Source organism: Drosophila guanche, unplaced genomic scaffold (assembly GCF_900245975.1).
Source record: "Drosophila guanche unplaced genomic scaffold, DGUA_6, whole genome shotgun sequence".
Taxonomy (NCBI): Eukaryota; Metazoa; Arthropoda; class Insecta; order Diptera; family Drosophilidae; genus Drosophila; species Drosophila guanche.
Window position 1 is genome coordinate 1,666,279 of NW_022995756.1, and position 64,788 is coordinate 1,731,066.

At 42.7% G+C, this 64,788-nt stretch overlaps 5 protein-coding genes across 20 annotated transcripts in view; 3 read left to right on the forward strand and 2 right to left on the reverse strand.

Moving 5' to 3' along the window:
• LOC117590072 (dynein heavy chain 5, axonemal) overlaps positions 1–7,681 on the reverse strand; it is a 23,908-nt gene extending 16,227 nt beyond the window's left edge. For 2 of the 6 annotated variants that reach the window (XM_034282404.1, XM_034282407.1), the window contains exons 1-15: positions 6,795–6,933; positions 6,672–6,731; positions 6,447–6,606; positions 6,185–6,335; positions 5,388–6,132; positions 4,744–4,954; positions 3,822–4,690; positions 3,645–3,764; positions 3,418–3,574; positions 3,273–3,327; positions 2,933–3,066; positions 2,678–2,874; positions 1,797–2,610; positions 1,068–1,267; positions 1–1,015 (exon numbers count right to left, since the gene is read on the reverse strand). The exon at positions 1–1,015 is cut by the window's left edge and continues 860 nt beyond it. In XM_034282404.1, the coding sequence (XP_034138295.1) occupies positions 1–1,015; positions 1,068–1,267; positions 1,797–2,610; positions 2,678–2,874; positions 2,933–3,066; positions 3,273–3,327; positions 3,418–3,574; positions 3,645–3,764; positions 3,822–4,690; positions 4,744–4,954; positions 5,388–6,132; positions 6,185–6,335; positions 6,447–6,606; positions 6,672–6,731; positions 6,795–6,893 (4,987 nt within the window). In that variant the 5' untranslated portion in view covers positions 6,894–6,933. Of the gene's footprint in view, positions 1,016–1,067; positions 1,268–1,796; positions 2,611–2,677; positions 2,875–2,932; positions 3,067–3,272; positions 3,328–3,417; positions 3,575–3,644; positions 3,765–3,821; positions 4,691–4,743; positions 4,955–5,387; positions 6,133–6,184; positions 6,336–6,446; positions 6,607–6,671; positions 6,732–6,794; positions 6,934–7,543 lie in introns of those variants that run through there. The other 4 variants (XM_034282410.1, XM_034282406.1, XM_034282408.1 and 1 more) reach the window with 4 other exon arrangements.
• A 3,061-nt stretch (positions 7,682–10,742) lies between these two features.
• Positions 10,743–14,484, forward strand: LOC117590080 (heterogeneous nuclear ribonucleoprotein H3). 4 transcript variants are annotated; one of them, XM_034282418.1, is made up of 7 exons: positions 10,743–10,860; positions 11,112–11,510; positions 11,646–11,777; positions 12,487–12,631; positions 13,097–13,242; positions 13,301–14,043; positions 14,109–14,484. In XM_034282418.1, exons 2-7 carry the CDS (start codon positions 11,132–11,134, stop codon positions 14,397–14,399), a joined length of 1,836 nt encoding a protein of 611 aa, XP_034138309.1. In that variant the 5' UTR covers positions 10,743–10,860; positions 11,112–11,131; the 3' UTR covers positions 14,400–14,484. The 4 variants fall into 4 exon arrangements, 3 of the variants coding, with proteins under 3 accessions (XP_034138309.1, XP_034138310.1, XP_034138311.1); XM_034282419.1 differs by having other exon boundaries at positions 10,749–10,860; positions 11,098–11,510; XR_004574262.1 differs by lacking the exons at positions 12,487–12,631; positions 14,109–14,484 and having other exon boundaries at positions 13,301–13,433.
• Positions 14,485–16,651: 2,167 nt separating this feature from the next.
• On the forward strand, positions 16,652–31,214 carry LOC117590162 (chloride channel protein 2). Of its 7 annotated transcripts, XM_034282552.1 has the most exons (17): positions 16,652–16,982; positions 18,295–19,264; positions 25,845–25,952; positions 26,187–26,352; positions 26,431–26,559; positions 27,083–27,216; positions 27,334–27,490; positions 27,575–27,785; positions 27,842–27,943; positions 28,009–28,243; positions 28,306–29,421; positions 29,513–29,557; positions 29,645–29,698; positions 29,870–30,172; positions 30,305–30,343; positions 30,424–30,657; positions 30,738–31,214. In XM_034282552.1, the coding sequence occupies exons 2-17, from the start codon at positions 19,061–19,063 to the stop codon at positions 31,044–31,046; spliced, it is 3,546 nt and encodes a 1,181-aa protein (XP_034138443.1). In that variant the 5' UTR covers positions 16,652–16,982; positions 18,295–19,060; the 3' UTR covers positions 31,047–31,214. The 7 variants fall into 7 exon arrangements, with proteins under 7 accessions (XP_034138443.1, XP_034138447.1, XP_034138441.1 ...); XM_034282550.1 differs by lacking the exons at positions 16,652–16,982; positions 18,295–19,264 and adding an exon at positions 23,105–23,499; XM_034282551.1 differs by lacking the exons at positions 16,652–16,982; positions 18,295–19,264 and adding an exon at positions 25,083–25,565.
• A 753-nt stretch (positions 31,215–31,967) lies between these two features.
• On the forward strand, positions 31,968–39,583 carry LOC117590161 (myotubularin-related protein 13). The gene is made up of 11 exons (XM_034282549.1): positions 31,968–32,194; positions 32,580–32,705; positions 32,777–32,880; positions 32,967–33,284; positions 33,347–34,312; positions 34,377–35,386; positions 35,451–37,015; positions 37,095–38,688; positions 38,753–38,877; positions 38,944–39,026; positions 39,079–39,583. The coding sequence occupies exons 2-11, from the start codon at positions 32,651–32,653 to the stop codon at positions 39,169–39,171; spliced, it is 5,913 nt and encodes a 1,970-aa protein (XP_034138440.1). The 5' UTR covers positions 31,968–32,194; positions 32,580–32,650; the 3' UTR covers positions 39,172–39,583.
• A 103-nt stretch (positions 39,584–39,686) lies between these two features.
• On the reverse strand, positions 39,687–41,893 carry LOC117590164 (glycine receptor subunit alpha-4). Of its 2 annotated transcripts, none has more exons than XM_034282558.1 (6): positions 41,462–41,893; positions 41,184–41,367; positions 40,797–41,106; positions 40,515–40,649; positions 40,076–40,437; positions 39,687–40,013 (listed from the first exon to the last, which is right to left on the reverse strand). In XM_034282558.1, the coding sequence occupies exons 1-6, from the start codon at positions 41,572–41,574 to the stop codon at positions 39,864–39,866; spliced, it is 1,254 nt and encodes a 417-aa protein (XP_034138449.1). In that variant the 5' UTR covers positions 41,575–41,893; the 3' UTR covers positions 39,687–39,863. The 2 variants fall into 2 exon arrangements, with proteins under 2 accessions (XP_034138449.1, XP_034138448.1); XM_034282557.1 differs by having other exon boundaries at positions 40,076–40,455; positions 41,462–41,887.
• Positions 41,894–64,788: the final 22,895 nt, after the last annotated feature.

Genomic DNA, 64,788 nt, shown 5'->3' on the forward strand with positions numbered 1-64,788 from the left:
TGGAGAGGTCATAGACCCACTGTTGAATTTGCTTCCGGAACGGAGCGTTGTATCGGTTGGATAGGAGGGAGCCCAGCACCATCAGACTGTCCTCCAACTGGCCAATTGTTTCGGCCGTGGTGTCGCCACGAAGCAGGAGTTCGCCTCGATTGTTGAAGCTCATGAATTGGAGCTCGTGCACGGACCACTCGTTGGTCACCTGCTTCAGCTTGGCCTCGATGTCCTTCTCCTTCATGGCACTGATGCAAATGTCCTCAATGTCCTCCTTGTGCTTGAGCAGCGGCGCCTCCAATATGTTCTTGAGCGAGAAACCCTCCGAGTCGAACTCGAAGATGTAGCGAGTAACGTCCATGATCCGTTGCCAGTGGCGTGGCTTCATGGCTTTATTCGCCATCAACTCCAGTAGGGGGCACATATCGTTAAAGTCGTCGATTGTCTTCTTCAGAGCATGGAAGGCCGGCCACTCCTTCAGTCCCTTGGGCAGCTTGCGGCAGCGGTTTTGGAACTCCATCAACTCGTTGTTGATCTCCTCAATGTCTACCTCATTCCAGGGTATGTCGTAGTAGCTGCTCACTCTGTCAATCACATCGTTATAGAGCTTGTAGAGCTTTTGCAGCAGGTTCAGTTCCTTGCGTATCTGCCCCAGCTCTGGATAGTCTGTTTGCGGCAGACCGAAGAGTTCCTCGCCACTCTGGTACGTCTGCAGGCGTCGCCACATGCCCTCGAATCGGTTCTGGAACAGTATGAGCCGGTCGGAGGCCTCTCTCGGAGTTAGCCCCGCCTGCATAGGTCCTGCCGTTCGATACTCCGTCACGTACGAGATCTTGTCCTGCTTAAAGTTGTCCAGATTGGTGCGCAGGTCATCCTGGAAGGCTGGCTGCATGTCCAGCAGCCTCACTTGTGCCTGCAGTGCCCCAGCCAACAGATTCTGGAATGTGATCCGCAAATTGTCCACCAGATCGAACTGTTCTCGCTCCACTTGCACCTCATAGCGCGTCAGGACATTGAATGCTTCCTACAAATTTACAGTGAATAAAGCGAAGTACTAGTAGTACTTCCTCACTCACCTCTATCGGATCTATTCGCAGCTCCATGTCCACCTCCTGTTCACGAATCTTACCCAAAGTCTCCATTATCATGCGCACATCATCCAAGTCACGTATAGGCCTGTCCAGCTTACGATCCATTTCATTGATTACAGCATAAACATAGTCCATTTCCTTCTTGTATTTCTTCTTCATGGCCTGTCCAATTTTGTGGTTGCACGCTGAAAATAGAAACAGTCTAAAGTGTTCGTGTGTTCGTGTTCGTTTTCGTTCATTCTCCCCTCCGTTCCGTGTCTCTTTAAGGCCATCCATCCCATCTTATGCCTATCCCATTTCGTGGGCCACACAATGATATCGATGTCATTAATCAAAGCCAGGCCAAGGGCTAATTTATTTTCACACAGTCACATCCTCCTGCTGTGGGAGCCTCAAGGCTCTGGGCTCTGGGCTCTGGTTCTGGACTCCTTCCTCCCAATCAGTTTGTAAGGGGAATTTATTTTTGTATTTCTGGGTATGCCTTGTGTTCCAGTTAATTTGGTTAGGCAAATTATATTATCTAATTGGAGGCCAATTTATTTGAATAGCTATATATTTGTCCGCAAAACAATAGAATTCAAGAGGGTGCCAAAATTAATGGTTGATTAACCTTTTGAATATCCTGTTGTTTTACCCGCCCGAAACCACTTTAGATGAGATATAGAAAGTACACAGATACCACAAGTATAAGGGGCGTCGGACTTTACTACTTACATTTGATTTCAATGGCCAAACCATACTTAAGTCTTTCATTATACACTGCCACGCATTGGCCGAAGACCTCCATGTCTGGCTCAATCAGTAGATTAGCATCCAGATCGGCGAGGCAGCGCAGGGTTGTCTCAAACTCCTGCAGGCCGAACTCCATGAGCTGACGAGTGGTGCGATCGTTCTTCCACAGGAAGTGATATGGCTTCCAGCGCTTAATATACGTTTGAATCTCGGGCTTTACGTTCTTCGTGCAGCTGGAGAGCTGATTGACAGCCTTGGCCACCTCCTTGTTGTCCATGATGGCCGAATAGAAGCTCTTGAGCATATGCGGCATCTGTGGTCGTTCCTCGGAGGCCAGACAATAGATCTTGCGACGTCGACTCTTGCCGCCGGCGCCGCCAGAGGCCTCGTTGTGGTTGCGTCCGACGCGCGGCTGCGTCACCGTCATCGAAACTTGCTGCGGTTGGTAAGACAAGATTTTGGAGAACATTGCGAAGCTATTCAGTGGGGCTGTACGCACCGGCGGATCTTTGCCGCTGCTCCACTGAGCCACACCCTTCGCAATGCCCGTGATATTCTTGCCAGCCGTCACCAAAATGTCCTGCAGCTCGTCCAGATTCGGTTTGATCACCACATGGGGTATCTGCAGCTGCGCGTGCAGCGCAAAGATCGGCTTTTTGAATACCGTCTCATTATCATCGGCTATGAATCGACGTCTCAGTGTATCCAGAGCTGCTCGAATGACCTTAATCAGTACGTCAATGACCTTGCGGCTGTAATAGCGTCGCATCTCGACCACAGCATTGCATACCATATCCTGAAAGCAAAACACGAAAAACGAAAGAGGATAATTATATGGCCTATAAAGCCCTTAAAAGTCTCACCTGCATGCCTTTTGGCAGGCATTCTGTGGTCGAAAGAAGTGACAAGGGATTCTCAAAGCAAGACCACAAAATACTCCAGTCCTGCTGCTGCCCTCCTCCACCGCCACCTCCACCACTGTTAGTCGGGGCAGCAGCACCTCCTCCAGTTTCTTCAGCTTTTCGTCCAGTCGATCCAGTGCCCTCTCCTTTTGGAGAGACTGCTGCTCAATAGTTTCGAGTTCAAAATGTTCATAATATTCCAGTGCCAAGTCTTACCATCGAAGAGGGTCGTCACATCATCGCCCGCAATCTCCTTGAATGTGGCCGTGGCTTTGTCCACTAAACTTAGAACCTCTTCCACGGCCTCCGAGACCATTTGGCTCTTACGATTCAGTTCAATGGCCGCTTTCCTAGGAGATACAATAATACAATAATAATAAATAATTAAATACGATAATAAACTGTGATGAAGAACCCATTAAAATAAATCACCAGCATAAACAGATTCAACTTTAGACAGCTGAAAACGACTACACGTGCTCACGCGTTTACGTAATTTAGAAGGCAAATTATAAATGAATAACCTCTGAACCCCATGTCACAATCAGGGACTCACCGGCAGGCCTCCTCACTGCGCTCCAGAAACTCATCAACTGTCCAGATTTCATCGTCTGCTCATGAAACAAATGTGAAAAGTTTTCAGCCAGCATACAATTAAAGACGAGAGACCTGAAAGATACTCGTATGTAGGAACCACCAACCTGCTGGTAGTATTTGCAGAGAGACGTCCTGCATCCACATGAGCACATGGAGTATGCGATTGGAGTAAATGTCATGAACGCGGGCCACAAGAACCTCAAAGTTCTCAATGGCCTGTTTGCAGCGTTCATAGAATTCGGTCCAGTTTTGATTAGTCCACTGGAAAATAAGAAAATACAAAGAAATTAAATATATATTTTGGAAGGAAATCTGCAAGTGACAGACTCACATTTATGGTATGAAGTCCTGGTTTCAGCATCGCCGTCAAACGCACCAGCTGAGGAAGAAACAAAGGACGCACCTCCAGCTTCACAGCTCGAACCGTTGACAGAAACATTTTAATGAGACACTACAGGACAAAAAAAATGAATGGGGTTGTCTATGGTGGAGTGGTAGAATAACAAACATTTAAAGAATCCTGGATGGTGATGAAATACTGCTGGCGACTCATCAGTGTGGCGGCCACAATCGGCAGCTCAATCTTTAACTTGGCCAGCATTTTAGCTTCTCTGATCAGCAGTGGTACTGTGGGGTGTAGATTGACAAACAATTTATCCCCCTGCAGGCTGAGTAGGGGCTGCAGTAGGCACGCATCGGCCACGCTGACATCTTGGTCCAGCCATATGGAGACAATTTCGTCCTCGTATTCCTGGAGCACACCAAAGACGTTGTGAAAGCGCATATCCAAGTCCTTGGCCATGGGAAGACTACTTAGCACAGCATGATCCATCACCGCATCTATGAGCTCTGTAAGATGTAGACTCAGGGCTCGACACCAATGAATGCGACCGGCAATGGGCGGGAAGTTTCTCGCCAGTGGGGGATCATCTCGTTGCTTGCGAAACGTTTTCAGTATGCGATCCACTTCCTTCTCAACGTACCGCAGTATACGTGTGTACTTCTCATCCATTTTGGTCAGGGGAATCTTCTCGCTAACTTTTTCGAAACGCACCAAAAACCGTATGCACTGCGGAGTCTCCCACACCGTGTCAAAGTCCTTTTCAATCAGTGTGGCTATTGTGTCCTTTAGGGAGTTCGTTTTGTGTATAAATCTCTCAAAATCGTCATTAAAATTGGAGTTGCGATGGTCTAGGTAATCATATTTCTTCGAAATAACCTCCTTTTTGGCCTCTTCGAAGTGATTTGAGGCATCCTCCAAGGCCTCCCCTAGCAGAAGCCCCTCCAAGCGGCGCTCGAACAAATGGTTGTAGTCATCAATCAGGTTAAACATGTTTATAATTTTCGAAAGGCGCTCGCAGAATGTATCAAATTTTCCTGAAAATATCATACATTAGGAGGTTACTTCAATTACAGTTTTCGTGTTTTACCAAAAACAAAGTTCTCTGAGAAGCCAAATGGCGTCTGATTGGGCAGAAAGGGCTGCTCACGCACTGTATAGTAGGTCTCGTGGTATATGTGATTCAATTTAATGCAGTTGCTGAGCTTTGTGCGAATAAGATTGCGATCCTGGGACCAAATTGTTTCCTTGCAACGACAAGTTATGTAAGACTTGCAGGTCTCAATCATTTGATTTGTTATCTAAAGGGAAAATATATTGTTTTTCAATCGTTGTACCATAAAATAAAGCTAAAGTTAAAGTTAAAATGTATTTCTCTATAATGCACTGAAAATGACCTTCTTGAAATGCACCCCAGCACCATCGACGTCAAAGAGGTCTTCGACTCGTTAATGCCACAACACTTACCTCTCGTCTTTGCGGGTCACTTCAAGGTGACTCAGACGAGAAAGCTTGAAGAGCTTATACCAAAGGTCGTACCACAAGTCCGTGCAACGAACAAAAAAAGTGCAGTGCAGAAAATGACAGGAAATCTTTATTCAGACTAATTGGAAGGGCAGGAACTGTCGAATATTATTTCCTCCAGATATGGATTCAGATATATGTAACTCTCATCATAAATATGTTTATCAATGTGTTTGGATTTTATATTGTTTTACCAGCAATTGCACTCACCTTAACCATCAATGCTGATGTTCTTTCTGATGTATTGTAGAACTGTGATACACTGTAAATAAGTCGCACAGTTTGCAAAAGACTTAGAATGGATTCCTTCATGCTGACAGGGTCGTCCAGATACAGCGAGTGACAGCACGTTTCCATGGCTTGTATGAATTTGGAATTATCCCTCGCTTCATTATAGCAAAAGGTTATTTTGCGATCGGTCTCCTTCCATTGCCTAATTATGCGAGAGCCCGCCAAGAAGAGACAATGCAGCGTAAACTGAACTTCTTTATCCTGCAAATGGGCAAGAAGCTGTGAGAATTGTGCGCCACGTTTCTTCCAGTACTCAAGCTCGTCCTGAGGGCCACTGTGATCGTTCTCCTTGCGGAGCTGTTCGCTCTCGCCAAGGATTTTCAATATCCCCTTGGTCCAGTTATTGACACGTTCCTCGAGCTGTGTGCAAAACTCTTGGTTCTTGGACATGTCCTTAACCTCATCCACCAGATCGATTTTCTCAAACATATCACAGCCATCGGCGAATACATTGTGATGATCGCACACCTGCTCGCAGACGCGCAACGCACTGCAGAATGATCGTAGTCCCGGAAGGAGCTGCCCTTTGATAAGACCGCAGCTAACGTCCTCCTCGTCAGCTTCCAAACATGGAAAGGCCAGCGCTTGCATGAATACAAACTCAACGATTCGCTCAATGGAAGCGACCAGGCCAATGTTTTTGGCATCGATTACGCCGCAGTACCTAAGATGAAATTAAAAGGAGTTCTGTCCAAACGGGTAGGTTAAAGACTTACAAATCCTTTTGGAATCCCTCTTCGGGAAGCTGCTTGGACGTATTCACACGAAATATATAAATACAAACGCCTGTAAAGGCGCAGGTCCAGCCATCGGTTAGGAACAATTTCTTGTGCTTTGGCGGAGACATGCCACTGGGAGAAGCGCCACCTAATGAAGAAGCAAAGAGGTAAGTGCGGCTCATTCGACAAAATGTAGTTTTTATAGATGTAAATATATTTAGATTATAATTGTATAATATTGTTTTCTTATAGTGAAGACCTTGCGGCGTCTTAGAACTGCTCGATGCAATGCCACTTCGTGATGGTCCCGGCTTATTGGCATCCGGAATGGGTGTAGGCTCAGGTTCATCCACTTCCTGATAAAACCAAATCAGCTTGTTTTTCATATTCGGCAAAAACAGCTGATTGATTTCATCGAGCTACAAAAATAAATGTGTCAGAAATATGAAGACTTTAGCAATCAATACGGATAAAAAGGAACTACCATTTCCCCTTCGAATATGTAATCCATGAGCTGATGCCTGGGCAACTGAGTAGCGTCGATCTTAAATAATTAGTCAAATATAAATACAAAGATACAAGATACTTTCTCATGGAATATTCATACCAATAATTGGAAGGTAAACTCCAGTCGGGGATCCATCTCCCCACGGCGGGCCTTGCGTTCGCATTCTTCACGCCGGCGCTGTGCTTCGTCCGGATCCATGTTTCAACGTTATTACGTATCACATTCACGTGTTATATATGGTAAATGTATTATTGGGTTTGGTTTTGTAACACGTGTACGACCGTTGGGGTTCCAGAAAATAAGTTTTTGGATCAAAAGTTTGGAAGTGCGGTAGGGATTTTATTTATATTGTTTTAAAAATCGAAAATTGATTCAAAATTTGTATCAAAATTCAAAAACGGGAGAGATCAAAAATATGTTAGTTCCAAAATCAATTTTCGAATATTCTGTAATTGTTCTACAACTAGAATCTAAAACTCTAACTACATTTGCATAAAAACAGATAACTCATCAAATCAAAATCGGCTCTACATACAAAAGTGTGTGTTCAAAAATATATTTTCCTACGAATTTTTGTATTTTTTCATTTGATTCTTACTCATCTAAAACGAAATTAAGATAAGTGTATTAGTTCTTAATTACTGCCCTCAACCAACATATACATAGGCATTTACATTCGCTGTACGAAATACATAATAGGTGTTTGCGATTACGTAATCAGTCAATGGGGTAACAAGGATCTAAAGACATTAAATATTACGGTAGTTAACAAGCAATGTTTGCACTTGCATTAATTACACCTAATATGATTAATTACTGATTCTAATTTGGTTTCGAAATTTTGGCACCTGCAAAATATCTCCCTGGTCCTCTTCTTCCTCCTCTTCATCACTACTGGCCCCTTCGCGACGCATCGCCAACACATGTTCAACCAGCTTTTTTTTCTGCACGAACATTTTGTCCAACAATTCTACACAAAAAGCAAATTCATCAAAAAGAGGGGCGCCCAATTGTGCCACCTTAATCAGATATCATTATAGATTTACTAGATTTGCAAATTGCTATCCGTTTTTTTTCACTGCAATACTTTACGTCACTCTGGAATGAATTCAATTGAACCAACAACTGCAAATACGCGCCATGTTGCTTAGCAGCCGATCAGTGTTATCAGCGCACACATTTCAGTGCTGTAAGGCTCACCAAATGAACTGCTACTAGTTCGACACTAGTTCGTCATATCGGTGCACATATAGCCAACTAGCCAAAGTAGAAAATCAAACTTTTTTATTTCAACCGTATCCAATAAAAGGTTGTCTTGAAAATAGCCCACCCTTGTGGAGAATTAATTTAGCGTTGAGAATCCGAACTAGGTATTCATATTAAAAATAACTTCAAATGAATCTTCTGATGAAAACTATCACGTAGGATGCAAATCGCGGTGTAATTTACCTGGCGCCTCTGGAGTTTTTGTGACGTATTTACCTGTTGCCGACACCTTAATTGTTAGTATACATTTCGCACCATGAAAGCTCCCTTTTTTTGTTAAGTTGGTTTTAAACGCGTTTTTCTTTGCGAAGGGAGTTTGAACAACTAATGAGAACAACTAAATATAAAATAAAATATATTAATATTGGACATATTTATTATATTATATATATATATATATTATTATATATTTATATTTATTTATATATTTTAAATTAAGAATTAACTGCTAATTATGGAATAGGAATAAATATAAATTAGGTATGTTAAAGGAGAGGAAGGAAAGATACAATTTACAAATTTTCTAGAATAAGGTGATGGTTGCTAAATGAAATAATTGGAATTTATAATCATTGCATAAAACCTGGATATGCATATGGGTGATCATATGGTATCGTATGTTGGGGGTTCAGCACCCATGCAATGAACAGGACGTTTTTGTGCGAAGAAACGCAAAACGGAACCCGAAATACATTGGACATTGGTATTGGTACGAATCACTGTAATTACAGCGCCGCGGCAGAGCCTTTTCCTAAGCACATTGATAATAGATAAGGCACTGCCGAACCCTAGTCTGGGAGAACTGTACAATCTATCTGTCCCAAAAGCGATGGTGTAAAGAGATCTACTAGTTTTAGCCAAGATCGGTATGGTGGTAAGAGTCTGTCAGAGTCCCAGTTCAAGTATCTCAGTACAAATATTAAACCTTATTTTTGACCGGATTCAACAAGAATGGTTTGCTCCTTGTATGGAGGACTCCACACACAAGAATAATACTCCAATATACAACGTTTAATAAACTCTAGGACTCCCTTAGCTTTGTTAACCGTTGAAGCAAAATGGATATCAATAGCTTGTGATCAAAAAGGACTCCTAAGTCATTTGATGTGGAGATCGATTCAGAAGAGGTGTACTAGAGAATAGGAGACCAAATGTGGAGCACGGCTGACCATTCACAGCCGGTAAGGTTGAATGTTAGAATGGTTCAAGAAAAGGAGCTTATTCGAAAAAATTAATTCAACAAGGTGAGGTTGTTGGCGAGTATGCAAGTACCAGTCGGAAAAGGAAAAACTCATTTTCACGTCATCAGCATACATAAATGCAACTGAGTGTACTTACCATAACTTGAGGCAGGTCGTTCACACACAGATTGAATTCATGCAGAATAGTGTGCTCAGGCCATACAGACGGTTCCATAGTTTGAGATTAGAGCTTAGATGTAGTTTGACATCTTTCGGTGTGGCTTCTGGTATAAGATGAGAGATAAAGTTTGCTTTGAGGCAATTGATTAGGTTGGCCTCTAGGAGTAGAAAAAGAGTCCGCCTGTTGTAGGTTAAAGTATATACAAATAAAAGAGAATAAATAAAATCAAACAAATCGTTGATTTGTTAGACGATAATGATGATTCTCATCATTAGCAGGTGTTCCTTAGAAAAAGAAAGGAGTACCCCATCTAGTCCCCATTATGTTGTAAGAAGTATTATATTATATTATTTGTTGAAGTATTATAATTTTCCCAATGTTCCCTTTCCCTTTCAGGAAAACAATATAATTTCTTTTTCTCTTTTGTTTTGCGCGCTATTTTTCAAATTATTCGACGTTGTCAGCTAACGTGGCTCTGTTAAAAGATTATATATGTCAAATACACAATATAAAAAAATAAATTAAAAATCCACCCCAAGATGCAACCGTGTGGAGCCCCAGTTACTTGGAGAATTTAAGTCGCTGGTGTATTTGACCTTACACACCTTGAATTTTTTGTGAAGTTTTTACCTGTTGTCGACACCTTAGTTTTTTGACACAAATTTCTCAGCGTGAAAGCTCCCTTGTGTCCCAAAAGATCGCTAGAATAAAAAACTTTAAAACAAAATAAATGATTCACTAAATATAAAATATTAATATTTAACTATAAAAAAATATAGAAATAAAAAATAAGAAATCAAATCAATGAAAACTCCACCCATAAGTGATTAGTTAAACGATAATGATGATAAAGAATTATAATGAATATGAATAATGAATTATGAATGATAATGTCGAAACTGGATTCTAGCCCCAATTAAGTTGTAAAGATAGAAGAACTGGCCCAAAGCACTCCGAGCTTATAATATATGTTAATGTTCCCTTACAGCCCAAAGCTTTCTGCAATTTTCAGAAAAACAATAGACATTTTTTTCTCTCTTGTTCCGCGCGCTTTCACTAATTGTCAATTATATCAGCTAAAATATGTACATGTATCTCTGTTAATAATTTACATTATTTACATACTGAAAACAAAGCACCCGTGCTTCCAGAGGGGGTGATTTGAATGAAAAATTCAAATAGAAATTTGTCAAATATAAGGTCATAAGGTATACAATCCAATGAAAAGGAGTATTTAAAATAAGCAAAATTGATTCTTCAATCGGATTAAAATATTGTTTCAGTGGTGAAAGTCTTTTCAATCTAGTAATATTAAACAGAACATCAGATTCGAGGAATAAGATTTAACACTACGGTATATTTACGGTATATTTTAAAGATTCAATGGTATTTTTGGTATATTTATGAGGGTCAAGTCTATTTTATCGATAAACCCGCGGCCACACTGCTACTGACGCGTGCTTCGCCGAAAAATATTAAAAAGTGTAATAAAATAAGTACAGAAGGATAAACTTTTCTTAAAGTGTAAGGGCAAAAGGTAGGCAGATTTAGCAACTTAAAGTTGCATTTTCAAAGCGGTCAAATACCGTGTGTGTACATATTGTACAAGATGCCATGCTCAAGAGGGTGACTGCAAATCAAAATGGCGTACTCTGTGCAAAAAAAAGGCTGGCGTCACAAGCAATAAAGTCGCCGGCTGAAGAAAACTCGTAACAAAGCATTTCCATCATATACATTGTTAAGTTGTTTTTTCTTTTGTATTAATAAGTTGTAGTGGGTTATTTTTAGATTGCAAACATTTGACTAAAATGGCAAACGCTGATGTGCAGTATAATTACGGACAGCAAGACAACGGCGACGACTACAATGACGATAGCAACCAGCAGGATGATGATGATCAGTACGAGGATAATGGCAATGATGGATTGAACGTGAAGATTGAGAACGTGGGCGAAAGCCCAAAGTTTATACGCCTCCGCGGTCTGCCCTGGTCGGCAACGCACAAAGAGATCTTGGACTTCTTGGAGAATGTAAATGTCACCAATGGCTCGCAGGGCATTCATTTGGTCACGAGTCGCGTGGATGGAAAGAATACGGGCGAGGCCTATGTAGAAGTTTCAACACAAGAGGACGTGGAGGAGGCACGCAAGTTGAACAAGGCCAGCATGGGACATCGCTACATTGAGGGTTTGTGTAAACCTTTTTTTGGATGATTGTGGCTGTACTTGTAGATGTTGCAGTACCAAAGCCAGACGCATCTCCAATGTGCAGTATCGAGAATGTATCCTAAAATCTGTCATATCTTGTATTCTTTTTAACCAGTCTTCACCGCTACGCCCAAAGAAGCCAAGGAAGCGATGAGGAAGATTGGTGGCCATGGCAATGCTTTCGTTGTAAAGCTGCGAGGACTGCCCTATGCCGTTACAGAACAGCAGATCGAGGAGTTCTTTACGGGTAAGTCTCGATTTTCCGTCTTGTGCATTTTCTTAGGCTCATCAAGCAAAGACAGTCAAACGACTGCTTTACAACTTTTGTTTTTCTCTTGCTGAAGCCGACGAGCGGTTCGACATTCCTTTTTTGAACGTATTATTCGTACCAACTACACTTCTCATACCAACTACACATACATTTAATTTCCGAAAAATTTTAAATCTGTAAACCAATTTAATTGGGATTAAATCTGTTCAGAGTTCACCAAAAGGAAAGGATGTATTGGGTTTACACCAGCACGGCATTTCCCACATAATTAAAGTAAACAATCATTCTTGTTTAAAGTCGACGACCGAGTTGTATGTGATCCATGTCCGTGTGTCCGCTAAATCCTCTTGAAAATTATAATTGCAAAGTTTCATAGTATTTAGTTATGTATATGTACTATAAATGAATATATGTACGTATGTATGTATTTTTGAAACTAGGTTCTCGGATCTTTGTGGTCGGGAAATCTCGATTTCAGCATTCCCACATTAATCGGTTATAATGAAACGGTTGTCGATTTAAAACCTGCCAATCTTCAAGAACATGATCTAGGAACCAAATTAACAACATATATCAATCTCTCTGTATCTCTCTTATTTTGTATCTTAGTTTAACCTTGCATCATTATGTATATAAAAAAATCTATATATTTGTATAAATCTTTGTTGGTTATCGTCATGGGCAGGGTTGGAAATCAAAACGGATCGGGAGGGCATACTTTTTGTTATGGACAGAAGGGGTCGAGCAACTGGGGAAGCTTTTGTTCAGTTCGAAAGCCAGGATGACACTGAGCAAGCCTTGGGCCGAAATCGGGAAAAAATTGGGCACAGGTGGGTTCTTATACATCATATCTTCAACAACTACAACAAACAGATGCTATGAAAGCATTCCAATGGTAAAATATCTTAAATACATACTTAGTCAAATATTCAAAAGAACAAATCAAAAAAACATAACTTTCTCATGGAATATTCATACCATACATAAATGTACATATGTATCTATCATAAATAATCTCTATTTCAGCAACAACCATTTTCCATGTGCGTTGAGCAGGCTATGGGTCTGGTTGGGATTTTCATTCTGGTTGAAACGCCGCGATATGTCTGTTTCCATATATCGCAGTAATACAAACACACGAATCGCGTGTTTTAAGTTTCAGTTCAACATTAAACTTTAACTTTACGATTTTGTTCATTGGATAGTAAACCCTAAAAAAATAACCGACCCTGCCATAACAACATATTGATTGGGGCTCATTATAACGGTTCTTCGTTCTTTTCTCGATTATGTAGATACATTGAGATCTTCCGCAGCTCAATTGCTGAGATGAAGCGTGCTACAGGCAGCGGTGGAAGCGCTGGCGGTCGCCCAGGCCCCTATGATATTCGTGATCGCGGTGCCAATCGTGGAGGAAACGATTTCGGAGGAGGACGAAATGGTTAGGTCAAATTCTTGAGTCATAAATAGCTTATTTAATCATGTTTCTCCCACCAAAGACTGGGGTAACAATGGAAACTTTGGTGCTGGTGCCAACAACATGCTGGGCTTCAACAATTTGCCCAGTTTGATGAACTCTGGAAACTTTGGCAACAATCCCGGCGGTGGAAATGGGAACGGAGGTGGAGGAAACTTCGGACCAAATTCAGGTCCCAGTAATTTTGGAAATTTTGGTGGAAACGGGGGAAATTCCAATTTCGGTGGAAACCTAGGTGGTAACGGCGGAGGTGGCAACAACGGCGGCGGTAATTTTGGTAATTTCGGAGGCAACAACGGAGGTGGTAATTTTGGCGGTAACAACAGCGGAGGAGGCTTTAACAGTGGAAGTAACTTCGGATCTCCAGTGGGTGGAAGTAACTTTGGTAACAACAACAATGGAGGATCCAATTTTGGCGGCAACAACGGGGGCGGTTTCAATAATGGTGGCGGTAACTTTGGCTCTGCAGCAGGCGGTGGCAACTTTGGCCCAATCGGTGGCGGGCGTAACAACAATAACGGCGGCAACTTTGGAAATTCCGGGTTTGGAAACTTTGGAGCCAACAACAACGGCGGAAACGGAGGCGCTAACTTTGGCGGAGTTAACAATGCCGGAGGCTTCAATAACGGCAGCAACTTTGGGTCATCCCTTAGCGGTGGAGGCAACTTTGGGCCCATCGGCGGTGGCCGTGGAAGCGATGTGGAGTATTATACAATCCATATGCGAGGACTCCCGTACACTTCATTCGAAAATGATGTCTTCAAAGTAAGCTTTCCTCTTATTTACATTTTTCAATCATTTTTATGTAATCAATTTCGTTTTTCTTCCAGTTCTTCGAGCCTATTAGGCCTGCTAATGTCCGCATAAACTACAACAAGAAGGGACTGCACAGCGGTACTGCTGATGCCTATTTTGACACCTACGAAGATTCTCAGATCGCCATGAAACGCCACCGCGAACAAATGGGTTCGCGCTATATTGAGCTCTTCTACGACGGAAAAACCCGAGGCGGTGCCAATGGAAATGGCGGTGGTAGCAATGGCGGCGGTGGCGGAGGTAGCGCTGGCAACAGTGCAGGTGGTAACAATGGAGGTGGAGGAAATTTCTCTCGTCGAATCTGAGGCTCTTCTTCCACCTGGGGGCTTGATTACATTAACTATAATGTAAGCGCAAGTATTTAATAAATTTATGAACAAGCCGCAACCATAAATCGCTAAGGCACCTTTGTAACAGCGACACATTTTGGTAGTGCATTAAGATAAATCTTTCCATACCGATAGCCAAGGCGTTTAAATAATAGAAAACAAAAAACGTTGTATTTAAGAAATAATTTTCGATCAATTTCAATTATAATATCTTAAGCTTCAACTGTATTCTTATGTTTTGGGTGAATAAACTTTAGTTTTTACAAAACATTTAAACAAAGAAGAAAGCTACCGGACATTATTTCCGATTACAGGAAGCCATGCCACGCCCAGATCGGCAGAGAAGACGAAATATGTACATATGAAAGGAAATAATCTACAATTTCCTTTACACTTGGCGAACACTTCGTGCTCGTGAGAATTTTTCCGATCGCTGCCAATCAAGTACATTAAGGAGAATGTATTTTTATACCCGGTACTCGAAGAGTAAATAGGATATATTTTTTATTTGCGGAAAAATGTAACACACAGAAGGAAGCGTTTCCGACCCCACATAGTATACATATTCTTGATCAGCATCATAGCCGAGTCGATTTAGCCATGTGTGTCTGTCCGTCCGTCTTGTTGAGCGCCTGGTTCTCAGAGACAATAAAAGCTAGAGCCACCAAATTTTGCATCCAGATGGCTGTATCTGCGGTATCCACAGCTTTGAAAATACAATGAATCTAAGGGAATTCCTTGAATTCAATGAATTCCCTAGGGAATGACTATTTCTATCAGATCGCAGAGTTGCGATCCGATTGGATCATTATTATACCTTTATTATTATACACCTTTTTTTGTTTTTTGCACATTCTCTCATTCCACACTCTGCTTCGTGCGGGGTGCGGCTCTTGGTTAGGGAGAACTAAAAGAGCGTGTTTTCATGAGAAGATGTAGATGTAGATGACATATGTATGTATGTAGAAAACGTGTAAAATGTAAAATTTAAAAATAAAACCACTAAGGTTTATATGTTTTTATGAGTACCGGGTACATAAGTTGTGACGCGTTAGTAGCGTCTCACACGTCCCTTCTCGTTTAACTTTTTTTTAAAGTTAATTTTGATTTAATTTTATACCAATTTCAATTTTGTCGTTTGCTGTGCTTGATATGTCTTTTTCATGATCAAGAGAAAGCGGAGAATCCATTGGCACCAAAAAAGGCACAAATTTGCCTTTTACTATCTAAGGTTCTCCCTTCATAAATCAAGTGCATCTTTTTTTGTACATGGAAGCCATAGAAAATAGACAATAGTAATCTCTCTAATATAAGTCAATGACAGGTCTCACATTTCGCTTACTTTCAAGACAAATGTCACAATAGTATCTCTGATAGATAAGAACTTGTCAATAAATTCTTGTTTATTTTCTGTCTAATGATGATGTTCATAATTATACCAATAAAATGTTTGCTGAGAATTGCTACGTAGAATAGATAGTTGTTGCCTTAAGCGGGATGTTGTATAAGTGGCTGCTGCTATGATACATACAACATATTACGATTTCAAATGCAAGTCCATACTTCTTTTGACAGGATGAATAAATTATAAGAATACTTATAAAAGCCCGAAAATAGAGTTTGTGCGTTCCTGCCATTTTATTCTCGTCTCTAAAATGCGCTAATGAGTCAAACATGTTTGTTGATTTGTTTATTGCGATCACAAACAAATTTTAGGCAACAAGCGTAAAGGTGCTACTATGGACCTAATATAAGTCGGAGATTCATATCGTATCGTTTATAGACTGAAAGCAAGAGAGTCAATAGTTTGCTTCTCTGGTTGAGTCAGCAAAGGGAGTCGAATGTTACATATACGAGTATGCATGTACATTTTTCACCTTTATAAAAACTCAAACGTAAACCCAAACTCACTAACACTGATTATACTAACACCGATTTTTATTTGAGGCTATAAAGACCACCCAAACTGAGATAAGCAATTTGAAGTCGTGATTACGTCGAGCTCCCGTGCCGAACAGAATGAAAATCTGCCCCAGAATTGAACCGGATAATTGTTTACGCATGGTTCGAATTCGAAAGATTTTTAATGCAAATCAGCAACGAGCACTGGAAAATGGTAATTTTGGCCGGAATTATTCTTAACTGAACGAGGGAGTTACCAGATGAACCGATAAGCGAGCTCCAAACACCTAGCCCCAACGAGAATAAGCAGCACAGCAGCCGCGCGACGGACGGCGCCAGTCAATGCCAGAGCGCGAAGCGGTCGCGTTGACATCGGAGCTGCTCTCTAATAATACATTGGAGAGATAATTATTTTTTTGCTTATACGCGTAGTACTAATTGTCGCGCCGTGCTACAATTTTGTGAAATCTAAATGTAAAACCTATGGAAACTGGAACATCCATCACTGGGGCTGTGTCAATCAGAAATCAGAAATTAAATCAATCTTAAATCGACCGCTCGTATCATATGGCTTGTGGATCGGAGGGAACCGAACCTGACGATCACAGCAAAAGTGAAACACGCGCTACAAGTGTGAGCAGGTGGAACGCAAAACAGGTGACGCTACTGGGAGAGCTGTTGTGGGAAGAAACGGCGGAGGTGTCTGTGTACTGTGTACTCATTATTCTCATTTGTATTTGAATCCATGACGTTTTTTGTGTGTGTTTGCATCTTTGTGCCAAGTTAATTGATTTTGTAAAACATTGTATATAATTTTGTGTTATTGCAGTAAAGACATACGGGGAATGAGCAATAAATCCATGAAATATTTTTCTGTGATGTAATCTAAATATGCAAAAAATGTACATTACTTTTTATGAAATACTAAAACAAAATTAGCTTTTCAAACTTATTGCTTAATCTTTTGTTGTGCTAGCAATAAGTACTACATATCTACAGATATTTTTTGGCAACCTTTGTGCTTATTATAGAATATATTTTGCAGAGACCTACAGTAAACACTGCCGAATCGGTCAAAAAACAGAAGCAGTTCTATTCCGCTCTCAAAACGAATTACTTTGTTAGTCTCAACATCCAAGAGGTTGGCTTAAATTCTCATTAAAAATGAGTTCAAACTTAGCAAGCAATCCACTTGTCATATCGTTCCCCTTCAAAAGATTTGTCTTTCACATTATCACGCTTTCTTATCTACAAGAGCAAATATGTACATTATGAATACTTTTTCTCGAGTGGATTAAAATATCCGTTTCGTAATGGCATGACACAGAAACCGTAGAAAAAGTTACACAAAAAAACGCACATAAATAAGTTATAAATGGATGTGTGTTTAAGCCCAATTAGAGAGGAATATTTATCAGGAAAAAGTCCTATTACTTATTTAGACAACCAGAAGAGGAGAATCCAATGAAAAAGTCGCACAGCTATCAAATAATTTGACAGTCGTTTAAAGTGGTTATTAGCTGTATCAATGTTTAGCAGATCAATAAAATTAAACAGAATATAGTTAAATAACACCAAATAAGCCTAATATTTAAAGCGCATAAATACATATATTAATAAAATAATTCAATAAAATATTTTGCCTCGAAATTCGCAAGCCCAGTAAATTTTCACAATCCCCATCATAATACTGACAAGAGATTAACAAGTGTTAATAAATCTTTAAAGTTGAGCCAAAAGTTGCTCAATGAACCTGGGAATTTATAAATACATAATAATAAAATCATAAATTATTTCGCCTCTTGTTTCCCCTGCACTGTGTCTGAGTCAGCCTCAATCCAATGATTACAGCCTTATCAAACGTACATATGTACATATGTAAGTATGTTTGATCGTTCAGTCGGAAGCTATTTGCTTTGCAAATCAAAACAATTATAAACCATATTTAAACATTTCCTACTCATTCCAGATCAGTTTCTTGATGGCATTGCAAGTGCTATTCATCGGCCACCACATATGTCTTTTGATAAGAACATAATTACCCTGTAACACACATATCATATAAGCCGATATGCCATTGTTGTGGTCGTTATTCCTGTTGTTAATTAAGCCTTCACACAGTTAAGTGCACCACTTGAAATGTACACATGGGTATTGGCTATACAAAAAACCTCTTAAACACTCCCTTATCGCCAGTCGGATTCGGCCCCAAAGGGTAGACAAGAGTAAAAAGTGATTTCTACAGATAACACAAGAAAGCGGGAATGGTAGCCGGTACACGGTAGACGGTAGCGGTATCAGTAGAAGTAGAAGTTTCCCAGGCAACGGAGACGTCGTCGTCGTCACTGTCGTTGATAGCAGAGGCCACTCGTACGGCGGAGAGTATAAGAATACTGGTAAATAAACTTTGCGAGCAACTGAGCTCGGATCGGAGCTGTTGTCTCCTACCCACCTAAAGATCGCCCGAGCTCGAGCCCTTGGATTTTAAAGGAAGTCGATATTGTGACTTCATCATCGTGTGGTGCAACACAAATGCATTGTACATTGTGCTAATTGAACTTAATGTAGAAAAGAGCCCGAGAAATTTGCTTTTTTTCAATTAAATTCAAGTGACGAATGCGACTTCATCTCAATGGGCATTCACAAGTGACGAATGTGAATAAATTCAAAATTCAAAAGGTTCTCGTGCGTGGAAAGTCATTCATAATTGCCGCGAAAAACATAAGATATAATCAATGGCGAAAGTAAAAAGAAACGAAACCGAATCACTGCTAATCGCACCATCGGAAACCGCCCGGATACACCACCCTGTCCGTACACATTCCAATGCGTCCTCTTTGTACTTGAATATGGGGCATCATCAACATCACCATCGTGGTGAACAGAGCCCCATGGTCGAAGGAGATATGGAAGAGGGTCTTGGCTACACCCACACGCTGGTGAGTAATCTAAAATTAATATTGATCATATTAAGGTTAAGGTTTCTTGTCAAAAGTAAATGAATATAAGAAAACTAGTGCACATCATTACTTTTGACAATCTTCGACCGATTGAATGCGTCAATTTAGACGTCATTTACATGTATATGTGCTAGCGTTTCGAATTCATTTGCGGTTAGTCTGAGACTAAATTTTGTTTTATACAATATCTATGGATCGCATACAATGAATCGATTCAATGCTACGTCACGTTTCTAGCAAATTATTTACTTGAAATACTACAAATTGGTTTTTTTTTGCGTCTGGTCTGATTATTTATTTTCCATTTCCCAATGGTCTCTAAATATTAAAAATATAAATGTGGATACATGTACGGAGTCCATTTTCTTCATCGGTGGAGAAAGCTTCATTAGTACTAAAATTGCTAATTGATTTTTTGAAATTGTCAATCGGATTATGAAGCTTAATGGTAAGCAAACTGCTTCATCAAGTAAATAGAAAAAAGTAATGTACTTATCTACAAAGCCAGGTGATATCAAATAATTCCCCCATAGATAAATACTCGATTATTCAAAGAGCCGTAAATACATACGATAATATAAATATACATATGAACGTAAGTGCGCATCTATTGTCGGGAATTTTATTTTAGACCTACATTGATGTTTTAATTTGTATGACAACAACAAATAATTTTCCCAACTTGATCTTGAGGCAGCGCCCTTCATTTAAACAACTTGTGGAAAGTCCAAGTTGTATCTATATACAGATAGGTTCTCGTGTGTACATCTGTTGAGAGCGGAGTGTCGTTCTCATTTACAAACAAATATCTTAAACGAGGACAAACTTGAGTTTTGTCTCTTGAGCTTTAATCAAAGCAAATTCGCGTTTATGTTTTACGACTAGGAGCAACTTCTAATTAGAGTCAATGCAGCATTCGTCTCATTTTTGGAATAAGAGCAACAGTATTACGGCCATGTTCCGATTGTATTCTACCATGCGGTTTCCTACTTTCTGTTGTTTCTTTTGTTCGTCTCATGTGATAAACATGTGACCATCTGTTATTCCCGGTACTCGAAAAGTAAATAAATTATAATATATTTGTGCGAGCTCGAGAGCTAGAGCCACCAAATGTTGGCTCACACTGAAACCAGAGTATTTCAAAAATTTGCCCCGCCCCTGCAAAAGGGCGAAAACCTCCCAAACCTACAGTTTTGAAGATAACGAAAACTAAAATTCCGTAGGGAAGGACCATATCTATGAGATCACCAAATTCGGATCCGATTGGATCATTATAATAGCCACAATGAAGAAATTAATTTCCAGTGGCTAAACCCACCCCGTCCCTCAGCTTATATTTGTATTTTGCTAATTTTCTCATTCACACTCTGCTTCGCGCTGACACGTCTCTGCCTCTGCCTCTGCCGCGTCTCTGCCCTGACTCTGCAGTGTGTGGCTCTAGGGGAGGGTGGCGAGCTAAAGGAGCGTGTTGGCGTGAGTAGTGTTGTTGATGCAGATGACAGATGAAGAAAAAATATAAAATTTGGAAAATAACCGCTAAGGTGCAGATGTAGTACTGAGTGCCGGGTATAAAAGTTGTGACGCGTGAAAGCGTCTCGCACGTCCCTTCTCGTTTTTAAATTAATTGAATTTTTTGTTTTTGTCATGCGTTCGGTAATTTGTTGCTCGAGGTTTGTATGTATGAATTAATCACTGGGATAATTTCCACTATTCAAAAGGGTTTGATTATTAGAGCACTGATATTTGCAGTAATTAATTGAAACGTTATTAGGAGCCCTATTAATCGATTAATCACAATCGGAAACTGTTCTTATCGAGGTCATTCGATCGTTCCATCAATCATAATAACCTCTTACCCTGATAACGAACGACAATTCGATTGCATCAATCGATTAAATAAAACCCAACCATTTAGCTTTCACTTTAGAAGGTGAAGTTCAAATTAAAATTCTTGTTCGCTTCCCCCAAAGGAGGCTGAGGAGATATTTAAATTCTGATTCCATATGGGCCATTAACAATTTCAGATAAAATTTGTTTTCATAGTATTTACCCTCCATGCGCTACGATTTAATCTTTTGGCAAATTCTATTTACACAAAGATTTCATTAAATTTTTAATTAATTTCGGTTTCTTTTGTTGTTGGTTTATCCTTATTGTTTCTATCGCAGTGAATTTCGAACCATATCGTGTGGATTCTAGCGACCTTAACGGTGTCTCTCTACTGTAGAAACCCAGCGATGCTGGAGACTCCATCCAGTCGCCGTAAAGTTTTAGCCAAGATCACTTTGGTTTTGTCGCACCGTTGCTAATTTTCAACATACGAGTGGTTTAGTTTACACATTTTGCGGACAGAAGAGTAAGTAAATTAACATATCAGCGATATTCGGTGCCCCGAGATCGCACAGATGATCGATCATCAGGGCTCAATGTTCGGTTCTGAAATTATGGGTTACTTATTGCTCGATCTCTATCATTATGTAACAAATTCAAAGCTCAACACTTAAGGTTAACACTTAACTCTTAACCTTTTATAAAGCCAAATGAGATATGATTTTTAAAAATAATATCTGCCTAAACCTGTGTATTGAAAGCGTTAAGTGGGGAGCAATTGTAGGATAGTTTCTACCAAGGATACTGATGCAATTCTCTGATGGTTCCTGCCAATACATTGTTATGGTAAATAATGTATTCCGAGATTGCTCAAGTTAGGGGTGAGGTCAAAGGCCAGACATATACTAGCAAAGAATTTCAAAATAATTCACCTCGGGGCCACCAAAGTTAAATGATCGCTAATATCATAGCTAATGCTCAGGTACAGCGTGTACTACAACCGCTCAACTTAACAGAATTTATCATGTTCAACCAGTGCTCTAAAAAGCTCTAAAAAAAGAGAAAGCTTTGACTCTCTTTTATGTTTGTTCTACTTAATATTCTCCCTTAAATCAATGATACGAATGAGAGAGAGTACAAACTGGCAATTGCATTTTACAAGGAACAAAACGGATTATTAATTTTCATTCTATACGAGTATCTAGGACTGCATAACAATTTTCAAAAAAGAAATTAACTTGTGCAAATCCAAACTGGACTAAGCCAAAAGAAACAGAAATCCAGCAAAAGATCCAAAGATACAACAGAGACATGTGACCCAATGCCTAGTCCGCAGTTCGCGGCACATTGAGGCTATTAAAGCAAGTAATCGCAATTTGTGGAGCTTAAGTGATCAGACATCGGAGACAGTGGGACAACATAAGCCAAAACAAGATAAAACGAGACGCGAGACTTTGTGGAGGCAATACTTCCCCGATAAGAACTAGATAGATTCGAAATTCTCCCACTGTGCACCGCTGAGCGCTGAGCATTTTCACTTTTGCTGTTGACCAGACTGCACAGACCACAGATTATTAAATTTATGAAATTCTATTGATATTTACACGCAAACTTTGACCGCTCGAGAGCCACTGAATACATCCACACACATCACACACATACATACTTGTAGATGGAAGAAGACTGGCTGGGGACAGGCATCTTCTAAGTAAAAAACAAGAGACTGTAGGGAAACTGTAGCGTTACGAGCACACTCGTACATATGAGTGCGTTGGTTTGGTGTTTGTGTACTAAATTTAATGGAATCTTGAGTTTAAGCGAGACCAAATCGGCCTAGCTTCATGACACTATTCAGTTCGACTGCAAACTTTGTTCGGTTCGCACATAACGAGAGTAGAATATCGCATTTTGCATTCAGAAAATCAGATATGAGAAAAGATTAGTTACTATGTTCCAAAACCTAATTGATGCGACGAAAAGGGGTCTCTGATTGATCGCCATTGAGCGTGTGGGACGTGTGTTAAAAGTAGAAACTGAATGCTTTCACTGATACCATAAGAATGGTTTATTTTGGGGATCGACAACGCGATCGTAATCGCGATCGCAGTAATCAACAAAAAGTCGAAAGAATTATTCACGATGAAGAGTTTGGCGAAGAGAATGTCGAGCTGGTCGACTCGGAGTGGGCTGACTTCGAGAAGTTCATTTGCCAGTTACGCAAGCGGCGTACCAGTAATATGTCAATGGAGGAGGAACTGCGTCATGTACAGCGTCATCCGAAGATCAAGTCGCAGGCATTTTATCCCTGTCCACCGTCAGCAGAGCATACAAGGGATTCGGATTCATCCGACGATGATGATCCCATTGGATACATCGACACACTTGTAAGCAACAAAACCAAAGTCCAAAAAATACTCCAAATGTTGAAAGGTCTATATGTAATTCAATTTTCCCGTTGATAGGGACGTACTTAATGGGAAGTAATTAAATTCTTATCAGTATACATATGTACATATTTATCTTCTATCTACATATGTATATCTTTATACTCGTTTATAGGTCTTCGAATAGTTGCGATTGTTACGCCAATAAGTCTGGTTCGTGACTGTAAACGGAATAAATCTTTCCACTTTCCCAATTGTATTACCTCTAATGATGATAATGAAAAATCATTACCTACGTACACTGTCACGTAAGATGATGTACATATATTTTCATATATGTAGATAGATATCTGATATGATATCTGGTATCTCGAAATTATGTGTCATCAACAAATTGTATGATAGGGGGAAATCCGTAGAATAACAACGAATAATTGCAGAAACCCGTTTATATGGATACATTTTAATCAGAATAAAACAAATTTAATTGTTCTTGTCATTTGGCTCTTTGAGCACTTGCATTTCAAAGACAATTAATGCCAATACTCTGAGTCCTGTGTACATTGTATTAATCTTTGACCCACTCAAGTTGTCCACTCTTTTGCATACGACATTTGCCAAGGAATATTTCAACACAGAAATACGTTCTTATGAATGAATTTACAAATACTTGAAAGCTTTTTGGTCGCTTCTCTTATCGCAAGCTGTTTTCTTTATGCTTGTTTCTTACCTAGGCCTCTGCAATTCTCTTCTGTAAAAGCAATGCAAAAGACAAAAACAAGCAAAAGACATTAGCTATTTTTAATCCGATTATAATGAAAAGTGTTCATTATATTTAAAGCAAAAATAAATATTTCATTGCTAAGGATAGTAGGGTGATGTGACGAAAAGTAAAAGAGTGGCCAGCCACATTGGGGAACTAAAGCAAGTGAGCAATTATTTTAAGAGCCTTAAAATCAAAGAAAACATCTGAAATTCATAATCCACTAATTACTTTCCCATTCAAATCGCAAAACGATTCAAGCCGATCCGATCCGCCTTTTGTAAATCCATAAACTGATTGACTTTTATTGCCAAGAACTTAAGCAACTCAACATTCCATTCCTCCTTCAGGGGCAGTTTTTTGAGATTTTTGAGTTGTTTACACTTGGCGCAACATTTTCATAAAATTTCATTGTATTTTTTGTTGTTCATTTTGAAATATTTGCATAGCATGTAGCGTGCTACCCTGCCACTGCCACTGCCACAGCGTGTACTCGCAGATCTAGCCAAAGGAAATTTCAATAATTTTCCACAGGGCACAAACTGGGGAAAAAAGCTCGTCAGTTCAGTTCAGTTTCAAAATAAAGTTTACGCGAGCACGAGCGCTGTGTTGTGGTCAATGGAATCAATTATAAAATCAATCTTAAAAAATATATCAAAATAATATAAAAGATAACCAATTACTCGAACACTATCTGTGTGGAATATAGTGTGAAATTAAATCAAAATGCACTGCACAGACCCCCCTAGAAAATGTATCAAATAAATTGAAACGAATTTCAAAACTTTCTGTACTGACGAGGCGGGGCTGGGGCACAAGCGCGGGCGCAATATTACGCCTGGCAATGAGAATAAAAAACATTAAATAGTAAAAGAAACAGCGCGAAAACTAAAAATAATTGGCAACAAAATGCGACACAAAAATTTGGCCAACAACCGCCGTCGCAGTGTCAAAGGCCAACAGAAGAAAGATACCGATAGATTTTGACTGCAAATTTTAAGTACTCTTGATGTACGTGCGCTACGGGACATTGTTCGCGTAAATCTCTTGCTTGATGTTTAACAATAGTCACGCGCACCAGGATGAGTACATTCGCGAATATACCTTCGAGCCGGAACTACTAATTAATCGCGAGGAGTACTTGCGGGAGGAGAAACGCGCCCACAAATTGCCCTCAACGCCCGTCCGCCTACGCTGGGATGAGGCGATTGCCAAGCAGAAGGAGAAGCATCGCAGGGCCAGCACTGATGTATCCAATGATGATAAAAATCAGATCGATATCGAGATTGAGGCTTTCTACTATGTAAGTGGCGGTCAAACCTCCTACCGTGCTGTACCCACCCACAGTGGGTGACGACGGGCCGACGGCTTTTGTCGTGTCGCACTTGACCTCCAAACAATTGGCAGTGGTCTTTACCTTGCCCTGAATACCATCCATTTCTTGTGGCGATATTTGCTTTGAGACTGTAATGTAAATATATTTACGCGAATGTAGCTGTTTTCAGCTTGGGTTTCGATGTACTTATACACAAGAGACCTTTGTTTTTATCAAAGACTTTATCAAACTGTATTTTGTTCACAGATGTATGGCCGTTATACCAAAGATCTAGGAGAATTTGCTAAGGATGAAGCCAGAAAGCTCAAATTACTCGAAAAGCGACGAAAGCAGGAAGACAAACAGCGGAATAAGGTACAATTAAATAAAAACGTTAAATTTCATTTTATAAATCCTCGAAATAATTCACTTGCAATCTCTTTAAAATGCAAATTTTATGAGTAAAACCAATATTCAAGGTACGCATATCATATTATGTCAAGTAATGCTTGCAATCCCTGCCGAAAGTAGCCCAAAAGTAGCTAATATACTAGGGTATTCTTGACACGTATCAGTTTATAAAGCAGCAGTGCTGGGATATGTTTACAGGAACTGCTAGGAACCCAATCGACCAGAGTGAAACATATATCATCATGGATCTGGAGGCATACGGTGGCCCGACTGGGCGAAGACTGGGTCTTTTTAGCGCTACTGGGTATTATCATGGCCCTGCTGTCATTTGTCATGGACAAAGGCATATCTATATGTACAAACGGTAATTGTAGTGAACTCGCAAATGAAAACCAAACAAACCAAACTAACCTTTCTTAATTGTTCTCTGATTCTGATCTAGCGCGTATCTGGCTCTATCGCGATCTGACGTCACATCCATTCGTTCAATATATATCTTGGGTTTCATTGCCGGTCTGTTTGATATTATTTTCTGCCGGCTTTGTACACCTCATCGCTCCGCAAAGTATAGGTAAGTGTTACAACTGCTACAATATAAATATATTTGGATATTTTACAAGTATGTACAGATGTTGTTCTCATTGGTAGAGTAGTCTTACGTAGTAGTCTTGCGAGTCTTATGAAGGGGGTTTTCCAAATTTGCATGAATTTTTTGCTTACTTACTTTACTTCTATGGTTTTTTCTATTGTAAATAAAGGGAAATTTAAGGATTACAAGTCTTCTGCTTTTGTAACTGCTCTCACTGCTCCGTGTTTTGTAGGGATTATTATGTGATGTTTTCATTGAACATAGATATCTTTTGGCAATAGATTGATTCGATTACAAAGAGAGTACTCATAGGAATACGATTAGTACCACTGCACTCTGGCAGCTGCCTGCACCAAGCACACTTGCTACCAATCCGATTAAATCCATTGTCTATATGTTAAATACTCGAACTAGCCCTAATACTTCAATACCTATTACTAACCAAACAATAACCACTCTGCGCGTATGATCAATGCAAATCTGAACATGTATATCTAAACTATAGGTTCCGGTATACCTGAAATGAAGACCATACTGCGTGGCGTTCAATTGAAAGAGTATCTCACATTTAAGACATTAGTGGCCAAGGTAATTGGTTTAACGGCAACTCTGGGCAGCGGTATGCCATTAGGAAAGGAAGTAAGTATAAAAATTGATGTCACCCATTGCTGCATGCAAATGTTTGGAAAATCTACAAATGGATTCATTTGTTTCCCCTTTGTATCCCCCTTCTCTATCTCTATCTCTATCCCCCAGGGCCCTTTCGTACATATAGCAAGTATTGTAGCACAATTATTAAGTAAACTTGTCACATCATTCCAAGGCATCTATGAGAATGAGTCGAGAAACTCTGAAATGCTGGCGGCTGCATGTGCCGTCGGTGTGGGTGCATGCTTTGCGGCACCCGTTGGCGGTAAGTACCAAAAGAAGATGCCACCAAGCCCCTTCTCTCTCTCTCTCTATTGAAAGTACCAACTAATACAGCCGTCTCCTTTAGGTGTCCTTTTTAGCATTGAGGTTACCACAACGTACTTTGCAGTGCGCAATTATTGGCGTGGCTTCTTTGCTGCCGTGTGTGGTGCCACAGTTTTCCGACTGCTGGCGGTGTGGTTCCAAAATGCCGACACTGTGCGGGCACTGTTCTTGACCAACTTCACCACCGAATTCCCCTTCGATCCCCAGGAGTTGTTTGTCTTTGCCTTGATTGGGTAAGGGCCACACAGATTTGCTGATTGATGATTGTTGCTGACTGATTCTTCCACAGTCTTGTGTGTGGCTTGGGTGGCGCATCCTACGTCTGGGTCCATCGTCGCTATGTCCTCTTTATGCGCTCAAATAAGCGCATGAACAAGTTCCTACAGAAAAAGTACGTACAATACGAAAATTGTGTATCGTAAAGAGATTTCTAAATGCATCTCCCTGCTGTGTTAGTCGGTTCCTGTATCCTGGATTCCTGGCACTGCTGGTTTCCAGCATATCGTTTCCACTGGGCACCGGCCAGTTTCTGGGTGGAGAGCTCAGCACCCATGAGCAGGTCACTCAACTGTTCAGCAATTTCACTTGGTCCCGCGATGATCTGACTGTGGAACAGGCCGCAGTTGTTACCCACTGGATGACCAGCTACACCAGTGTGTTTGGCAATCTCGTAATTTATACTCTTTTCACGGTAGGTACTCCTAAAATAAAAGAGTCTTCTGCATAGTAAAACTGAACTCCCTTTTTATCCAGTTTATCTTCTCAATTGTGGCCTCCACCATACCGGTTCCGTCGGGCATGTTTATTCCGGTTTTCAAGATCGGAGCGGGCTTTGGTCGTCTGGTGGGAGAGTTTATGGCGGTGACATTTCCCCACGGAGTACGCTACGGCGGACGTCTGTCCCCAATTATGCCCGGGGGATATGCCGTTGTGGGGGCCGCTGCCTTCTCTGGCTCCGTGACCCATACGGTATCCGTGGCGGTGATTATATTCGAGATGACTGGACAGATTACCCATGTGGTGCCTGTGATGATTGCCGTACTGGTGGCCAACGCAGTGGCAGCACTGCTTCAACCCTCCATATACGACAGTATTATATTGATCAAGAAGCTTCCGTACCTTCCCGATCTTCTGCCCTCGAGCTCCGGCATGTACAGCATATTTGTGGAGGACTTTATGGTGCGGGACGTGAAATATATCTGGCACGGCATCTCCTACCAGAAGCTCAAAGAAGTCCTCAAGACCAACAAGACACTGAGGTCGCTGCCGTTGGTCGACAGTCCCGACAATATGATCCTGCTGGGGTCCGTGCAACGCTACGAACTAATCAAAATGATTGAGAAGCATATTGGCAGAGAGAAGCGCATGGAAGTGGCACAAAAGTGGCAAAAGGAGGCCGAGGAGCGTGCCCTGGAGGAGGAAAAGAAGAAGCAAGAGGTTGAGCTTCGAATGCGCCGTCCCTCGCGATTTGAAGTTCTCCCAGCTCCGGATATCCTAAGCTTGCGACAGATTGCCAACGATGAAATGCTTCCGCCCAAGAAACGTGCCGAAACCATGCACAGTTCGCTCACTCCCAGGAAATCCATCCTTAAGAAGACAAACTCCTTCAATCTCAAGACCTATGCCCCCGCTGCCCTGCACCACAGTCCGAGTATCACGCCGTACACCACGATAACCGGCAACTCCGAGTTCCGAATCCGGTCTGCATTCGAGGCCATCTTCAAGAAGTCCACCACGCTCCAAGATGTCCAGCCTGATGCCGAAACGGGGTCTCTCTCGCTCTCCCCGGCTGCCAGCAACAATGAGGTCGAAGCACAGCAGCGAACTGCGACGCCCAGCACACCTGGTGTATCCAAAAAGGTTCAGCTGGTGAGTGTCCTTCTCTTTTATTAGAACAAATACATGCTGGGGGTTTCATGGGATCTCAACATATCATTAAGGAATGAGCTTTTCTTACAAGCAAGCACAAAATAATTGGAATTTCGTAACAGATAAAATTATGCTGGTAAGTAGTTGTCAATAAAACACTTACTAAAACATGCCTTTAGCATTTGTTCATAAAATGTCTGTAACCTAATTTAATATCTGCAAGCAAGTAAATCCCATCTCTACGGATATCTCAACGGTACAAACTGTAAACAATATGGTATGGCACACAACAAACTAATAATTACAAATTGCAATCCCTCCCCACTACTCCTCACTGATTCGATTACATTTTATTTTATCCTTTAATAAGATCTTACAAAATCCTAGCCAATCAATATGTATGTATGGTATATATTAATCCTTGCCACATGTTCTGCTTTTCTGAAAGCCGGCTGAGAAGGACACCAATGAAATGTTAGTCGAAAATGGGCATAATGGGGATACACTTAACTCGAGTCGAGTTCTTTGCAAAGAAGATCAGGGTGATCAGGGCAAAATTAAACACCATTCAAATAAAGTTGCGGATTTGAATGCCAGAATGCCGTTTATAGTGCGACTCTCTTCAGAGAAGGATATGCAGAATGTGAATAACCAAGAAACCAAGAAAAAGGCAACAAAGATTCGATTTTATGATGAAAATACAAATCAATTTAATGATACCGAAACGATAAGACCTAACACAGGGGCTGAGGTTAGTGGAAAGTTTTTCCTATAAAGTCTGTTACTATGTTCCCATAACTAACTCACAATTAAAACAACTTAAAATTTCTTATCTGTTTTCTCTCATTGTAATAATCATATAAAATATATACAAAAATAAAAGACAAACAAGACCACTCAAAAGACGAAGTCCGTTCAATTGGTATGTGATTTAAGAAACCAAAGAAAATATTCAGTCCACTGGCAAATACATTGCAATTATGAATACGCTTTACATTTCAGCCAAGAGAGCGCGTTATTGACATGTCCCCCGAGGATCAGAAGAAATGGGAGCTCGAGGAAATGCTGAAGGCCATCGATTTGCAGAAGGCAAACGTGCACATAGATCCATCACCGTTTCAACTTGTAGAACGCACCTCAATACTTAAGGTTCATTCATTATTCTCGATGGTGGGCATTAATCACGCATATGTCACAAAGATCGGAAGACTTGTGGGTGTTGTGGGACTTAAAGAGGTACATACACATACTCGTACATATGCTTCACGCATAACTATTTCTGTTATTTAATACTTGTATTTTCTTGTACTTCGAAGCTGCGAAAGGCCATTGAAGACATCAATAGCAATAGTTTTGTTGTTTCCACACGCGACGAAGAAGGAACCGAAGCTGAGACCAAGACTGCAGTGGAGAAGCCATTGCTGCCGTTGAATGCCAGTGACAAGGCTGTGGATATGACAGTAACGTCAATGGACTCGGCCTTATCGAATTCTGAAAACTGTTCCGACATTGAAATGGAACACATAAAGCATATGGAACTAAAGCGGCCATCGGTGACTCTCACACATGAGACATCTGCATCGAAGGACACAAATGCCACTGAAAATAGCAATCATCAAGCTTGAATACGTTTAAAGAGCTCTAAAAAATATGCAATACGTTTGCAAAGATCAGTTAATGTCTATAATAAGTGCAGTCATCGAAAGTTATTATGTATTTATATCTCGCTAGTTCATAAAATGACAAAGATATCGTGATTTACGTTTAAGTCGAAATGGAATGGAGAGAAAGTACTCGTAGTCGCCTTTGTGTGTGTTTATTTCAAAAGAAAATGGCCAAGAGTTTTCATTCAATGTGCCCTTCTGGCGTTCCTATTTGTTTAAACATTCAAACCAAGCCAAACCAACCCCAAGCACATACTATCAGCAAACAAACAAAATAAATTCAATTTAAATTTACAAAGTGCCACTGAGAGAACATGAGGAACTTAAGTACTCGATGCAATCAAGTTTTGGAACGCACTTGGACCAAGCAATGTCAGGGAAGATACTCGTATGACATTAAAGTAAAATATGGCAATCGTTTGGTCAAAACGGGCGATCCATATGTAATTCATTACATGCCACCTGACAAATATCTCATAACCATGGGCAAAAGTCAACTGGACAAGGCCGAGACTGTGGTGTTGTCGCCAAAAGGATTCCTTGATGAGAACAACAAAATAATTGAGAAACTGAAGTATTTGAGCTGCGTGCCATATCGGTTGCGATTCACAGAGGATCTTGTTGCTCACTGTAAGGGTCCTAGTTTCCGTGGCTATGCTCACTTTTCGGTCCTGAATTATGCAGTTTATGATTTTCACCGCCAACAACCGTGGGAGAATAGTATGTCATTTGATGATTTTGAAAATTCCACTTACTTTTCGAACAGCTCTGCCAATTCCCTGAGCGGACTGCAATGGTGGCCTTTGCTTTTAATAGGTTGCATGCTGTTGGTAAAGATATACAGAAGCTTGAACAAATAAAACAACATTTCTTGGCGGCTATTCTAGTGATGAGCCCGCAGGCAAGCAATAAGTAGTTATCGAAAATAAAAATACCGACTTGGTGAGTTGGTATTTTCCACCAGCTGATTCAACCAGTACTGGAAAACATTAAATTATTGTGTATTGCTTGCATCTATCTGTCCTTAATTTATTAATTTACTAAAAGTTAATAATAATTCAACTGGATGCGCTGCGGTGATTTGCAGCAGATTCAGCAGCCTCCAGCACGTGCGTTAACAACTCTGCGTTTTGTTTTTTATCTCTTGCATCTGCACCTGCACCATACCATATAGCATGTAGCACTTCTTTTGCGTGGCGGGGTGTGGTTAAAAGAAGTGGAATATCAAACCAGTGAAGACTCTGTCTGAAAAATGCCTTAGGTCGACGACAATAACAATTTGCTCAGTCGATGTTGGCTATAATTTATGCCAAAACTGAGAAGAGAGCTACGTGCTTCGTTTATTGAATTTTAATGTTGATTTGGTGATATGATGCAAAATTGAAGTCGGCGCTCGCTCTATGAGTATTGTGTATGTGTGTGCCCCAAGCATCTGATTATGTGAAAACAACATACAACATTTGCTTTTACTTGGTTTAATGATGCACTCCATAGGTTCGATCAACTACGTTAAAGAGGAATAAATAGCAGGTGGGTTAGTGTGGACCGGCAATGTGCTTTTTAAGATGTCCCGGCTTGCTGATTACTTTGTAATTGTTGGCTACGACAGCGATAAAGAGAGTAAGTTAAGTCAACTGCATTGCATTGTAGTAGAAATGTACTATAAAATTTACTACATTTTTTCATTGCAGAGACTGCCAGCAATGTGTGTGGGCAGCCAATATGCGGAAAAATTGTTCAACGCTTTCCTGAGAAAGATTGGCCCGACACGCCGTTTATCGACGGAATTGAATGGGTGCGTCTTTCCTTCTTTCGTTTCTCATACACACAAATAGTGATACATACTGTTCCGTTTGCATACATTTTATCTGTTTGCAACAGTTCTGCCAGCCCCTGGGATGGAATTTATCGTATGAAAAACAAGAGCCCAAATTCTTCATTTCTGTTCTCACGGACATCGATGCCAATAAGCATTACTGTGCGTGCCTGAGCTTTCACGAGACGCTGGCCATCACACAGACGAGAAGCGTGGACGATGAGGACGAGACCATAGGAGGTAGCAGCAGGCTGCTTGGTGCGGTAGTCCCGCTGGAATCTGGTATCGCCGAAGCGACATCTCAAAATACACACCACAGCGTCATGTATGCCCCAAAGTGTTTGGTGCTGATATCACGCCTGGACTGTGCCGAGACCTTTAAGGTAAGAAAAAGGCTTGAAGTCTGGTAAGCCTGCCTCTAACTTGAACCTATTTTCGGTTGCAGAACTGCCTGGGGACGATGTACACGGTGTACATCGAGAACTTGTCATATGCCATGGAGACACTGATAGGAAACATCCTTGGCTGCATTCAAGTGCCCCCCGCGGGAGGGCCCCAGGTCAGGTTTTCAATTGGAGCAGGGGACAAGCAATCGCTTCAGCCACCGCAAAGTTCCTCGCTGCCCACAACCGGCAGTGGTGTGCATTTCCTTTTTAAGCAACTGGGAATTAAGAATGTCCTCATACTCCTCTGCGCTGTGATGACGGAAAACAAAATCCTTTTCCTCTCAAAATGCTACTGGCACTTGACGGAGAGCTGCAAGGCTTTGGTGGCTCTGATGTATCCGTTTCGATATACGCATGTCTACATACCCATACTGCCGGCACCTCTCACCGAAGTACTGTCCACTCCCACGCCCTTCATTATGGGAATACACAGCTCGCTGCAAACTGAAATTACGGATCTCCTGGATGTCATTGTCGTAGATTTGGATGGCGGTCTCGTCACCATTCCGGAGGCACTTACACCCCCGGTCCCCATTCTGCCATCACCTCTGTGGGAGCAGACGCAGAATCTGCTCAGTATGATACTCTTCCCGAACCTTGCGCAGGCAGATTTCGCGTTTCCCACCCAAGAGCGCCCGGCTGCGCTGGCCAAGACAGATGCCCAGATTGACAAGGAACTTCGTGCCATTTTTATGCGACTCTTTGCCCAGCTGCTGCAGGGCTATCGCTCTTGCCTGACCATAATTCGGATCCATCCGAAGACGGTCATCACCTTCCACAAGGCTGGCTTTCTCGGCGCCCGCGATCTGATAGAGAGCGAGTTTTTGTTTCGCGTCTTGGATAGCATGTTTTTCACTACGTTCGTCAATGAGCGAGGACCTCCTTGGCGTGCCTCGGATGCATGGGATGAACTCTACAGCTCTATGAACGAGCTACTTAAACTGGAAGCTCAGAATCGAAATCTCGTGAGTAGAGGGCCCCAATGCTAAGAGCATACTAAATCCACCCTCAACTAAATTTGTGTTGCAGATAATACCACATATCCAGGAACTGGGACGCACTCTCTTCGATAATGAAAGCTCCTTTGCGCATAGCAATTATGCCCAGAAGGTTTTGCGCCCACCGGAGGGAGCCTTTCAGCGCATACATCAGCCCTCTTTTCCGCGCATAAGCGTGGAAAAGGTAGAGCTGATTATTCAGGAAGGCATTCGAAAGAATGGCGGGGCACCGCGCTTCCACGTGACGCGAAATCAACATCGGATCATTCCCATGGGACCAAGGCTTCCCGAGGCTTTGGATGTGCGTCCAAATGTGCAAAACTCGGCTCGCCGACTTGAGGTGCTGCGCACGTGTGTGTCTTATATCTTTGAGAATCGGATTGCAGATGCACGAAAACTGTTGCCCGCCGTTATGCGCACGCTCAAGCATCGAGACGCTAGGTTGATCCTCTGTAGGGAGCTCTTTGGATACGTGCATGGGAACAAAGCGATCCTGGACCATCAGCAGTTTGAGCTAGTGCTGAGATTCATGAACAAGGCGTTGCAAAATTCATCTGGCGTGGATGAGTATACCGTGGCAGCGGCTCTGCTGCCAATGTCTACGATTTTCTGTAGAAAACTTTCCACGGGAGTGGTTCAGTTTGCGTATACCGAGATACAGGATCATGGAATATGGAAGAATCTTCAGTTCTGGGAATCTACATTCTACCAGGATGTACAGGGCCAAATTAAGGCACTGTATCTGCTGCAGCGTCGCCAGAACGAACACCACAAGGAGGCAAACTGTGTACTGGACGAGGTGCCACTGGAGGAGCCCACAGCGCTAGAGATAACAGCAGAACAACTGCGGAAGAGCCCCACTATCGAGGAGGAAAAAAAGGCCGAACTGGCCAAGTCCGAGGAGTCCACTTTGTACAGCCAGGCAATACATTTTGCCAACCGAATGGTCTCACTTCTGATACCACTCGACGTCAATGTGGATGCAGCCAGCAAGCCGAAGCCAGCCTTTCGTTTGGAGGAAAATCAGAGTGTTTCCAACAGGTGGGTGTCCATAAATGTATCCGCTATTTTATCTATCTTAATAATATTCGACTGTTTTTGGCAGTATTTTGGGCTCCCATAGTCTGAGCGAACATTCCGACGAAGGCTTCGAGGAGAACGATGCCCTGGAAATAGGTGTCACGGTTGGGAAAACAATTTCACGCTTTATTGACTGCGTCTGCACAGAGGGTGGTGTCACATCAGAGCACATACGCAACCTGCACGACATGGTGCCGGGGGTGGTGCACATGCATATAGAGTCCCTAGAGCCGGTTTATTTGGAGGCCAAACGACATCCGCATGTCCAGAAGCCCAAGATTCAAACACCCTGCCTGTTGCCAGGCGAGGAGCTGGTGACAGACCATTTGCGCTGCTTTCTGATACCAGATGGACGCGAGGATGATACGCAATGCCTCATACCTGCCGAAGGAGCTCTGTTCCTCACCAACTATCGTGTGGTTTTCAAAGGTTCGCCCTGCGATCCCCTCTTCTGCGAACAGACCATCGTTCGCTCCTTTCCCATTTCCTCTCTGCTGAAGGAGAAAAAGATATCAGTGCTGTACTTGGCCCACCTTGATCAGACGTTGCCGGAGGGCCTGCAGCTTCGCTCTAGTACCTTTCAGCTCCTGAAGGTAGCTTTCGATACGGAAGTGACGCCAGAGCAGATTGAGAATTTTCGAAAAATATTAAGCAAGTCTCGGCATCCATTCGACGAATTCGAGTACTTTGCCTTTCAGTCGTATGGCACTATGCTGCAAGGTGTCGCCCCACTGAAAACAAAGGAGAAATACTCCACGCTTAAGGGATTCGCTAAGAAAACTCTGCTGCGCACGGCCAAAAAGGCTGGATTCAAGCAGAAGCAGCAGACCAAGCGGAAGCTGGTGACAGACTACGAGCTGGCCGGTGGTACAGATGCCGTGGAAACCCAATCGATTGACGATGAGCTGGAGGATGGGGATGAATTCGAGTCCCAGAATAATGCATTGCCTCGTCTGTTGACCACAAAGGACATGGAACGCATGCGCGAGCGGAGCTACGTGTTGGATTGGAAGCGACTTGGCTTCGATGCAGAGTCCCAGCGTGGATTCCGGATCAGCAATGCCAATGCCAGCTATGCCACCTGTCGCTCCTACCCAGCCATCATTGTTTCGCCTGTGCAGTGCAGCGATGCAGCCATTATACACCTGGGGCGCTACTTTAAGGGCCAGCGCATACCGCTGCCCACCTGGAGGCACGACAACGGAGCTCTTCTCATCCGTGGTGCCCAGCCCAACAGCAAGTCAGTCATCGGAATGCTCAAGAACACCACAGGGGGGAATGCCAATATCCATCACGATGTAACACACTTCCCCGAGCAGGACAAGTATTTTTTGGCTCTAATCAATACGATGCCGAAGCTGGCGCCCCTGAATTTGACCCAGTACACGGGCATGAATCTGTCAATGAGCTCGCTGCTTGGACACGGTCACGGCTCTGCCGATGATCGCCCATCGCTCACTCCGGAACTGCCGCGCAAGCACAAAAACAACCTCGATGTTAGCAATGGCAGCAAGTCAAGTGGGACAATGAAGGGAAATTCGGCCAATACATCCGCAAATGCCTTCCGCAAGATGCGTCTGTATGCTCTGGGTGAGTAAGATCATTATTAGCCTTAGAGGAAGGCTTACACACAAATGTGACACACTTTTCTTTGTTCTTTGTTTCGTAGGTGAAAAATCACAAGCAAAATCGAATCTGAACGTGGAATACTGTGCAGACTTTATTCCCGTGGACTATCCAGACATTAGGCAATCGAGGCCGGCATTTAAAAAACTTATACGGGCCTGCATGCCCTCGCATAATGCTAGCGATGCCGATGGCCAGAGCTTTGCCAAAATGGTGGAGCAGTCCGATTGGCTCCAGCAAATCTCCTCGCTAATGCAATTGTCTGGCGCTGTTGTGGATCTCATCGACCTGCAAGAGAGCAGTGTTATGCTGTCTCTGGAGGATGGCTCCGATGTGACCGCTCAGCTGTCATCGATAGCACAGCTCTGCCTGGATCCATACTACCGCACTCTTGATGGATTTCGCGTGCTGGTGGAGAAGGAGTGGCTGGCCTTTGGTCATCGGTTTGCGCATCGCAGCAATCTGAAACCCTCGCACGCGAACACAAACATTGCCTTTGCTCCGACATTTCTACAATTTCTTGACGTAGTTCATCAGCTGCAGCGACAGTTTCCCATGGCATTTGAGTTCAATGATTTCTATCTGAGATTCTTGGCGTATCATGTGGTGTCGTGTCGGTTTCGAACGTTTCTCTTCGACTGCGAATTGGAGCGATCGGACTCAGGAATAGCCGCCATGGAGGACAAGCGGGGATCTCTTAATGCAAAGAACATATTTGGCGTGAGTGGCATCGCGTCGAATGGCTCAGATGACGAGTGCAATGTGTATCCTCTCGACTTACGAAGCCCACGCACTCCCACACAGCTGAATCGCATTGGCCATTCCATCTTTGACTACATAGAGAGGCAGCACAACAAGACGCCCATTTTCTACAACTTTCTCTATTCGCCCGACAAGGAGATGACGCTGCGTCCGCAAAACAATGTGGCTGCCCTAGACCTTTGGAGCTACTACACCAATGAGGAACTGGCGCAGGGACCACCATACGATCTGGAAGTCACCACCGTGGATGATGAAATAGATCTGTCCGAAATGAGGGGCAAGCGTATGGTTATTACTGCCGGCTACGACAACATGGAAAAGTGCAATCCCAACGCCTATGTCTGCCTGCTCAGCGAGGTCAAGCACGCGGAGACGGAACGTGGACACTTGCCACAAAAGTGGTTACAGGTCTGGAACAATCTGGTTGTTCCGAAAATAGAGCCGATACCCCATAACGCGTCGCTCGGCAGTATTTTTGTCCAGACGCATCAGCATAAACGGTCCACACTGGAAATCATAATGAAAGGCCGACTGGCGGGATATCAAGATAAATACTTTCATCCGCATCGCTTTGAGAAGCATCCCTATACGACGCCCACAAACTGCAATCACTGCACAAAGCTGCTTTGGGGTCCGGTTGGATATCGTTGCATGGATTGTGGTAATTCGTATCATGAAAAATGCACGGAGCTATCGATGAAGAATTGCACAAAGTACAAGGCCATAGACGGGGCTGTCGGTGCGCCGAATGTAAATATGTCTCAGGGAGACACGGCCAGTATTGCCTCAAGTGCTGCCACCACAGCTAGGACATCCAGTCATCACTTTTACAATCAATTTAGTAGTAACGTTGCTGAAAATCGCACTCACGAGGGGTTAGTATTATGAATTCAACTTATCTCCTTTCGTTCTTAATCCTTTAATTCGATATCCCTTTAGTCATCTCTACAAACGTGGTGCATTGCTCAAGGGATGGAAGCAGCGCTGGTTCGTCCTTGACTCGATTAAACATCAACTGCGCTACTATGACACGTCAGAGGATACTGCTCCCAAGGGAATTATTGGTAAAAGAGGAACAAAATGTAATATTTATTTTATTCATATAAACGATTGGATGTATTGCATTGCAGAATTGGCGGAGGTGCAGTCGGTAACTGCGGCACAACCAACACAAATTGGCGCAAAGGGCGTGGACGAAAAAGGATTCTTTGATGTAACTTACGTAATATTTACAATTCGTACCTCCATTCACATTCCATTTTCAGTTGAAAACATCAAAACGCACCTACAATTTCTATGCCGTCAATGCGAATCTGGCCCAAGAATGGATAGAAAAGCTGCAGGCATGCCTGCAATAAAAAAAGAAGAAGCAATTCCGATGCGGATGTCTAACTGGATTGCCGTTTTGTTGTGTGCTGAATCTTTCGTTTTGTTATAGGATATCCGGGTAATCCAGTTCATGCTCATGTTCTTTGGCTCTGTGTATCATATCATTAAGAAGCAAATTCAGCATACCTTAGCATTGTCTTTGTTCATATTCATTACACACAAGTGTTTGGCCAAGCAACAAGATCTATAGCCTTTGCGAAATGTGAATACGTGAAGGAACCTACAAAGTTATGTGATTATACAAAAAATATGATGCTATCTAACGATAAAAACGGAAAAACGCCAACCCAGCAACAATTTTTATATACATTTTTGATATATACATATATATAGCTATAGCTATATGCATAAATATAAATCTACATACAAATATAGGGATATAGAAAAATTACCAAAGAATATTCCACCTTCGTTGCGCAATTAAAATGAATTGAGATTTCTTAATTGCTTCCATTAAATTAAACATAAAATAAACCTTTGTATGATTAAACGCTTTGCTTTATTTATTACCATATAGTAAATCAATATATAATACATATTTTTAATGCAATTATGTGTGGCCTAAAAACGATACGATACGATATATATATATACATTTAGAAACAAATGCGCTTGGTATGGTATTTATTTCGTATCTCTTCTATCATCCATTCATCATCCATCATAGGAACGTTGTCCAGTAGACAATGTTGAGTATAAAGAACGAAAATGGGAAGAAAAAGCGCGAGAATTTATCTATATAAATAGCTGTGGCATGGCCATGGCAGAATGTGTCATATTGAGGCTCAATTATCGATTCACGATGGTGATGCTGTAACTTCGAAACTTTCTTTAAAAGTCACACATTCATCACAATGTATTACAAAAACTCACCTTTAGATCATCCATATCAGTGATATTCTCATCCGAGTATCCTTTCATGGCCTTGGTGGCCACGGGGCCCATGTAATTGTTCACTACAGCAAACTCCATCAATGAGAGAAACACAAAGACTGAGCAGGATGACATCCATACATCTATCGCCTTGACATACGACACGGGCGGCAGCGACTGTTGGGATTGTGTGTTCTGTGTGGCCAATGTGAGCAAGGAGGTTACACCGAGGGTGACTCGGGCCGGTATGGCTTCCGGTTTAATCCAAAAGGATATCCATGACATGACCACAATAAGGGCAGAGGGTATATATGTATGAAATAAATGGTAGCCCAATCGTCGTCTCAAATTGAACACAATGGCTAGGCAGGTGAAGTTGCCTAAGAAGAAGGTATGTATGTATGGGCACTAATCATTAAATGAAAACCCTTCTGCTTACCGGTTGAATACTCTATGGTGCAATCCGTCGTGTAGTTGTTGGAAATGTCCAATTGAGGCAGCTCTATCTCTGCATTGACCACAAGTGGATCGGTCATATTCCAAATAAAGACCAAGTCCTCCACTGTATGGGATACTGTCATTGAAAACTTAATTAAAATGATCAAAGACAATTTGTACGAGTACATCATACATATTCGAAAAAGAGGCAAGAGTAAAGTTTAGAGCATAAATAGCAACAAAAGAATAATTCTTATTCACTATTAAACATATTTCCACCTACAACTCTCAATCATCATGGAACAGATTTGTGTGTCATGCGGATAGGACTCGAATTTCATGGCGCAGGACAGAACCAACGTTAGCTTCGACATGTACAGCAACGTTTTGTCATGATATAACCAAAGATAGTGATTCGGTATGCTCATTTCATGGAAAGTAACCTTTTTGGCATTCTTAAAGAAGCAATCGGGCCGCCAAATACTGTGCAGCCAATCCACATCCAGTATACGATACTGTTCGCTCATGTTCTCGGGCAGCCGTAGTCGAGGATCGCGCCAGCTTTGTGCAAGAAATATGTCCGTCACGTAGGTCTACAGAAATCAGAGATCTCAGAATCAGATCATCAAAAATAACTGGCAAGTATAGAAAGGAAAGGTGTTTAACATACCATTGATTCCTCATTAATTGAATCCAGGGAGAGTACGGTAACGTGGAAGTAAACGACAGTTGGCTGGCCCAAAAGTTTGGGGGCACGGTTCTTATCGTATGTTTTCGACGGTATAGGCAATATGTCGGGCAGCGATAAACTCGATTCGTAATGGGAAACCAGCTCTGCGCTCTCCGTATTGTTTCTATAAGGCGAATAAAATTTAATGGAGACAGACAAGCTTGTAGAACTTTTAATGAAAATGCCACCCATTTCATTCCATTACATTGGGTATTTACCTGAATCCATGAACACAATTGCACAGCAAAATCGATTTCTCGACTATATGCAAAATGATTGCTACTGCCATAAGGCATTTGTATTTTCCCAGTTGATTAATAATTTGTTGCATTATGAACACAAAACTTAACTTTGAATTTTAATTGTGATACGAGAACGAGTATATAGTGTTTCACGACACATTGCTCTGCAGTCCATGTCATTTTTCGAATTTTCCGAATTTATGAAATTTAACTTGGTCGCATTATGCAATAAATTCTGTGAATTTCTTCGGTTTGGTTCTTTTGTTTAGCAAAACCAAGTTATTTACACGATTTTGAGGCACTGCAAAGTGTGATAAATTAATTTCTAAGGTTTCATTCGTTTTCATTGGCATTCCTCACACACAACTTTTCAAATTGACCACTGACCCCGGTCTGCGAAAGCAGGCAGAACAATTATGCGTAAAGGGTGTGACAGACATACGACAGGGGACTTCATTTAAATATGCAAAATAGTATTAACAGATATTATTAACAGTTTAAGCTCTACGTAATTGCGCAATTTGAAAGACTTGCAGCAAATCAAATGAGCCGCCAACTATCGTTGCCACCTTGATTTATCGGCTGTCGACACACAAAAACCATCGATATTTTCCTCAGAGCCATCGATGGTTGCGCCAACAGCTGTTTCATCAATTGCAGCTAGATGCAGGGTAACAATTAATTGTATATTACACAGAATTCGGGATATTTTAATTATATATATATTATTTCATTTTAAATTTTAAAATATATTCAATAACATAGAGCATCCAAACTCCCATACTATTTCTCTCTAGCAAAAAGAGAATTTTAATCTCAGCAATGAGTCTTTAATCCAACGTCACTCATGAAGAAACTATAGTTTCTATATTGACGTCACTTAAGTATTTTACCGTTGGCAACAAAATTTGTATGGGCCAGCAGCATGCTGCTAAAAGTTAGCAGCACTGTTCCCCAACATTGGTTCGAAATAAGCAAAATTTAGTACACCTCGATGTATATCCTGGAATTGAGAAAATTGTTGATATCTCAGGATCCAATCATTGCAATAACAAGTCGATCTGTTAGGGGTCCATCTTAACGAATTATTATATATATTTTTTTAAATTTAATCGCTACAGCAAATATGGTTGGTGACCAGGTACTTCATGTTGAAATTTAGAATACTGAAAATTTTGAACTCAAAAAAGAGTTGCTTGCCGAACGAACACTGTTGTGTTTTATTCCTTAAACCACCAAGTTTGGCTTTGCAATGACTTCCTGCAAACAAGCTTGACTGGTTATGTATAGATCGATCATAAAAAAAAAGATCGGTGTTTATCACAGCTTTTTTAACCCCGGTACTCGAAGAGTAAATAGGGTATATTGTATTTGTGTGAATAACGGTTGTATGGAACGCACAGAAGGAAACTTTTCCGACCCCATAAAGTATATATATTCTTGATCAGCATCAATAGCCGAGTCGATTGAGCCATGTCTGTCTGTCCTTCTGTCCGTCTTGTTTGTCGGCTAGTTCTCAGAGACTATAAGAGCTAGAGCCACCAAATGTTGCATCCAGACTGCTATATGCTCACAATGAAACCAGTGTATTTAAAAAATGAGCCACGCCTCCTCCCGCCCCCGCAAAAGAACGAAAACCTCCACAAACCTACAATTTTGAAGATAAAAGAAAACTAAAAACGCCATTCCGTAGGGAATGACCATATCTATCAGATCACTAGTGATCTATCACTGTGATCTATCAGATCACCAGTGGGATCCGATTGGATCACATTTACCCTTCCCACTAAAAAAATATAGGGTATCTCTATGCAAGTGCAGGTTTGCAGCTGTTTTTTTTTTGTCTCCACATTTTCGGTCTCGCTTCCCATGCCTTCATCCTTTTCTATTTTCACCTCTCAGATGTGCATTTATTGTGCTCTTAATTACATTTTGCTTCTCTTTATTCTTTTGATATAATCTTTACATTTACTTTATTTTAAGCAACATTATTTATTTATTTATTTATTTCAATTAACAATTATCTGCCAATTATGAAATAGGAATAAAAACAAACTAATTATATATGTACAAAATTGAAAGGAAAGATACAATTTACACATTTTCTAAACTAAGGTAATGATAAATGTTAAATATAATTGTTTCAAGGGATAATTCGGGGGATATTAAAGGGTACAAGTAATTATAATTATTGCATAAAACCCGGAAAGGTTCATGCTGGGAGTAATTGTATCTACATGTGAATAATCTGATGGGGCGGAAAGTACGGGTTGGTTGGGAGGGAGCCGACAAATCGACTCGTCCCAAAAGCGTTTTGGAGTCCACAATCCCGAGAATGAGCTTATGCATGAATACCACCCCATTGGAAATTCTGCGATGGTGTAAAGAGAGTAGGTTAAGTAGTTTAGCCTAGATAGGTATGGTGGAAGGAGTCTGTTATAGTCCCAGTTTAGATTTCTAAGGGCGAATATTAAAAATTGTTTTTGAACGGATTCAATAATAATTTGTTGCTCCTTGAATCGTGGACTCCACACACAAGAACAATACTCCAATATCGGGCGAAGCAACGAGACGTACAGTGTTTTAGTTATATACGGATCATCAAACTCTTTTGACCAACGCTTAATAAACGCAAGAACTCCCTTAGCTTTGTTAACAGTTGAAGCAATATGGCTATTAAAACATAGCTTGTGATCGAAAAGGACTCCTAAGTCATTTGATGTGGAGATTCGATCCAGAACATGGTGTCCTAGAGAATAGAAGACAAAATGTGGTGCACGGCTGTGAAAAGTCATAAGTTTTCACTTGGAATGGTTCAAAAAAAGTAGGTTATTCGAACACCAAATGCTTAATTCATCACGGTCAAGTTGTAGGCGAGTATGTAAGTACCAGTCGGAAAAGGAAAAACAAATTTTAACGTCATCAGCATACATTAAGGAAACTGAGTGCAAAATAACTTGGGGCAGGTCGTTCACAAAAAGCTGAAAAGAAGCGGACCTAAATGACTTTCTGAGAAACTCCAGAGGTTACTTTCACAACATTCGACAAGACATTGTTAAACAAAACACGCTGTATGCGATTCGACAGGTACGATGATATCCAATTTACAATATTTGTGGGAAAACCTAATAAAGAGAGTTTATGGATCAGCAAAGTATGATTAACAGAATAAAAAGCTTTACTGAAATCTGTTAAAATGACGTCAGTCTGCAAGCAACATTGAAATCCTCGGTTGATTAGAGACAAGAATTCTAAAAGGTTAGTAGATGTTGATCGTTGTCTGAAAAACCATGTTGTGACGGGTATATAATGCTAGAACATGCGTGTTGCAATTGACGAGTAACAAGGTGCTCGAGCAACTTCAGAATGACAGATAGTTTAGCAATACCACGATAGTTTTCGATATTAGATCTGGAACCTTTCTTGTGAAGAGGAATAAGGTAGGATTCATTCCAGATCATGGGGAGGCGAGAACGCTCCAGGGATAAATTAAATAAGAAGGTCAAAGGATGAGATAGGGCTTGAGCGCAATATTTCAAAATACAGCTCGGAACTTTATCTGGACCCGCAGAGAAACAGATGTCAATTGATGACAACCCTTCGAAGACCGTACTTTCTTCAAGGAAGGGAAGAAGCACGTAATTAACATGACGTAGATGGTATGGATAAGGGGTGGAGGAGTCATAACTATCCGAGGAGTACGTCGATTAAAAGAAGGTGGCAAATAAATTTGCAATTCCTTGATCTGAAGCTTCTGTGTTAGACTGTAACTGAGGGAAGAAGGGAAGGCGTTAGACTTGCGTTTTGAGTTGACGAACGAAAATAATTTTTTGGGATTACTACGGAAATTTGTGCCACATTGGGAAAGATATACGTTATAACATTTCTTACTGTCAATAAGAAATTGTTGAAATGTTGAGAACGAACCGAAGAATATTGTGCAAAGACAGGAACCAGTTATCTGGTAGCCGAGATTTTTTATACTCGGTACTCGAAGAGTACCTCGATTGAGCCATGTCTGTCTGTCCGTCCGTCTTGTTGAGCGTCTGGATCTCAGAGACCATTAAATCTAGAGCCACCAAATTTTGCATTCGGATTTCTGCATGCTTACACTGTAACAAGTGTATTTCAAAAATGAGCCACGCCCCTTCCGCCCCCGCATAAGGGCGAAAACCTCCCAAATCTACAATTTTGAAGATAAAAGAAAACTAGAACGACATTCCGTAGGGAATGGCCATATCTATCAGATCACCAAAGTGGGTGTCCGATTGGATCATTATTATAGCCAAAATGAAGCAATTAATTTCCAGTGGCTAAACCCACCCTGGCCAGCAGCTTTTGTTGTTCTTTTCACATTCTCTCATTCACACTCTGCTTATGTTTCACTCGTCCTCTGCCTCTGCTTTTGCCGTCCCTCTGCCTCTGCCGACTTTTAACCCACCCCGTCCCGCAGCATATATTTATTTTTTTTTTGTGTGCGAGCTCTGCCTCTGCCTCTGCCGCGAGTCTGCAGTGTGTGGGTCTAGGGAAGGGCGACGAGCTAACGGAGCGTGTTGGTGTGAGAAGTGTTGTAGATGTATGTAGATGACAGATGAAGAAAATATTTAAAATTTGACAAAACACCGCTAAGGTGCAGATGAAGTACTGAGTGCCGGGTATAAAAGTTGTGACGCGTAAGAAGCGCCTCACTCGTCCCTTCTCGTTATTTTTTAGGTAAGACAGATACTTGGAAAACCACGGAGGCTTTGAGGAAACAAATACGGTGACTTCAGGGACGTAGCTATCGAGGGCAGAGTATAATGTTTCGTAAGACATATTGACAGTAGGCTCTATATGTGATGAGGACTGAAGAAAGGACCAATCAACTTGCGAGAGATGTAGACAAAGATCGATAAAATTAGTTTAGCAAAAACACTTTATACGACTTTTTGAAGGTAAAATGGTGTTCGTAATAGAGGCCTCGAAAAGTATAGATAAAGTAGGATGATGCGGATCTTCGGGAAAAGATATCGGATTGCCTCTTAAAACCGTTGTACGAGAGACATCGCTGACAAAGATAAGATCTAACAGTCTAGTCTCTATTATTTCTGACAGAGTTAATTTGGGCAAGCGAGACGTCAGTTACCCCCTCGACGAAATCATGTTGACTTCCAGGTAGCAACATGTTTGAATCATCCTGTTGCCAAGATAGAGATGGGATGTTGAAGTCACCCATGACTAGTTTTTGATCAGCACAGCCTAAAGCAGAAACTACGGATCGAATTGCAGAAAGGTGGTTCAAATAAACAACTTCATCAGATCTGGGTGGGATATAAGAACAGGTCAAAAAGATATATGCTGTTCCAATACGGAACAGATGTTCTACTGTCTCCTCCTCGTCCTCGTCTCCACAGCTACGACAGAAGTCGTTATAGGGGGCACCATCCTATTTGCATGGTTGCCTATTAGCCAGTGCCCTGTAAGAGAGCGAATGACTACGCTGCACCTATGTCTGCTGAGTTTGCATAGTTCAGCGGTTCGTTTTTCGACATGTCTGGCCACGTTTGTCGGGTGATGCGACAGCCCGTGACCATTTTCCATATGTTGGTTGTTTGCAGGGTATAGTACTCTTTTATTTTGAGCTTGCAAGTTGCCAATGGCCACTTATTTCCTCCTTATCTTGATTAAGGGGGAGTGTAGTGCCAGATCTGGCCAACTCGTCTGCTATGCAGTTGCCTTCAATGTCCTGGTGTCTTGGGACCCATATTAGGCTAATAACATATTGCCTTGCCAACTCGTGTAGAGATTTGCGACAATTTGCCACTGTGGTCGAATTCGACGAAATCGCGTTTAGCGATTTCAGTGCCGCCTGGCTGTCACTATAGATGTTGAGGTAAGTAGCCGCGACTAAGATCTCTTGAAGACATCTTAGCGTTTCATTTATAGCAATGACTTCCACTTGGAAGACACTGAAGTGGTCTAGAAGGCGAAAGGAATACCTCATATTTAGTTTCCCGGAGTAGATTCCTCCGCCAACTTTGTTGTCTAGCTTGGATCCATTAGTAAAGATGTTGATGGTCCCCGTTGGGCCAGGTGTGCCCTCGAGCCATTCCTCTCTGGGGGGGATTATAGCCTCGAAGGGGGTGGCTGTGTACTCTCTGGAAACGCAAATTTCAGTCCTATGAGGTACTATATTAGTGTCCCTAAAGATCGCTGAGTGAACATATGGTCGTGACGTAAATATGTCAGAATCTCGCAGACGTATTGCTGCCCTTGCTGCCTGTTCCTTCCTTGCAAGGTCTATGCCCTGCAGGCATAAGAGTGCATCATTTGGTGTGGTGCGGAGAGCGCCACTGTGGCAAAAAGTGGCCGTTAGTTGGACCTTTGCCAGTTGTGCGGTGAATGTTTTTTGACAGAGCAGGCCACCATACTGTGACTCCGTAGAGCAGTATTGGTTAGGTAACAGCTTGGTATATCCATTGGACTATACGTGGGTTCAAGCCCCATTTTGGTCCGATGGCTTTTTTTCAGGTATATACTCACTCTTTCTTTCGTGTTTAGGTTCCAATTTAACTTCCTGTCTATTACCAACCCAAGGTAACTGGCACTGTAGCTAAAGGTTAACATACATTTGTTTAGTGTTGGGGGCGGAGTTTTGTACTTGTTAGTGAATAGCACAAGTTCCGTTTTCGAGGCATTTACACCTAATCCGCACGATCTTGTCCATTCTGACAATAGAGCAAGTTTTGTGGTCATAAGATCACAGAGTGTTTGGGGGAATTTTCCCGTGAACATTAGGACAACGTTGTCTGCATAAGCCACTACGTTGCACCTTTTCTGATTTACCTTTCCGGTATGCGTGTTGTGAGTCTGACAGCATCTGAGGGTTGATGATTGTCCTCAGATGTAGACCGACTATTTTTATACCCGGTACTCGAAGAGTAAATAGGGTATATTGTATTTGTGGGGAATAACGGATGTACGTAACGCACAGAAGGAAACGTTTCCGACCCCATTAAGTATATATATTCTTGATGAGCATCAATAGCCGAGTCGATAGAGCCATGTCTGTCTGTCCGTCTGTCCGTCTTGTTTGTCGGCTCGTTCTCAGAGACTATAGGAGCTAGGAGCCACCAAATTCCATCCACCATCCACCAATTGCATCCAGACTGCTATATGCTCACACTGAAACCAGTGTATTTCAAAAATGAGCCACGCAAAGGGCGAAAACCTCCCAAATCTACAGTTTTGAAGATAAAAGAAAACTAAAACATTCCGTAGGAAATGGCCATATCTATCAGATCACCAAATTGGGATCCGATCGGATCATTATTATAGCCACAATGGAGAAATTAATTTCCAGTGGCTAAACCGACCCTGTCCCGCAGCTGTTGTTGCTCTTTTTACATTCTCTTATTCACACTCTGATTCTGCTTCACTCGGCCCCTGCCTCTGCCCTCCCCCTGCCGATTCCTCTACCGACTTTTAACCAAGACTCGGGTTTTAACGCTAGATGGTGTCACTTTCGAAAAATTTGCTGTGAAACCTATCGGTCATTATTGCACAGAATGTGCAGACCATTTTACCATCAAAGTTGCGTACAAGAAATTTTCATAGATGGCGCCACTTTCGAAAAATTTCCTGTGAAACCTATCGGTCCAAGAATGTACCAATTTTATTGCTGTTTTAAATATCTCATAAATTGGAAAATATTAACTGATCCAATTTGTTTGATGCTTTTTATTTAGTAGGCTTTTACCACGTGTTCTGTAATGTGAACGATATCTAGTGGTTGGCGATGTCTTCTACATCTAGATGTAGTCCTGAGTGCCGGGTATAAAAGTTGTGACGCGTAAGAAGCGTCTCACACGTCCCTTCTCGTTTCGAATGTTTTTAGGAGAAAGGAGGTCAGACTAATCGGTCTGAAGTCCTTTGCCGTCGAGTAGGAGGCTTTTCCCGATTTCGGGATGATGACAATTTCTGTCTTGAGCTATGCTTTAGGAATCTTTCCTACCTTTAGTATCTTTTTAAAGATACATTGTATCCAGCGGATAGTTTGGTCCCCAGCTCTCTGAAGTTGCGCTGGACCTGGCGATTTTTACGGTTTGAAGCTCTTCCCCGCCCAACAAATATTCCGTTGACCACCAATGGGGGTTTCTTTTTCCCTCTCGGTTTGATGGAGAGGGCAGCCTTAAAGGCTTTATTACATGCCTCCGTGAATCTATTTACAAGACTGTTAAGGTCGTGTTGTGTATCAGGGCATGTTGGTGCTGTTGGGGGAAGAAGTTCTTCCAGGGTATGCTATGGGACACTAGGGTGAGGTCTATGACCTCCTGTCGGTTCTTTATAATGAAGGTGGGGTCATTTCCCTGATTACAGAGAACCAGATTCGAGTTGGAGATGAAGCTGAAAAGTGACTCACCCCTTACATTTATGTCCGATCTTCCCCATTGGGTATGGTGGGCGTTGGCATCGCAACCTATCAGTAGGTCTGGGTTTGACCTCTCGCTATCGCTGGCTATCTTGCGGACGAGGTCGCTGGGAGGGTCACATTGGTCGTGAGCCATATAGGACGACACCACTCTGAGGTGTGTCCCTTGCAGCTCTAGGCTAGCTGCTGTGTTGCCGCCATCGCTAAAACTTTGGAGCAGAAAGATGTTTACGTGCTTTTTAGCTAAAATGCAGGTGCGAATTTTACCTTCCTTTGGTGCTACAATCAATCGTCGCTAATCCACAGACCTTATTTCCAACCACCCAGGGCTCCTGGATTAGGACTACGTCGCCTCCGCTCGATTCCAAGCGGATTAGGAGGGCAGAAGTTGCTGCTTTACAATGGTGGAGATTTATCTGAAGGAGCCTCAGAGGGATCCTTTCCTATCTCTACCACTGTATTTTCGGCGTCCGACTCGCCGGAGCTTTGGTTCCGGGACATTGCCTCGAACTCCGGCATAAGCTCCGGCTCTAGGGAGTCCCCTTCGTGGGCCAACTCCAGCTCGTTGTCGGGTGCCTCGATCTCCGAGGAAACATCCTGCTCGACTGCGTTGTCGACAGGACGCGCCCCGGCCGCTGCATCCGACTTGTACACCTTTACGGTGACAGAGCTGAACCCAAAGTTGAGCTCATTTTTGGCTGCCTCTATCGGGGCCAGCGACTCATTGTTTAGCACGACCACGGCTTGGTTTGTGGGGCCCTGCGTCGCTTCAACTTTAACAACCTTCCAGTCCGCTGTTGGAAGGTTTGGGTTGCATCGCTGCAACATTAGCAGGATACGTTCTGGCTCTTTTATGGAGGCCGGCACCCAAATTCTCGCCCTCGGTCTGCTGGGCACTTCGCTCCAGTCGACTGCTGCTTGTTTAGCGCCTGGGTAAACTTCACCAACTTGCGCTACCGCTGCTTTATATACCTTCGCGGAGCGCTCATTTTCGCAGGCTTTGATTTTTGTGTTGACCATCCCATGTCTTTGCAGACTGGAGGTGGGTCGGGGTCCTTGTCCAGGAGCTCGAAGCAGCGGTCGGCCAATGCCGCTTCCACCCACTTCCACTGGCTCCTCGGGATTCTTCCGTCCGCGCTGCCTTTGTCGACGACGCCTATCAGCGTCCTCTCCTTGGCAATCTGCGCAAAAGACACATTTGGCAATATCGCTTTTCAGCTGATCCAGGCGTCTCTTGCGAGCGCTGCCTTTTTGGTTGCTGGGGCGGTTTATGCGGTTCAGGCGTAAAGTTCGGAAGCACTTCCGAGGCCCACTTTACTTTCTTCAGCCAGTCCTCTGAGGGGCTGGCTTCTGTGTTCGCGTACTGCCGACGGAGTATGTGCCCTGCACTCCTCTTTTCGGCGTATGTGAACCGTTTTGCTTCGGCGCTGGTCGATGGCTTAACCTCCCCCTCTACTTTTCCAGAAGGTCGGGCAGCCGCAGTGTTGCTTAGCTGCCTCCACAAGGCGTCAGTATTGGGGGGTGCTGTGCCACACACCCCAGGATTGCAGTGTGGCCCCAACGGGCACGCACCCTCGCTGTCCACCGGGCAGGTCTTTCCTGCAATTAAGCGGGTTAGGCCAGGCCTTTGGACCGCTGCCTTTCCCTGCTTGGGATTGTTCCCTTCAGACTTTTGGGAGTGTCATTCTCATTTGTTTTTTTTGTTTTTTTTTTCTTTATTATTATTTTATTATTATTATTATTTATTAATTCTTTCACAAAAGTCAGATCCAATACAGAGCCTACCTTTGCATCAATGTTTCTTCTGAAAGTAACACTGCCATCATTTGCCAGTTGTAGTGGAGCTGGTAGTTGCAGCTGAACGCAAATAATTAAAAGCAGTGATATGATATAATGATATTATCGCATGCGATAAAATTGGATAATACATACTGACAGAATCACGCTGCATAATTTCATTAAAAGCAAAGCTTAGCTTTTAAACCAGCCTTGTGGGTGAATTATCAGTGATAATTATCCACGGAAAGATCGGTAGGTCCAATGTGGCAGAGAACAAAGGACACCTAGTTGCACTCATTTTGGAAAAACCATAAAATCTACGTAACATCCCCATAACCTTGAAGTAACCTTGCCATCAACTTGATGTAACCTTGCCATAACCTCTGCGCAGGCGCCACACCCTACAGTGTAGGGAACGTAGGCAGAGGTATTGCGGCATAGACTTTTTATACAGGATCGCAGTATAACTTTATTGGATTAAAGCGATCATGGAGAGCATTCGTGGCCGCGTTTCCATCTTGCGCCACAAAATAAAAGTCTGGATGCTAGGAGTTTAGTCTATGTTCTATCCGTTTCTTTTCATTAGTGTTTCATAAACTGACTTGTTCATCGCACGCGAATTTTAATAATTTTATTTATATAGACGAGCGTATGGCAGCGGATCCTTCCCTTAACCCGCCATCTTCCGACTGATAACGATACCGGAACAAGCGCGAGCCCCACAGAAGCTCATCACCTTCCGCCAGCTCAATAACGTTGCATACTACCACCACTAACCAAATGTATGTATATATATGTATATAAATTATGTATATAAATTTGTAAATTTGTTTGTATATAAAATTTATAGTTAAGATAATCGTTACATTATTGTGCAAAAATTTACACATACGTAGTATGTACATTATACATATAGTCATATTTAAACTATGTACACAAATAAAACGAGAAGGGACATGTGAGACGCTTCTTACGCGTCACAACTTTTATACCCGGCACTCAGGACTACATCTAGATGTAGAAGACATCGCCAACCACTAGATATCGTTCACATTACAGAACACGTAGTAAAAAGCCTAAATAATCAGTTAATCGTATTTTCCAATTTATGAGATATTTACAGCAATAAAGTTGGTTATTTTTCCCTGCACATTCTGTGCAATAATGACCGCTCGGTTTCACAGCAGATTTTTCAAAAGCAAAATTTTTCTATGAAAAATTCTTATACGCAACTTTGATGGTCACTCTTTTTATATTTGCAATTAATCTCTTTATGCAATTTAATCTCTTCTTCTTTTCAATTTCGATATTCACCTATTAAATGAATGTTCTTCCTCTTTCTCTAATGTATTCACATATTACATGTATGTTCTATAGCAACAAACTTCTGTGAGTATGTCGTAAATGGCACGATTCAATATCTGAATGCTACAAATTCATTTTACTTATACAAAATACTAATTGCTCCCGGCCATAAGCCCTTTGCGCTAATTTGGCGTAAACAGCCACCAAAACTGGTCATTGGGACAATAGTGCATCTGCACCTCAGCGGTGTTTTGTCAAATTTTAAATTTTTTCTTCATCTGTCATCTACATCTACAACACTTCTCACACCAACACGCTCCGTTAGCTCGCCGCCCTTCCCTAGACCCGCACACTGCAGACTCGCGGCAGAGGCAGCGCCCTCACACAAAAAAAAAACAAATATAAGCTGCGGGACGGGGTGGGTTAAAAGTCGGAAGAGTCAGTGCCAGGGGGAGGGCAGAGGCAGGGACCGAGTGAAGCAGAAGCAGAGTGTGAATGAGAGAATGTAAAAAGAACAACAAAAGCTGCGGGACAGGGTGGGTTTAGCCATTGGAAATTAATTTCTCCATTGTGGCTATAATAATGATCTGATCGGATCCCAATTTGGAGATCTAATAGATATGGCCATTCTCTAGGAAATGGCGTTTTTAGTTTTCTTTTATCTTCAAAACTGTAGATTTGGAAGGTTTTCGCCCTTTTGCGGAGGCGGAAGGGGCGTAGCTCATTTTTTAAATACACTGATTTCAGTGTGAGCATACAGCAGTCTGGAGCCAAAATTTGATGACTCTAGCTCTTATAGTCTCTGAGAACTAGCCGACAAACAAGACTGACAGACGGACGGACAGACGGACAGACAGACATTTCTCTATCGACTCGTCTATTGATGCTGATCAAGAATATATATACTTTATGGGGTCGGAAAAGTTTCCTTCTGTGCGTTACATACAACCGTTATTCCCCACAAATACAATATACCCTATTTACTCTTCGAGTACCGGGTATAAAAATAGGTACGCGGTGGGTCTATGCAGATTTTAGTGCCATACTTGGGCATCAAATTTGAGTCAGTTGCCAAATCTCGATTTGCCAATGGGAGTCGGAGGAAAATGTGCAAGTGTTAATGTGTGTGTACATGTGCAAGGCAGCCCCCTTGTCAGCAAACATGCCTCCATGTCCCGTTACGTCAAAATTCCATGCTTGTTTACACCGTTACCCTGAATACTGGAATGGAAAATATTTGCTACGCAAGGTCAATTGGGGTAATTCATTATTTGTATACATATTCAGATGTTTATATCCGTTACCCCTTTCATCCTAAATTATATAAAGCATATAAAGGTCACACAAAATAAATGTATTTTGATATTGGAGGGGCAAGCTTCTTCATAAAGTCTTGAGGGTTTTCATTTTAAAGGGTATGTGAGCTCCGAACAAAAAAAATGGAATTGGTTTCAAGCGCTAACAATTAAAGCGCACATTAAGTTGAGAACATAACCGACGACGAGAACAGAAATTGGAAAGATGTATGTACATATATATACATATGTGTTTACATATATGCTTATATACATATATATGTTTTTATATTTATCTGAAAAGATTTGTCTGTAAAAGATGGATTTGGTAACAATGTTGATAATACGGCAGCAACGAAGTCGAGAAGCGAAGGCGTTTCCTTAATATATGCATACAATTTTGAATAAAGCAGTATAAAATCTGCATATAAAACAATTACAGCATACAATTACAATAACAATTTTTATTCAAATATTGAGATACTTCAGCGTTACCAATCAAAAACTTTGCGACACATTGTCAATGCTCCGTTTTACGTATCTAATGCAAATATCCACAAAGATTTGAATGTTGTCTGGACGTTGATATGCAATGACTGCACCATCAAGTGGCCCATGCGACACCAAGCCAAAGCCTGTTACGCGCGGAACCCAGCAGAACGCAGCCCTCCTCCCGCCAACCGACCGAGGGGCGCTGCCGCATGACGCGCGGCGCGATTAACCGACCCGGTCGCGAGCATGCAGGAAAGATAGATGTTAGGCTAATATTCGAGGAAAATTAGAGCTAAACACAAGTAGACTAGAGCTACTATAGCTAAGCAAGCAACAATTACCAAAATCAAAAACAAGACAAAACTAAAATGAAACTAACTACGGGAGAGGTAGGCTAGTATAAGAGATTTAAGAAGAGGAAGGGAGTTAGTTGAGGATATAATGTGGTAGAGGGAATTATAATCCGAGCATAAAACCCTAAAGGGTTCGTGCAAGGCATAATTCGATCTGCACAGTGGAAGGAACAAAGGAATAAAGTTTCTAGTGGGTCTAATGGGAATCGTAAAGTTTATGCGGGTCAGCAAGTAAGGGCTGTCTACATCCCCCTTGATCAAGTTGTGCATAAAAATTACACCAAGCATTTTTCTACGACTAACTAAGGATGGAAGATTTAGTAAAAGAAGTCTACTACGGTAGGATGGAAGTCTCACAGTTGCATCCCAGCTGAGGCCCCGTAGGGCAAATAATAAAAAGTTTTTCTGTACTGATTCAATACGGTCCTGATGTATGTTGTACTGAGGGAACCATACACATGAGCCGTATTCTAAAATCGGACGAACAAGCGAGATATAGAGAGTCTTCGTTATATAGAAGTCATCAAATTCCTTTGACCACCTCTTTATAAACCCAAGCACACCCATGGCTTTATTTACCATGGTAGAATCCGATGATCCTATTGGGCTTTGAGGTGGCTCAGAGGGGGCCTAGCTGAGGCCACCGGACGGGTCGCAGGTTGCGGATAGCGAACGGCCTACCCCAGTGGGTAGGTCAGCTGCGAATAAGCGGGCATCTTAAAGAGCATCAACTAAGTTGTCTCTGAGGGAGAGTACCGAAATAAGCAGTCCCGGACAGCCAGCGGGTGTTCGCGACGCAGCAACACTGACGATGCGCTTGTGGTGCCGCCTCTCATTAAGTAGCTCACACAATCCCATCCCTACACAACACCTACCCACATCCCAGCCCCAACACTCACCTCACACCGGGCCGGACTAAGGTGTCACTCGACCCGTGCCAAGAGTCAGCCTGGCTGGGGGCCCGGTATAAAAACTAGCCCAGTCGTGAACGGAGAGCCCAGGGACTTGGCAGCCCCCTGTTCAAATTATGCCTTACCCGGGTAACGCAGAGCTCTGCCGGGGTGGACCGTTCCCCTTCTCTGCAGCTCGTGGGAATTTTATGGATAAACTACTAAATATTGACAACAACGAAAACAAAAACGAGAGAGGCACTCCACAAATGCCTGCAGGGAGAAATCCCAAGCGGGAGAAGGCAACGGCCCAAAGGCCTGTCCCGATCCGCTCAGACGCAGGAAAGACCTGCACGGTGAAGGCAGCGGGTATGAATCCGGGTGGGTTACATCCTAAACCTGGGATGGGTGGAAAGCCAACACCCAAAACTGATACCATGGTAGGGCAGCTAAGAAATATTGCGGCTGCTCAACCTTCCGGTGAAGCGGCGGGTGATGGCTTACCATCAACCAGCGCCCAAACAAAAAATATAGCTATGCCGAAAAGAGGAGTTCTGGGCACATACTCCGTCGGCAGAACGCCAGCCAGGAAGTCAGTCCAACAGCAGACTGGCTGAAGAAAGTGGAATGGGCTTCGGTGGTGTTGCCCAACTTCAGTGTGGAGCCACAGAAGGTGGCCGCACAACCGAAGAGGCAGCGCTCTCAAGAGACGCCCGGACCTGCCGCGAAGCGTTCCAGGGTTCTACCAAATGTATCCTTCGCGCAGATTGCCAAGGAGAGGACGCTGATAGGCGTTCTCGACAAAGGTAGCGCGGAGGGGAAAATACCCAGAAGCCAATTGAAGTGGGTGGAAGCGGCACTAGCCGACCGCTGCGTCGAGCTTCTCGACAAGGATCCCGGGCCACCCCCGGTCTGCAAAGACATGGGATGGTTCCAGGGGAGCATCAAAGTGGTAGCCTGCGAGGATGAGCGCTCCGTAAAGCCATACAAAGCTGCGGTGGCGCAAATCGGTGAGGTCTACGCCGGGGCGAAGCTCGTCGCTGTGGACTGGAGCGAGGTGCCCAGTAGACCAAGGGCCCGTATATGGGTACCGGCCACCATCAAGGAGCCCGAGCGGATCCTCACGATGTTGCAGAGATGCAACCCCACACTGCCAACCTCAGATTGGAAGGTGGTTAAAGTGGAGGCATCAAAGGGCACCACAAATCGGGCGGTGGTTATTCTGAACAAGGAATCGCTATCCCCGATCGAGGCAGCAAGGGGAGAGCTTAACTTCGGGTTCAGCTCGGGGACCATGAAGGTCTATAAGTCGGATGCAGCGGCCGAGGCGCGTTCTGTCAACAACCCAGTTGAGCAGGACGTTGTCTCGGAGATCGAGGCACCCGAAGTAGACCCGGAGCCGGAGCCGGCCCTGGAGAGCTACTCCTCTGAGGCGGAGCTGATGCTCGATTTTGAGGCGCTGTGTCGGGACGAGATCCTCGACGACTCGGACGCCGATATAACAGTGGTGGAGAATGACTCTAATGAAGTCTCTGAGGCTTCTGCAGATTAATCTCCACCACTGTAAAGCAGCATCCGCTGTCCTGATACTCCGCTTAGTCGCGAGCGGAGGGGACATAGTCCTAATCCAAGAGCCCTGGGTGGTAGGAGGCAGGGTCTGTGGATTAGCGACGAAGGACTACAAGCTGATTGTAGCCCAAACTGAAGGTAAAATTAGAACCTGCATATTAGCAAGAAAGCACTTAAATATCCTTCTGCTCCATAATTTTAGCAATGGCGACAACACGGCGGCTAGCCTAGAGGTACAAGGGACACGCCTGAACCTGGTGTCGTCCTACATGGCTCATGAAGAAAGCGACAGCGAGAGGTCGAATATAAGCCTACTAATAGGCTGCGATGCCAACGCTCATCACACCCAATGGGGGAGCTCGGATACAAATGTAAGGGGTGAGTCACTTTTCAGCTTCATCCTAAACTCCAACCTAATTATTGGTAATCGGGGTAATGACCCCACTTTTATCATAAAAAACCGTCAAGAGGTTATTGACCTCACTCTATTGTCTCACAAACTGTCAGACATAATGAAAAGTTGGAGAGTCCTAGAGGACCACTCCTTCTCCGACCACAGGTACATCGAGACAATCCTATCGCTCGAAAGCACCATACCCACTAGCTATATAAACCCAAGAAAAGCCAACTGGGATACGTATAGTGCAAAAATGGAGGAACTACTCCCCCCCCTAGCCCTAAAATGCCCGGACACACAAGACGATCTTAATCGTCTTGTGGACAATTTCACGGAAGCTTGCAACAAGGCCTTCATGGCAGCTTGCCCCTCAACCAAACCAAGAGGGAAAATGAAACCCCCCTGGTGGTCTAAACATATAGATACCCTCCGGAAAGACTGCAGGACTCTCTTTAACACAGCCAAAAGCAGCAGCGAGGTAGCGCACTGGGAAAATTACAAAAGTAAGCTAACCCTATACAAAAAAGAAACAAGGAGAGCAAAAAGGGCCTCTTGGCAAAAATTTTGCCTCCGAAATTGAGGACACGTCAGAAGCCGCAAGGCTACGAAAGATCCTGTCAAAAACATCCATCCAAACATTTGGTGGGATATCTCAAGAGAACTGATGGTACGTGGACAAACTCTAGTGAGGACTCCCTACACATTCTACTCGATACTCATTTTCCTGGGTGTACGACCATCAAGCCGGCAGACACCCCAAGTGAAGGCCCGGAAACCTCGATGGGGCACATCCTCACAAAACGGAATATTAGCTGGGCAGTAAACAGCTTTAAATCCTACAAATCACCAGGCCCGGACCAATTCATTCCGGCTCAGCTACAAAAAGCCGGGGACATAGCCATCAACTGGCTGCAAAGTATCTTCAGGAAGATACTGACAGTGGGAAAAATCCCCCGCGCTTGGCTAAAGGCTAAAATAGTCTTTATCCCTAAAGCAGGGAAACCCTCACACACAACCCCAAAAGGCTTCAGACCAATAAGTCTATCGTTCTTCCTTCTCAAAACCTTTGAAAGACTAGTAGGGCTGCAGCTGAGGACAACCATTAATCCTCAGTGGCTGTCAGGCGCCCAACATGCCTACCGAAAAGGGAAATCCACGGAAACGGCACTCCATGAAGTAATCTCGGCGGTAGAGAAATCTCTACACGTCAAAGAATACTCCTTAATCGCTTTCCTAGACATTGAGGGNTTCAGACCAATAAGTCTATCGTCCTTCCTTCTCAAAACCTTTGAAAGACTAGTAGGGCTGCAGCTGAGGACAACCATTAATCCTCAGTGGCTGTCAGGCGCCCAACATGCCTACCGAAAAGGGAAATCCACGGAAACGGCACTCCATGAAGTAATCTCGGCGGTAGAGAAATCTCTACACGTCAAAGAATACTCCTTAATCGCTTTCCTAGACATTGAGGGAGCTTTTAACAATGTCATACCGGAAGCCATCACAGAGGCCCTGACTGACCTGAGAGTGGATTGTCTCTTGGTGATGCTCATAGATCAATTGCTCACATGCAGGACAGTGACATCATCAATGGGATCGTCCACTCAGTCAAGGTATGTCAACAGAGGCCCCCCGCAAGGCGGTGTCCTGTCTCCCCTACTATGGAACATAGCAGTCAATAAGATTCTGTGCGACCTGGAAGGGGAGGACTGTAAGGTGGTAGCATACGCGGACGACGTTGCCATTATCTTCTCGGGAAAATTCCCTCAAACACTCTGCGAATTAATGACCGCGAAGCTCGCGCGACTGTCAGAATGGACAAAGTCGCGTGGACTGGGAATTAATCCCTCGAAAACGGAACTTGTGTTGTCTACAACCAAATACAAAATCCCGTCCCTCAACCCCCCAATACTAAACGGATGCAGGCTCTCCTTCAGCGACAGTGCCAGTTACTTAGGGTTGGTAATTGATAAAAAGACAGAGTGAAGAAGGACACTATATCCCTCTACACTTGCAAGAAGGCCATTGGGCTAAAATGGGGCATGAACCCAAGAATAGTCCAATGAATCTACCTAGCAATAGTAAGACCAATACTGCTCTACGGAGTCGCAGTGTGGTGGACTGCCCTATCGAAGGGGACCATCACTAAACAACTAGGCAAGGTGCAGCGTACTGCAGCCCAAAGCATCAGTGGAGCTCTGAGCACAACACCAACGGATGCGCTAAATGCTATACTATGCCTGCAGAGCCTTGACCTTGCAGGTAAGGAGCAGGCAGAAATGGCAGCAATCCGTCTTAGAGACTCTGGCCAATGGGTGTCACATCACACCGGTCATGCGTCCATCCTAAATGGAAACAAAATCGTCCCCATAAAAACGGACTACTGCGTTCCGAGGGAGTATACAGATACCCCCTTTGAAACAATCATACCTCACAGAAACAACTGGCTTGAGGGACCACCTGGTCCAAAGGGAGCCATTCGAATCTTTACTGATGGCTCAAAGCTGGACAACAAGGTCGGAGGAGGAATCTACTCCGAACAGCTGAACATAAGTTACTCCTTCTTTCTCCCGGATCACTGCAGTGTCTTCCAAGCAGAGGTCGTAGCGATCAAGGAAGCTTTGAGCTGTCTTCAGCGGCAACTCACATAAATATCTATAGTGATAGCCAAGCTGCAATCAAATTACTGAATGCGATAACAACAAGCTCGGCTACCGTGGCAAACTGTCGCAAATCTCTTCATGAGATGGCTTATCAGTTCGTCATCAGCCTAATATGGGTCCCGGGCCACCAGGACATTGAAGCCAACTGTATAGCAGACGAGCTGGCCAGAGCTGGAACAACAATCCCCCTTCTCAATGATAAGGAGGATATTCGTATGCCAATGGCCACCTGCAAGCTCAAAATAAAAGAACATTTTAAACAACTAATAAATGACAGATGGCAAACTGTGCCACTATGTAGCATAACTCGGCAAACTTGGCCTAACATTAATAGGAAGCGCACCGATGAGCTCTGCAAACTCAGTAGGAGTAGGTGCAGCTCAGTCATACGCTCCCTTACGGGACACTGGCTAATAGGCACACATGCAAACAGGCTGGGCGCCCCATATAACGACTTCTGTCGAAGCTGTAGAGATGAGGACGAGGAGGAGACTGTGGAACACCTGTTNAAAAACAGAGGGCCTCACCCCCCCCCCCCCCCCACCCCCCTAGCCCCAACAGGCCCGGACACACAAGACGATCTTAATCGTCTTGTGGACAATATCTCGGAAGCTTGCAACAAGGCCTTCATGGCAGCTTGCCCCTCAACCAAACCAAGAGGGAAAATGAAACCCCCCTGGTGGTCTAAACATATAGATACCCTCCGGAAAGACTGCAGGACTCTCTTTAACACAGCCAAAAGCATCAGCGAGGTAGCGCACTAGGAAAATTACAAAAGTAAGCTAACCCTATACAAAAAAGAAACAAGGAGAGCAAAAAGGGCCTCTTGGCAAAAATTTTGCTCCGAAATTGAGGACACGTCAGAAGCCGCAAGGCTACGCAAGATCCTGTCAAAAACATCCCCCTTGGTGGGATATCTCAAGAGAACTGATGGTACGTGGACAAACTCTAGTGAGAACTCCCTACACATTCTACTCGATACTCATTTTCCTGGGTGTACGACCATCAAGTCGGCAGACACCCCAAGTGAAGGCCTGGAAACCTCGATTAGGCACATCCTCACAAAACGGAATATTAGCTGGGCAGTAAACAGCTTTAAATCCTACAAATCACCTGGCCCGGACCAAGTCATTCCGGCTCAGCTACAAAAAGCCGGGGACATGGCCATCAACTGGCTGCAAAGTATATTCAGGAAGATACTGACAGTGGGAAAAATCCCCCGCGCTTGGCTAAAGGCTAAAATAGTCTTTATCCCTAAAGCAGGGAAACCCTCACACACAACCCCAAAAGACTTCAGAATAATAAGTCTATCGTCCTTCCTTCTCAAAACCTTTGAAAGACTGTAGGGCTGCAGCTGAGGACAACCATTAATCCTCAGTGGCTGTCAGGCGCCCAACATGCCTACCGAAAAGGGAAATCCACGGAAACGGCACTCCATGAAGTAATGTCGGCGGTAGAGAAATCTCTACACGTCAAAGAATACTCCTTAATCGCTTTCCTAGACATTGAGGGAGCTTTAACAATGTCATACCGGAAGCCAAGTGTCTCCGGGACTGACTGGACCCTCACCTAACAGTGAACCACTACGAGTATCTAGTTAACGAGTGTACGTCCTGTCACTGTAGTAGTTACCCTAGCAGGTGAGTCAGTTCCATACAGTTGTCTCCGTGGGGCGTTCCGCCACAGGACAGAGGGGATGATACCTTGTATCGTCTCAATAAGATTCTGTGTGACCTGGACGGGGAGGGCTGTAAGGTGGTAGCATACGCGGACGACGTTGCCATTATCTTCTCGGGAAAATTCCCTCAAACACTCTGCGAATTAATGACCGCGAAGCTCGCGCGACTGTCAGAATGGACAAAGTCGCGTGGACTGGGAATTAATCCCTCTAAAACGGAACTTGTGTTGTTTACAACCAAATACAAAATCCCGTCCCTCAACCCCCCAATACTAAACGGATGCAGGCTCTCCTTCAGCGAGAGTGCCAGTTACTTAGGGTTGGTAATTGATAAAAAGCTCAACTGGAACCTGAGCATCAAAGACAGAGTGAAGAAGGCCACTATAGCCCTCTACACTTGCAAGAAGGCCATTGCCAACAACAAGCTCGGCTACCGTGGCAAACTGTCGCAAATCTCTTCATGAGATGGCTTATCAGTTCGTCATCAGCCTAATATGGGTCCCGGGCCACCAGGTGTAGTGGCGCTGGGAGTTGCAGCTGAACACAAAATAATTACAAGCAGCGAATGATATTATCGCATGCGATAAAGTTAGATAAATTATGCTGACAGAATCAAAGCTTAGCTCAGCAAAGCTTAGCTGATTGGGTGAAGCTTTCGTTGATGACAGCTGTCAACATAAGCTTTTAGAAAACGGTTTTAGCACTTCCGATCGCATTTAAACGGCACGACCCCCCCAGAAAAATTCTTCTTTTCGTCTATCTAAAATTCTGATCGGTTCGTGACCCGTCCGATAGTGAGTTAATTTTTTTCGACCAACCACGTGTGTGTGAAAAAGTAAAAATAAACGAACGCCGTGCAGTGAATATAAATATCAGTGAATTTAAATTTCACCTGGCCTAGAGCCATCCCAACGTTTTTGGGCGAGCGTGCAATCCACGCAATCCCAAACTTTTTTGACTGGCGTTCAATCCACGCCATCCACGACAGAAGAGAAATATAATTATCCACGGAAATCCCGGAAAGAAAGAAGAAAAAGAAGTTTGTAAGAGAAAAAAAAATATTGAACTATAACGTTCAGTCGGCCAAAGCCAACAGGGAACCATAATTAATATATTCCACAGCTTCTTCAAAACCCCAGCGAAAGGCCTTTCAGGCTCCCTCATGACATTCGTATGTATGTACGTATGGTTTGACACTCACTATTTTCTAGTTTAAAAACAACAAGGGAAAACCACGCAAGAAGGGCGATCTGCTTGGCTGGTCGCGTATTTTCAAATACGTGATCGCGGTCTCGAAACAACGAAAACGACGATAACATTAAACACGTGCGGTACGTAAGGTACGTCAACGAAACATGGAGAAACTAAAACGAAAAGTACACTAGCCAACAAAAAAAAAATATTCTTTTCTTGTTTTCCTTTATTTTTTTTTGAACATATGCTTTTCATTATATTCATTATTTATATTCCATATTCAATAATCGTATCTTCATTTAATGTTACATTTCACCTATTATATTCATACATCTGCCACAATTCAGATAAAATGTATGCACGCAGATGTATCAATAACAGCGATTTATCTCCCACCAAGATTCACAATAAAAGAACTCGATTTTAAAAACTTTTTCCAAGGACTGGGAACAAAGTTTATCATGGGAGGCGACTTCAATGCCAAACATCCATGGTGGGGATCCAGATTAACTAACCCGAAGGGATCGGAGTTATACAAATGCATAAGAAACAATAACATAACGACTTTGTCAACTGGTGTGCCCACATACTGGCCAACTGATAGTCGAAAAATTCCAGATTTAATTGATTTCATAGTATACTCTGGAATCCCACAATCACACATGCGAGTAATGGAGAGCTTTGACCTTAACTCAGATCATTCTCCAATAATAGCAACTTACAGCACAATGTTGGAAAAGCCCTATAAAGTAATAACAGCCTCTACAGACATTAACGCATTTAAAAGCCTAAATCTAAGTCGATATTCGGACCTGTAAGGCAATTTTTGTCCTCTCCTCTATCTGATACGACACCTCGAAAAGTGTTTATGTTAAGTATTACGCTCGATGTCTTTGTGCTTAGTACGAGAATTAGTAGTTGTTGGTTACCAATTGAACCTTTCAACCGATCTTCGACAAAAAATACAAAATAAAAGGAATCTGCGAAATCGCTGGCAAGAAACTCACTACCCTGCTGACAAAAGATTATACAACAAGGCTGCATCTGAGCTTAGACAACTGCTGTCGAACTTACGCAATGAATCTCTAGCTGAGTATCTGAGAAACTTAGACCCTAATTCCAGCAACAATGAATACAACCTATGGAGGGCGACTAAATACCTAAAGAAACCAGCTAAAAGAAACATAAATATTCGCAAAAACAACGGAACTTGGTGTAGGTCTAATAATGAACAGGCGGAAGCATTTGCACAACATCTGCACTCTATGTACCAACCAAACG

What these genes read in the sequence shown, in the direction of transcription:
- LOC117590080 (XM_034282418.1), top strand. Translation starts at nt 11,132, where the DNA reads ATGGCAAACGCTGATGTGCAGTATAATTACGGACAGCAAGACAACGGC. An exon ending in CGGGAAAAAATTGGGCACAG is followed by an intron (nt 12,632 to 13,096) that starts GTGGGTTCTTAT and finishes TCGATTATGTAG; the next exon opens with ATACATTGAGATCTTCCGCA. An exon ending in TTTCGGAGGAGGACGAAATG is followed by an intron (nt 13,243 to 13,300) that starts GTTAGGTCAAAT and finishes CTCCCACCAAAG; the next exon opens with ACTGGGGTAACAATGGAAAC.
- LOC117590162 (XM_034282550.1), top strand. Translation starts at nt 23,176, where the DNA reads ATGGTTTATTTTGGGGATCGACAACGCGATCGTAATCGCGATCGCAGT. An exon ending in GTATGCCATTAGGAAAGGAA is followed by an intron (nt 27,217 to 27,333) that starts GTAAGTATAAAA and finishes TCTATCCCCCAG; the next exon opens with GGCCCTTTCGTACATATAGC. An exon ending in TACAAACTGTAAACAATATG is followed by an intron (nt 29,699 to 29,869) that starts GTATGGCACACA and finishes CTTTTCTGAAAG; the next exon opens with CCGGCTGAGAAGGACACCAA.
- LOC117590161 (XM_034282549.1), top strand. Translation starts at nt 32,651, where the DNA reads ATGTCCCGGCTTGCTGATTACTTTGTAATTGTTGGCTACGACAGCGAT. An exon ending in TTATCGACGGAATTGAATGG is followed by an intron (nt 32,881 to 32,966) that starts GTGCGTCTTTCC and finishes TGTTTGCAACAG; the next exon opens with TTCTGCCAGCCCCTGGGATG. An exon ending in GATGCGTCTGTATGCTCTGG is followed by an intron (nt 37,016 to 37,094) that starts GTGAGTAAGATC and finishes TTTGTTTCGTAG; the next exon opens with GTGAAAAATCACAAGCAAAA.
- LOC117590164 (XM_034282557.1), bottom strand. Translation starts at nt 41,574, where the DNA reads ATGCAACAAATTATTAATCAACTGGGAAAATACAAATGCCTTATGGCA. An exon ending in TTCCATGATGATTGAGAGTT is followed by an intron (nt 40,650 to 40,796) that starts GTAGGTGGAAAT and finishes TTTCAATGACAG; the next exon opens with TATCCCATACAGTGGAGGAC. An exon ending in CTGATATGGATGATCTAAAG is followed by an intron (nt 40,014 to 40,075) that starts GTGAGTTTTTGT and finishes TCGAAGTTACAG; the next exon opens with CATCACCATCGTGAATCGAT.